This window comes from Nesoenas mayeri, assembly GCF_963082525.1.
Source record: "Nesoenas mayeri genome assembly, chromosome: 2".
In the NCBI taxonomy this organism is placed as follows: Eukaryota; Metazoa; Chordata; class Aves; order Columbiformes; family Columbidae; genus Nesoenas; species Nesoenas mayeri.
Genome location: NC_137543.1, coordinates 29,584,803 through 29,656,891, shown reverse-complemented (window position 1 = coordinate 29,656,891; position 72,089 = coordinate 29,584,803). Strand labels below are relative to the sequence as shown.

Here is a 72,089-nt window from a genome sequence, read left to right as displayed (position 1 = left end):
TCTTTCATTGACTCTAGCTCTGAGGCAAATTTCCTTCCATCCACTGTGTGCTCTGCACCTTGCTCATCTGTTTGGCCCCAGTGGAAATGAAACTGCTGCAATCTCTATGTTCCAGTGAGAGGACCACCTCTCAGCACTGCAAATGCATGAAAAAGGTAAAAACATTAACCAATAAAGTCTTCCTGACAGTCAAGTTATAAATTTCAAAGATTTTATAACTAAGCTGTTTTCTCAATGTTAATGTGTTTTGAAATTAGATTATTTTAAAACATTTGGAGGAAAAAAAACAAACCCTGAACAGTTCATGCAGCTAAGCCAAAGTTACTGAAGAGTTTAAGTTTAGATATGTATATGAGTGCATTGGTTGTAGTAAATCTGCATGACTCCTAAATACGGTTCCAAAATTCAGGTAAAATATATGCGAATACACCTTCTACTCCAGAGAGAAAACAAAAGGAAAAGTAATGCAGCAAAAGAGCATTTTGCCAGAAACTGAACTTTAATAACTGTAGAAGAAACAGTCCTACTTCACAGAATTAACTTCTCTCTAAAATTTGTATTATTTATGACAGTATCTTAAATGTCTCTTCACAGAAGTAACAGTTATACTTGACATTTTCTGAATTTAGATTATGAGGTACGTGGATGTTATTGACACTGATTATTGGTCATTACCATTACTTCCTTGCTTACAAGCACATAAATGCGTATGGATTCTCACTGTGGTGATAGGCACCTGTAATTGTGCATGATGCTTAGAAACATGTGCCTGGAGTTCTTGCAGCACTTGCAATATTATATATCAGCACAAAGAAATCTCCTTTGCTATCAAGGTAATAAGACTCTCTGAGGAAAAAACTAGCCCAGAGTGATTTCTTATGGAATTATACTGAGAGTAACTTTTACATATGTATAAATCTCGTACCACATGTTGATTTAAAAATTAAAAAAAAGGCACAATTGAGTAACTGTGCTTAGAAACTCTACTCCTATCTTCCCTTTTCCAAAACAGTGATTATCCTTGAGGTTTCCTACTGGGAATTACCAGTCCTTTTGCCTTTAACATAAGAACACTTGACAACAAGTCCTAATTTTAAAGAACATAATTTGTATCTTCTGTGACACTTAAAAGGTGTTGCCAAACAGTATAATGAAATTAACAAGCATACCCTCATCTACAGAAATACTCCTGAAAGGCAACTGGTCTTGTGTTCTATGCAAATTAAAGCAAAAGAGAATGAAAAAAAGAAAATTCGTCACATCCCCCTCTCCAGGTCTCTTTTTTACTAACCTGATTGATTGCTCTTATCTTCAAAATTCACATGGAATGAATGTCCAACATTCACAATCTCTTTGCATGTGGAAGGTTTCCAAGTGATCTGGAGAAGCCCCAGAAATGCATCCTTTTTTACTTCCTTGGTTTTAATATCAGTGTGAGACTGATGATCTCCATTGTCAATAGGGTATAACTTGTGCCAGTGCTCAGGTCCTAGGCAAAATAAATAAATGAATAAATAGAATATTCTACCTCAAATTCTGTACCAATACAGAATTCATGACTCTTTCCCTTGGAACAAATTGCATACATAATACAGATACTTCATATGTTTATAATCCATGTAAGTCTGAAGAATCTTTATAAGGAAAAGAAAGAAATATTCAATGTATCATAAATAAATCTGACTTTCTATTAAAGATAGCTTTTACCATTGTTGCCTTGATAACTCCAGTTCAAACGCCGTTTTTAAATCCTTGCAAGGCACTGTCTTCTTTAAAAAGAAGTTACCGGTGCTGATGAAAGCTGTTAAGACAAGATCTCTGCTTTGATTTTCTGCTGAATTTCTAACTTACACCTGGGGTTTTATATGCCTGCTTAAACTGTAAAGATACTAATATTTTCTAACCAACTTTTGTTTATTTCATATGACTTCAGAATGGCATGATAAGATATGGTAAGAGAAAGGATTATAATAAGGAAACAGTGTGGTTTGCAATCTGTTTACTTTTTGATTCATAACATATATTAAGACCGATATGAGATAGATGCCAAATTAAAACACATCAATCTAACTGTTCAAATGTTGTCCACTGACTTCTATACTAAATCTTCACAATCCAGAGGATAATTATGGTATAAAAGTGCAGACTACATAGTAAGCAATGGATGCTCAGCCTCTTTGAAAATCCATGGCAATGATTTAAGACATCTATGTGTGGATTTTAGAACATAAATTCTGACAGTCACTAAAAAATAATCAATCTCAGTAGCTTTTAGTGGTGGCAGACAAATAACAATAAATAACAAATAAGACTAGCAAGGGGAGGTCCAAGGCTTACTAAGTCCTACTGGCTTCAGATGTTTTGGGAATGATCTCAAGCCATTTTTGTACTGCTGGGAATCTCCAAGGCAATCTTCCAGGGGACTGATACCTGATTAAGTGCATGATAGAAATCCAGCTCCCAAAGTTTTCTCCTGAAGTAGGTCCTATCTTGTAGTTCAAGAATATGTACACACAATCACCTGTTTCTTCAGCAATAAGATACTATGCCCTGACTCTGTTTTAAAACTAACTTCTTCTGATATATATGGGATTTGCCTGGCTTAAAGTCTGTCTCATACGTGCTTAAAAGCAGGATTGTATTTTTAGGATCATATGCTTGATAAGTACTGCAGCATGGTTAAATAGTTGCGGTATTATCTAAATTTGTAACCATTTGAACTGAGTGCATGGAGTAATTATTTTTGTATAAAATAAGGTTTATCACAGGTTATGTAAGCATTGCCTTGTCATCCTGCATTGCAAAAAATGGAACCTGTTGACATTTTCCTGTTTTTCTTCGACTATTCTCAGTAATAGGAAACTACTGGTATCTGCCTTTGCAGATGTCTGCGGCTGACGTCAGGAATTTCAGATACCATTGTGCAAGTAATGTTATAACCCATAAAACTTGTGGCATTGATGTCAAGAAAGATGATAGCTTTTAGGTGCGTCTCAGTTGTAGGTGGACTGCAACTTTCTGTTAATTTTTTGTTGTTCAAAAATTAGGTTTTATCAGCATGGAATGCGTTCAAAGGAAGATTATCACCACAAACTTTTGCTGAAAGACAGACAGCTTCACTTGCTTAGTCCCTGACAAGTCTCCTAGTCAGATTACTAAGATGATATCAGTGTTTCACTACATCATGAAATTTCTGCTTGAAGGGTGCACAATTTATGGTCCTTGGGGAAGCTTGCTGTGTGAAGTATGTGAGAAACGAAGATAGCAAAACTAATAGATCAGCTGGAAATATTAAGTGTGCTGGACCTGGCCAGTTAGTAACCTGTAGCTGTACAACGAGGAGTTTGAAGACCTCAGTAACCAGGCTTGCATTGGGCCTCCAGCACCCTGTTGGGGTAAAGGGAACTGGGAGGTCTGCCCCTGTCTTGGCTGCTACCGTCTGGAGTGGCTGTGACAAATTACTGCTATGTTTAGTGCTGAAACAGACTCAGGCTGGTGTTGGTGACTATGTTTTGAGGCTTCAGAAACCAAACTGGGCACCAGACACTAAAAAGATGCAGCCAACTGCTCTAGAGAACTAAGCCGTACAGCAGGCAGCCCAAGAGCCCTGAAAAAGCCACATTTGGCCTGGGCACCAGGACTTGCAGCCTCTCTCCTCCTGCAGGAGAAGATTTAGAGTTTGGGTCCAAGTTAGAAGGTTACAAGTGACATGGAAGCGGCCCAGCTTCCCACCTGTCCCCTGGGACAGTTCGGTGTTCTGGAGGGACAGATAAGCCTGGTTCATTGGGGCACAGGTGTTCATGGCTCAACAGTTTTTCACTTTGAGAATCAGAACTCTTTTTAATGTATTTGTGGGGGTATTTAGCAGCCTTCGGTAATATTTAGAAATTATTTAAAGAACAGTTTTGAAACTGAATGTGTTTCTTGCAGAAGCGAAATCCTGACTTTTGACCAGATCCGATGTCAATTATCATCATTCCTTTGGAATAATGTAGGATAAGTTCTTTCACTCCTCTGAGAGCCACAGCACCAAATCGACTGCAGTTGTTCACACAGCCGGATGAAAGAGCCAGAGACCCCTCAGTTCCCTGTCTGCTATCAGTCATCTTTAAACAGTGTTAGTCACTATAAGTTAGTTATATAGATAATAGCAAATACCTCCGGTCAGTGGCCAAGAACTATCAGCTAGACCACTGAAAAAAACAAGTGACCAGTTAGATAGGACTAGTTCAGAGAGATCTGAAATTGTGTTTGTGGTTTGAGCAAAACAGATGGTGTGTTCCAGCATGATATGTAGATAATACAAAATAATTCAGCGTGAGAGCATACAGAAGAGTGGGGCAAGATAATTTTGAATTTTCTAAGAGTGAAAGGAAGGAAGTTTTGGGAATAATAGCCAAAGGAAATATAAATCTTGTCTTGTTAGGCAGATGCAATGAGAATCTAATGTGGAAAAACTGCCATAATATCTTTTGCTTGATCAGATAATCAATGTCAATTTTCTGACTATGAAAAATATTCTTACTGCGCGAGGTGAGCGTGGCAGAGATTCAGTAAAATGATCTCTTGGAAGAGGAGCCACGATTTCAGAATTGTGACCTTTTTACTGTCTCATCAGCCAGGCTCTAAAGTAATTCTAGACCTCAGATTTAAATGCAGCAGACTACATGTGACTGACACAACAACTGGTTTGCTTCTTGAAACCCAAAACAACTGGCTTATGATTCCTCTTGTTACACCCTTTTATTCATCTCTAAGTGCACTTCAGCTTTTAACTATGAACCTATCACTGTTGCTAAAATATTTAATTACTAGTCTTTCTTAATTAAAGTGTAAGTTGTTGATTCTTACGTCTTCAAATTAAAAGCTATTAAAACCAATTTTTCTTTTTTTTTTTTTTTTTGTGCATGAATGTAGAGAATAAGGATAATGTTATGAAGAAGTTCTTGAGCTCATGAAGAGCTCATGAACCAGGATTCAAAGAAAAAGAATCTAGTATTTCTTTGAATAGATTTACCCCTTTTTAAATTCCTGAAGTTACAGTGTGGCTATATGACAAAGAAATTACTGCTAGTTGCACAGCACTTGCCATTTGGGAAACTTCTTTTAGGTCCCTCTTCCACCTGCCAAAACCATTTCACGGTTTTTTGCAACAACTTCATGCTAGACAGAAAGGCTTCTGAACTCAAAAAGCACCTTTATTTTTTTTTTTCCCAAAATAAAAGCTTTTTACAAATTTCTATAGGGACTGAAGTAAACCATCTATAAATGTAAGTTAAAATGTTTTAAAGCATTTTACAATTATCTTTGTGGCTCTCATGCATTCCTCCAGGGTACCTGTAGCCCAGACATTGTCACATTATACTCGTGCATTAGAACTACAGGAATAAGTTTCTGAGACAGCAACCACAAAATAAATGTCCCAGCAGCAGAGGGCATGAGAAGGCTGAGGATCATGGATGGTAATTAGCTTCTTAAAACACAAGCTTGTATTCCATCAATTCCTGACTATTACCTCCACATTTTAGGCTATCCACACTGCAGGGAAATATTAGCACCTTTCCAAGAAACTGAGATTAAAGAAATGTGATATCCTTGGCAAAACCTTCACCATATAAATAGAAGTGGATCCCTAGCTTTCCAGACAAGTGTTGACAAAGTTTTAATGTCTAAAGCTCTGAACCTGCACACCACTAGAGATGTGTTTAATTTTATGCATAGCAGGATGTCTATTCACCTTATTTGCAAGTATGAAATTAAAAACAAGCATAGTTTAGGAATGAATACAAAATAGTCTTATTTTAAGGACACTGACCAGAAAAAAAAAAAAAAAAACAACATAAAACGTTTCTGAAAAATATTAGATTAAATGAATGTTCACAGGAAATTTTTCATTTTTTAACTATCAAACACTACATATCTTGATAGTGAATTTATGAAAAATATCCTACAAAAAAGCTTCAAAAATATTTCGTTAGCTCTTGTAGTGATCCTTTTGAGTTAATGTTTACAAAGAATCAAGATATTGTTATTTGTAATGCTCTGGTCAAAATTAAATAAGATGTATTAGAAAATCTTCACTTCTAGCTATTGTAAATAAAACAGTGGGAGGATAGTTGCAAAGTTATGAAAGTTTTGGGGTGAACTAGGAGGAGGGTGCACCAAAGCCACCAGACATTGCTTGACCTGAGGGAGCTCAGGCCATACATGTACAAAGTATTACACAGGGTGCAAGAGATAAGCATCGCCTTCCAAATGAAGTAAGCTGTAGCAAGCATTGGCCTGTGGCATAAAGGTGGGAGATAACAGGACCTCAGTGGTTGTGAAAGAGCTGTTGTCTCACGTCACCTTGCATCTGCTCCCAGCATCGGGCTCTGCTGAGGACAGAGACGCAGCTGGGGACTTTCTTCTGCTGTGGGCTACAGCTTCAGGCTTTTAGCTGAGCGTTTGATTTCAAGTGATGAAAGATAATACTTCTCTATTTTTATTTCCAGACAGACCTATAAAATGTAAAACTATCGGCCCCATAACTCCTTGTCCTTATTATGAGAGACTTTTCTTGTTACAAGGTGTTTTGTGAGCCTTTGTGGTCCGCATTTTCTAGCAAACACTAATGAAACATTATAAATGTCATTATGCACCTCATACTCAGGGAACGTATTGAATTTTACCTAATTTATTATTTTAAATACCAGAACAGGTTTTTACGAGAGGGGACGATGGCCAAATATCAAACTCACATGTTGGACATGGCATGGTAATAAATACAAAATTTGTTATTTGCAATTATACTGATATAACATTAAACTATCTATATCAGGAATGGTGGAGTAGTTCTATGGAAGTTTTTTTTTCCTTTTAATTCTGTACCTTAGTATGGAAGAAGCATATATAGCTGAAACAGACTTAATCTGGTTTATAGATACAAAATATGAAAGGGAAATATAGACTGCCGTGATGGTATGTTTTACTTGCCCTACATTAGGGGTTTTCAGCCCTTTGATTGCCAGATGCTTAGACATCTCCTGGCAAAGACAGAGAAATCAAAGCCTTCTGAAAGCAGGCTTGATCTTCTCAATTGTCTTTCACCTTGAAAAGAATTCACAAACCCCAGGAATTGGGGCCAGAAGTTGAAAACACATTTCTGTGCCATGAGACTGCTGAAGATTGTTACCTGCATGATACATTTTCAGGATTTGGACCCTTCAATTGGAGCTGCTGATCAGTTTGAATATATTAATAGCTTTGTCAAGTGTTACCGCTATCACTTGTGAGCAAATTTGAGCCATATGTATGGCACAGATACTTGTCCAAAGTAACCAGTAATCTGTGCTCAAATGTATTTAATTTTCAAAGTTCTGTACAAAACAGTATATAAATAACCGCTTCAGTGATCTGTGATAATATCTGTATTCTGGAAGTTTCCTTAGGCATAAATAAATCTCATGATCTTGCACAGAACTGACTGGTGGATAAACAAAGAAAGATAAATGCCCTCTTTCAGAGGTATTACTGGCTGTGGAAACTGCATTGTTTTAATCGAAACCTGGCTCTGATAGACAGAAATCATTTTAAGCAGCAAGAGGCACAGTCGCCCGTCAGCTGCTCGGGAGTTTCCGCAGGGAGCTGTGCCCTCTGCTGCCTGATGGAGCACAGTGAAGAAACAGCAGTAAAAGACTTGGCCAGTATAGCTTTGACCCAAAACACAGGTGAAATGGAACAATTCAAATACAGGAATATTTAATTTGTGTTTGATAGTAAGCTGCATTGGGTGGCTGAGAATATTTTTTGTTTGTTTCCAGTCTCCTGAAAGACTAAACCATGAAAAACAGGAACAGCAGAAATTTGAGAAAGTTTGTTTTTTTTCTTTTGTCAGTGACTAAGCATTAAAATGGATCTTTTCTTTGGAAAGGGTGGATAAAAAAGCACCAACTCTTACATCAAAACAGCAGTAGATAAACAAATGGTATATAGCTACTGAAAAGGTTGTTTTTATTTTCATTATTGTTGAACCTTTTTTCATCAAATACTGTTTAAAACTCAGTTCAAGGCTTATTTGACTGTATTTCTGGCTGGGTATTATGACTTTAATTTTCCATACCTTCTAATTCTACTGTCCACATCAGTGACACTCATGAAGAGTAATTTCTGTGAGCCAGTTAGGGATGCAGTGATTCTGCCACAGTTTTTCAAGAAGAGTTCTTAATAACAAAGGGAAGTAAAAAAATAGTAATTTCAGTGTCAACAGTGCTGCAAAAGTATTTCTCTTTTTGAGCTACTGAACTGCTGAAAAAACACCCGCACAAGTCACACATGCAAGTTCTGTTACAAATGTAAAATGCAGATCTGTAGCTACACAAACAAGCATACTTACGTACCATAGATGTAGTTTGACGGATTTCCATTCTAAAGATATTACTATGCTAGTGGTGTTCCATCTTTTTATGCTCCACATTAAACTCCACAAGCACAGAGAAAGTTGTAGAAGTACCAGCTGCTTGCTGGCACGTAGGTAGCCCGGCTGGTGCAGTATGTGCTTTTTCACCAGGGTGTGTTTGAAACCTTTTGCAACTTAACAATTGTGATCTATAAGTCATATTTGTTAAGAAACAGAAATAGTTTCAGCAATGCTACAGAATTTATGAGTACTCCAGAGCCATTAGAGCAGCTCTGCCACCTACAGACACATCATTTCTGTATTTGCACCAAAAAATACCCACCTTATACTTGTGTAGAGTTCTTGCAAAAATTAAACGAGCAGATATCCTAACTAGGCCATCCCAGCATGTAAACCAGAAGTACAGGACTGTGACGAATGATCAAGATTTGATGTAAATTGTACAGAAATCGAGCAAGGTTTTTGCAAGAAACTATACATATTGACTCCATAACCATCTTCACTACTGGACATTCCACTGGGATGTAACTGATGCCAAACAGGACTAAGAGGAATTAGTTGTTTTAGTAGATAAATCATGGTATCTTTTCTATTTTCAAATGAACAGCATCTTTCTCGAATTTGTGATAAAAGCCTGATGTGCCTGAAGAAGATCTGCTTGCCCCATTTTCCCTAGTTTCTGCTGGTGTTTAGATGAACTGCATGTTCCATTCTCCCTGTCAACACCAAATCACACTCCGTACTACCTAGTTATCCTACTCCTCTCACAGAGGCAACAAAATAATAAACTCTGATGTACTGGCAAAGGATCAGAGAGAATTGCGTGAGTCCCAGGTCAACACACCAGACTGCAGGTCTCCTCACAGGTTAAAAAAAGAAAAGTTTCCCAGCCCTTTTCTGTGCAGAGATGGCCTTGAAAACCTGAAACAATGTAAACAGATAGAGGTGCAGGATTGGAGCCAGGGAGTTGATGTCAGTGCGACAACAGACAGAAAGCAAGAGTGTTGCTGAAGAGAGACAAGTGCATGATGGCACAGCCACACATTCTTGCTCTTTCCTCTGCAGAGAAGTCAAGAAGAAATCCTTAAAATATCTCCCTGTCCCATGCCATCTCCTTGGCCATTGCCCATCCCATTGCTGACAGAGCAGGGATGTGGGAGATCATGAAAGAATCTCCCAACTATTTCACTTCAGCCCTGAAGAATATTTCTAAAAAAAAAAAAAAAAAGAAAAAGAAATTATTACTTTCTTGAGAAATTCACATTCTATGTGTTTCTTGTGTTTCTTTACAGTTTTCCCTATTTTCACACTTCCCCGTAGCAGTGTCTTAAAAAATGCCTACTCATGTTCAAAATAACTGTACCCTTGTGTTTCTTCAGTGGAAGAGTAAAACCACTCAGATTATCTCAATATCAGCACTCTTTGGCAGCTTTCTGAAGTGACAAGAAAACAGTTCTAAATAAAGATATTTTGGATTCTGTGTTTTGGAAATGGAACAAGAAATTGAGAAGAATCTGGGGAGAGGCTGTAAGATGCCAACAGGAAATGGACCTACAGAAGCATTAGGGATGCAGAAAAAATCTGGGAGGTGCAGAGTAAAATGAGGCCAGACTGAAACTGAAGACATGGGAAGACAGAAAGGAAACGTGTAGGAGAACTTGGTGGGCTAAGAGTTCAAGCCTGTGGCTCCCTCACACACCATGAGTACCTCTAATTTAGACACACAGACCGAGGCTAACTTAGCGCTGCTTGATGTTGGCAATAAAATGTTTCTGTCCTTAATAATTCTGCACTTAGATGGTGATGTTGATGTTAAGTGGAAGCTGGACCTTCTTTTTCTCATCTTTGTGTTGCTCTCTGCCCAATGCAGCAATCATGGGATTTCTGTTCACTGTTTTTCTTACAGAAGTAGTGCTCTGGGTGTTTTCTTAGTTGTCCATGTGATGCTGTTGTTGCATTTACACTAAAACCTGCTGTCCTTGTAGGAAGGATTTTGGAAGATTTTGGACTTAAATACATTATTTTCCTTTATTGTTTCACTATTCCCTTATTGAACATCAGCATATGATGTACCTGGATGGTTCCTGTACATTAACGATATGTATATTTTTTTTTTTACATGGCCAACGAATCTGGCACTCTATTTATTTCATCCAGACACTACCAAGACCATTAGTTCTTCTATTTCTTTCCAAAATTTGCATCAGTAAGTGAAATGAAACTTTAGCAACCATTTTAAGAATAAATTTTGCAAGTAGGTCATGTGCTAACTGAAACTAATATGTGTCACTTTAACGTATGTTCTGAAACGTGAGATATTTTGGGGTTGCTATTTGTGCAGGAGGTTGGACTAGATGATTACCTAAAATCCCTTCCAATCTGAGTGTTTTTATGATTCTGTGAGTGAAGTTTTGTCTGGCATATTGTAAAACATTTCCCTGTCACTATGAAAAATATTGGAACACTAGATAAGAAATATACTGAGTTTCAGCAAATCTGGTTTATTTTCTGTTTATTTTCTATGATCAGATATAGGAATCAAAGAATGTGTTGTAGAGAGAATATGTCCAGAGTTAAAGATAAGAAGAATGAATCAAGGATGTGGGCATTGCCTAGGGAATTTCGGACTTTGTTGTGCAATGATTTTTATAACTCATTACACTTGATTTAAGGCATACATAGATAATCGCCATTCTCTGAATTTTTGTCTGTGGTGAAATCTATCATGTGAATGAAGTAAAACAGCAATCAGCCCAGAATCTATCACTTTGTTAATATAAACTATTAGAATTGAGAGTTCAGAGATGCATATTTGCAGGAAAAACAGAGTATCCAGCAAGTGACCCTGTGGGATGTTGCAAGGTGGGGATGATCTCAGCTATTGCAAACAGGAGACTAGTTCTAAATGAAGGGGATTATAAAAGCTATAATTAGCTAATGCTTCCTAAAAGCCTAACAAAACTGTTGCGTTTTTTCCATTCCAAAGTGCAATACCATAGTGAGATCAAGTATCAGGTAGTAAGTGTAGAGAGAGAAATAAATCTTATAAACACAATATTGTCTGCCATTATTTCAGGGCAATCTTGTAAACTCCCTGAAACAGATACTTTTAATGATGCTGTGATTGCTGAAGGACTGTTCATTTGTTATATTGGAATATAATAAGCACATCACAATAAATTGTCACTGATTTATGTGAATTTTATGTACATGTCTATGGGTGATGCTTCTTTAATCTCTAATCTGTGCTGTAAATTCTGAAGAAAGCAGATGGATTCCTGAAGACAACAGAATCGCTTACCTCTTAAAAGAAAGCTTGCTTTTCTCAGAAGCGGTTTCACTGCTGCTTTATTTACTGTTTACAAGTACTTGTGGTATTAACATAATAACCCCATGAGGATGACTGTGTCTGCTCTGCATGAATCTTATTCTCTGTCCCCAGAGTTTTCAAAGTACACACATATGCAACAGTGCAAACCCTGATGGAGAAGAAGCCAAGGGGCATGGGAGATCTCTCCTCTCATAGACGACCACCAAATGTGGCTTGGACTTTGCTGTTTACATGTGGGTGACAGAGGGAAGCACCAGAGAAGAAACAGGACCACTAGCAATGCAAAGGCTTTTCAGGAGTGTCATAAATGCTGTCTTACGAAGGACAGGCAGTTTGTTCCATCTGTTAGAGATGTGGGAGAACACAAAATGCTTTGCTGAGACATGCATGGACTAAATAAGGAAGTGCAGGTTTGATTCTCTCAAGTACACCCCAGTACACCCAAAGAACACCTGGTAATTCCATAACAAGATCAAGTTTATTAATTTTTGAAACAAATTCATCGTTTCTTTAAAACTGAAATTTTATGTCACTTCAAAAACAGACTGCTGTTACTTAAAATAAAACTCCACTATCGGTGACAAAAATATTACTCACCTGAACTGCATCTATAAAGTGTACAAGCATATTTAAAGTGTGACCACTTCAATTGACATCTAAAGAATTGGTTATAAACCTGAAATTCTGCACGTGCTTAAATTCTCTGCTTGGTTGGCTTTGTGTACGAGATGGTTTGGCTGGCTAGCACCAGTCCTTTTCTTTAGTTTTGAAGGCAGAGGAAGGTCTGAGACTATCATCAAGTATTTTGTCCTTCATACCACAAACCTGTCACTGTGCCAGTGTATCAGTGGTCCGTTGAATTACTATTTTTTTCTCATTATATTAAATAAATGAAAGCTTTAGTTATTAAGCCATAGAAGCAAATAACTCACTGAATATCTGACCATCTAATAACATAAAATCTTAGTCTTTCTGAGCCAATGCTAAGAATCATAGAATCATAGAATTACAACTACCTGAAAGGAGGTTATAGCATGGAGGGTGCTGGTGCTTCTCCCAAGTAGCAAGTAATAGGACAAGAGGAAATAGCATCAAGTTGCACCAGGGGAAGTTTAGATTGGATATTAGGAAAAAATTCTTCACAGAAAGGGTTGTTAGGCATTGGAACAGGCTGCCCAGGGAAGTGGTGGAGTCACCATCCCTGGAGGTGTTTAAAAGGTGTTTAGACGAGGTTCTTAGGGACATGGTTTAGTGCTAGAGTTAGGTTATGGTTAGACTTGATGATTCTGAGGGTCTCTTCCAACCCAAATGATTCTATGACTCTAAGAAGATGGAGACTCCCTTCTTCAAAGGAGACACATGGAAAAGAAGAGGGATAATGGGTACAAGTTACTCTTGAGAAGATTGCGATTGGACACATGAGGGAAATTTTTCATCATGAGAATAACCAGCCATTGCAATAATCTCCCCAGGGAAGTGGTGGATTCCCAACCTTGGACACTTTTAAGATTCAGATGGACAAGTGCTGGGTCATCTTTTCTAGACTGTGCTTTTACTAAGAAAGGTTGGACCAGATTACACTTGTGGTCCCTTCCAAACTTGTATTCTATGATTCTGTGATGTCAAACTTACCACATGCATACTGTGCTATTGATCCGCACATCCACGGTCAACCTGCTGTACACCCAATGCAGGAGAGAGCTCAAATATGCAGAATGACAGTATGTTGTGTGGATAGCAAATTATTATACTCTGCACATCCAGAATGTCCACTTTCTGATATTTCAGGATGATTAGTAGCCAGTGTTATTAGATGTTAGTCAGTAGGCTACCACCCAAAAAAGGAAAGACATTACTATTATGAAAAGCAAAAGACCACTGTCAAAGCTGATAAATTCAGCAGGTGTTGTCCTGTACATAAGGAAACAAGGAGACTTAAGATACCTTTTTTTTAAAAAAAAACAAACCTTTTGGGATTAGAGCACTGCTAGTCCACATGAGATGGCTTAAGCCCTCAGCTTTAGCAATTGTTTTGGGTAAGGGTTACTTGACTTCACGGACTATACATCTAGTTATTTAAATTGAATTATTTGTATTTGCTTCTGTGGTTTGGGTAGATTGTATGTTATTTTACCATACTAAATACAATTTTTTTTACAACATTACAATTTATTATTTTTTTATACTCAAAGACATATTACAGTTAAACACAGACCTTCATTAAACTCAGAGAAGTAGAAATAAACACTTAAGAACAATGCATTGGATACTCAGATGATGAAATTATTTAAACTCTTTTCTTTGTTGAGCACAGGGCAATCTGGAGTACTAAAAAAAAAATAGACAAGTAAAACAGAACTTACTTATAAAGCTAAAATACTGCCCTTCCCACTCCTCCCAACAGCAGTTGTGTTTACAGTATCCCCCAACAATGCAGTTACCAGCCCAAGGTACAGGGTAACCATCTGTTGAACAAAAGAGGCTTTTTTAATGCAAGACAAGGGTGATCTTCTGTTTCTTTGTGAGAAGGTAAAATCAGGTTTGGTTTATTGCCATTTCACGTTGGGAAGCTGAGTTTGCTGGAATTCAGAATAAAATATTAGCTCTTTTATTGAAAAAACTCTTGTTAATATTCTGCAGGCTTATCTGGAAATCAAATTTTCTACCGACAGTATAAAACTCCCTGCTGTTACTCTTTTCTGCCTTAGGTTCTCTGATTATCTTCAAATTGAGAAACTTGTTCAGAACATAAACCTTTTCAAAAGAAGGGTGGCACTGCACAATGAGGATTTTCTTCAGCCCTTGTGAGACATGTGTCATGGTTGAGACGGACAAATGACACAGACCAAGTTCTTCCAGGATGAAAGTAGTAGATGCCATTTATTGCCACAGTTGCATTTTTATACAGTTTTACCAATTCATGTGTCTCTTCACTATTGGTTACATGGGTGTGAAGATTTTGATGGGATTTGTTAAATAAATTGCTTAGTGGTTGGGGGCTTTCAGGGTGGTTGTTATCAGTAGTGAAAACAGGACTGATTGTTTTGAAGATTGTTGTGGTTGTGTTACTAATGTTGTCATGCGTTATTTCTCTGCTGCAAAGGGCCCTGCAGCGGACAATGAAGGCAATATTTTTAGCACAGAAACAAAAAGGTGGAATTGTGTGGGACTACGGTGGGTCAATGGATTCCTGATGGAGGGCATGGAAACAGAAATTAGCCTTGAAGATATTAAGGCCTACTTGTGAGAAAGATGGGAGTAAAGGAGTATCCAGAGATGTTAAGGAGGTACCTGTGAGAGAGAAGGGAGTGAAAGAGTAACATTGATGCTAGCAAAAATAGCCAATGAGATGTTACTGCTGTAACTTTTAACCAATTGTGAAGAGACACATGAATTGGTAAAACTGTATAAAAATGCAACTGTGGCAATAAATGGCATCTACTACTTTCATCCTGGAAGAATTTGGTCTATGTCATTTGTCTCAACCACAACAGACATGTTTTTAAGAAACCAGTGACAGAGATTGTTGAAAGAAATGGGGGAAGTACTAGAAAACAAAACATTTTGTTTTGACACATTCGTTTTGTCAAGCAACATTGTCTTTTCACATTAAATTTATTTGAATAATTAAAAATAAACCAAACAATGAAAACTATGTCAGTGATATAAGTGGATGTTAAGATTGGTTTAACTCAAAATATCTTTTCTTACCTTGTTTTTAATTTTCTGTTTAGAAACCGACATTATTAACTCAGAGAATTTGACTTACAATATAACTTTTTGTGCCAATAATGTTTATTCAAAATTTTATATTTTTCATTACTCAGGATTCAGAAGTAAGAAGTTACTTGTATACAATTGCAAACATTATTTTGGTTACACAAGTATGTGTGTTCTCTGCAGGTGAAAATTTGTTACCAGAAAATGAAGATATAACTACATGTTAACATGAACTGGCTTTACCTTCACCGTTTGGTATATTCAAATGATAAAAAGACAAAAGCTAGAGGCAAAAATGTCACCCAGTCCTACTATTCTGAGGAATTCAAGATGTTTTTGTGCTTTATTCCTGCTTTATTCAAACTAATACTAAACTTCCCAGATGAGAGAGGGAAAACACAGATGTTGCATGACTGCAATGTTCCTCTCAAATAACCTCTACCTTTCCTTGTGTGTAGTAGTGAGATGCAAGACATTGCTGCTGGGCTGGATGACAAACAATGAATGCAATAGCACAAGCATATGCTCTTTTCTTTATCTCCCACCTGAAATATCTAATTTGATTACATTTTGTTAGCTTTTAATCTCTGGAGTTTAATTGGAAAGTGATTAATTAAACTGTTTTGAGAAAGGGCTGAATCATGGCACATATTCTTCCAGTTGCAACAGAAGATCATAACATACAGCATCTCTGAATTTATAGCTAAACAAATGCTACTGGTCCTGGAATACACAGATGAGAACTGCTGGCCTATTGCCCAGCTGTGTGTGTAAGACCTATAATTGAAACACTGGGTTCATTCTCTCTGTCAAGAAAGGTATAGTGATGCAAGGTTAGAAAAATATTTTCCATGTCTAATGCCTTAAAATACTTTGCTATAATTTCTGTGGAGAACCTTTGCAAAAAGCACGTCGTTGAATCTGGGAAAATGCCCAGCCAGAAGCATGCAGAAGATGACTGAACAGTGAGACTTGCTTTGCAAATACTAATGTTTAGAGATGAAAATTGAGAAAAACAAACATAAATTTCAGGTTGCCGTGTGTGTTCAACCTGCTGTTCTTCACACTCAGCATGCTTCCTGCAGACCACAACTCTACAAGCAAACAACAAAATAACTTGGCGATGCTGTGCGGTGCAGGCATAGGAGATCAGATTTCCTCCCTTCAGTAAAGGAGTTTGCAGGAATCATATTATTCATCTTTAAAACAGTCTTGTGAGATATGGAGCAGGGTGCTGTATTCTCTGCACAACTGCAGCAATGTGAACACTGACTGGGGAGTGACATCCACAGATCCTCAGAGGACATCACTGTTAGAGACTGGACTAGATTTAATGTTTTTTCATTTCTTATCATGTGCCTTTCACTAAAGTTGTGCTAGCCCGGAGGAATTTGTTCTATGAATAGCTGGAAAATCTTTGCTGTGTCCACATGGGACGTTTGGGAAGCTGACAGATACAGTTTGGTTATACAAACTGCTAGTATTGACTGGCTTGAGACTTCCTGATCTATGATTCTTCAGTATCATATATTTTATACTCAATTCTCCATTTCAGACCAGCATATTTCTTAAAACTAGCAAATAGGAAAGATCTACTATAGGTTACATTTTGCATCCAAGTTGTGCAGTAGTGAACTGGTGCATCATTCATGTCCTCAGGGGATGCATCTCAGTGTACAGCTGAACAGGGAATTTTCATTGATCTTAACTCAGCAAATCAAAAGCATTTCCAAAGTCTAGAATGATTGCTTGACTATGCAAAAAGGAGTTTCTTGAAATTGCTACAGAAGTGAAAGACAGCAACCCAGCACCCAGCAAATGTGAAGAAACAAAGAGAATTGTGTTCCCAGGTACTTTCTGCAGTCAAAATTGTGTTTTCCTCCAGTGACAGTGATTAGGATCTGTGCTTGTGACAATCTGAGGAGTATCTAAAATCACTGCTGTTAGGAGGGCCAAAGTTTGTAGTTCGAGGTTGCCCATGTGTGGACAGTGCTCGTATGCTCTGAGTCAGGGGTCCCAAGCCAGAGAAACAAAAAGAGTTTCAGTATTCACCGATGTGTTGATTAGAAGCCACTACCATTATTGCAGTGGTAGAAGCAGCAAATACCAGAGAGCATCTTGCAGTGTCACTCCTTGGTATGATGCTGTTACTGCTTCCAAGTGTGAAGGGCAGCACAATACAATAGTAGTCACTGTCTTCATTGCAAGCATGAAGTATAGTTTCCTTATTTGCCTTATTCTTACCATATTAAGGCTCTTACAAGTGTTTGTGCCAGAAAACATTCTGTCCTTGTCTAGAAGAACAGCTCCACAATTACATGAAGGGTTTACTAATTAAAAAACAAAAAACAAAAAACAAAATACCCCACCTCAATTAAAATGTCCAGAAGGTATTACTTTGATACTTTTTACTGTTGTTATAGGTAGCACTAAGGTCAAACATCAAGAGTTTAGTTCTGAAAGGGTCTGAGTACTTTGGCTCCATATTTCAAATGTATTTCCATACCTCCGCACCACTGTGGGTGTGTAAGTAGGATCACTAAAATGACAGTGAGATTTGAATGGCAGAGTTTGATTGGATCACATGACATAAGTCTAGTATCAATCCTCAAAATCAATCATGGAGTCTTGGTATCAATTCAGGAGAAAAAAAAGAGTAATTTTTTTCCAAAATACACCATATAAAGATGCATTAGGCAACCAACACATTTGTAGAGAACAGAAAGTAACACTACAGAGAAAGTTAAAGAAATTGGAAGAAAGAGATCAAGGAACAGAAAGACACAGAAAGGTGGGAATGGAGAGAGAGAAACGAGTAAAGTATTTTGTGCTGGGGAGACCACTGTACGGAGTCATGCTGAACTGTCAGACCAACAGCATCTCACAGTTGTACTGCCAGCTTTAAAGAGTAGATGTGTTGCAGAATCCACAACCCAAGCTTGTAAACAATTGTGCTAAAGAAAGTCAAATATTGCAGAGGAGACCACAGACATGCACCGATATAAATTAATAGAAATGGGATTTGCAAAGCGAAGGATGGAATCTGAGGATTTTGTCCATAAGACTGTAATGTACTGCTCTATTACTGTATCCTCAGGCAGATTTTTAAAGATTACATTTTAGAATTACTATGTATCATTGTTCTAGCCTCCTTCTGTGGGGCTTCTTAAAAAACCCCACGCTTCTGATGTATTGTTAATTTCTTAAACTGTTCTTCTAAGAAAAACTTTAACATTTCCAACCAATATTGCTTTTCAGTTACTGAAGGCTTTTTATTATGTATTTTTTACCCTTTGTTTTCTGGTGATACCTGTTCTTCAATATGTGTTGCTGAAATGTGTGTATTATATTTGACAAGCATGGGATTCCTTATACTTACTCCTTTTTAATTACATACTCCTTACACTTGATATACACATAAATGTTTATACTGGCACATGTCAAGTTATTTTCTTGTGCCCTACAGATGATGCTTTCAGAGATGTTTTGTGGTCTCAGAGTGAAATCTCAACTCCATTAAAGTGAAGAGAAGCACAGGTGTTGACAGAAATGGGATGCTACTCTCTGACCTTTCAAAGTGCACAAATGGTAAGGATGCACAAGGAGTGACTGTCTCAGGGCTTTGGGAGACAAGCATCTCAAGGGATTCCTGGAAGAAGATTAAGATCTGAAAACTCCACTGCCTGAAGAGGGCATGTTTCAAGGGCTGGAAATGCATCCAATGATTCTCTTATAAAATTCTCTTTTAGGAGGACGTGTCTCGCTGGAAAATATGTGTGAAGTATTTCTGATTTGCTGCATCATTAACTATGTGACATATATCATCAAGATGTAAAGCTCTTATGAACGTGTCCAGCCTCATCTTGGCATTCCTGTGGCGTGGTTAGGACTGTTCCCAGGTAGATGTTACTGCCAGAGTAGCACACAAAATGAAGGTCAGACATAAAACTCTACCTTGATACAAAAGAGTTGCCAAACTGCTGGAATTTCCAAACAGACACGTCCAGAGCTTATAAGCAAAACAGTATAGGTCAGATTCTCATACCTGGATTATTTCAAGTCAGAGTGTGCCAGTGTGTATAAAAGTAGACAGCCTGGTCAGATTTGGATTTCAGTGTGAATGTCATACAAGCAAATCCCTATGGGAAAAAGAGAACAGTCATCTTCCAGCAGAGTTTATCAGTTTATTTTTCAGAGGCTTACCTTAAACATGCAGTATATTTTTGTTGTATGACATCTGTATGTGATATTTAATAACTTTAGGAGTTTTTTTTTGTTTGGGTTTTGCTTGTTTGTTTTTCCCGATCAATATTCTTTAAAGTCTATCCTCATGTTAATAATAGATTGACACAAGGAAAACTAGTTTACCTTTTAGTGCCTTTCACTAAATCTGAAGTCTGGCTTATTGTTTCCATGTGTATTGTATCTCCTGAACTAAATATTAAGTTCTGCAAATGGTAATGTAGGTTCTCAGCCACAACAGGAGAAAGATGGGATTTTGCAAGCAAGATCCTAGAGTCTGAACTGCAGACTGCTGAATAGTTATATGTCTTCTGAAATGGAAAGATGCATTAAAAGTCTGCCTAACGTTTGTTGACATGTGCTACTTTCTACTTTTTATCAAATAAAGTAAATGTAGCTAAGAACTCATCATGTATAAAACCAACACAATTGACCCAATATGCTTCTGTTTTTCCTTTGGCAGATCTTCCAACACAGACCTGGCCGTCAATGCGGGTTTCCATTCATGCCTACAATGTTTTCCATAGCATGGCATCTCAGTGAAGTGGAAAGCATATGACAATTTGGCTTTTTGGCTATGTCATGCCATCATGGCATCCCTCAATCAAAAGCACTGAGTGACATGCCTTTCTTGCACTGCCTGGCATGCAATGTGAAATATGTCAAAAAACATAGTTGCCCCTTCCATATTGTGTATTGTTTTCTTCCACAAGCTATTAAATATAGTGGAATATATTTTATATTTAGATTGGCCACAGGCACTGAGTAAATGCTTTTGCTTATTTAACAGTGTGCTCATTGTGGGCACATCCTGTGCTCTGGTAAAGCCCTCTGCATGAAATCACCCCTGGGAAATAGCCCTGAGCATGGTGGAACCTGGAAAGCTCAGCTTCAAGCAGGGGAATTCTTGAATTACGTCCTGCTGGCATATTTACTTCTGTGTGTCCCCTTACAGTCAGCCATTCCTAGTTGTCCCGCTGGCCCTGGAGGCTGCTGGAGATCAGCATGCTGAGGCAGAGCAGCATTTTGGTTGTTCTGTTTATGTCAAGGTATTGGCCAAGCCAGACATGGCTGGCAGACTCCCAACCTACTGTAAGTCAGTTTTCTATGCATTATTCTTCTGTACATGCTTGGTGTGCTCTGAGTAAAGCCATGGCTTTCAGCCATTTTCCAGGCTCTGCTTATTCCTGCTTTCCTTACTCAAATAAAGTATCTTTGATTTCAGGTGAGGTATTTTGGTGAGATCAGCATGATTATGCCTTTTGTTTGTTTGGCAGACACAAACACTGCATGTGAATTACAAGTCTAACAGACAGTGTCCCATAGCTATAGCCCATTAATTAGCACTAGTCTCTTTGATTTGATCTCTCATCTAGGTGATAAATGTACAAAATCCTTATTGGTTAGGTACCCAACAGAACCAACATGTTTTATTTATTCTGTCAAGCTTTTGAAGTAAACTCGTCACCAGGTGTCCAGATGTGGTCCTGCAATTGCGTACCAGCTTCAAACAAGAGCGTGTCTGCAATTACCGTGTTGGCTAAAATCTCTCATTTTCAGTCTCAGTTCACCCCACTGCACTTTTCTTCAGTTACAGGAGTATATGATGTACGTGCTTCTCTGCTTTGCATGCATGGTTTCATTAGCATTAACAGGGAAGCAGTTTAGCATGAAGACTTCTGGTTTATATCCACCGGGACCAGATTCTGCTACTTTTTTTTATGTTGCATATTTACAGATACAGCAGTGACAGGTTGCTTCTGGGGGCATCTTTCAAAGTTAAACATCAGCTGCGTTCTTAATGAAATCACTTTCCATGCTATGTCACTTGCTTTTCAATTAAGTCCTTGCATTATATGTGCTGTATTCTTGGATCATTCTAAAATGACAATCCGAGAGAAGCCAGATTTAGTATTGATTCAGTCTGCACTTCAGCTAGCGATCTCCACTTGATGCTCAGATCACTTCTGCCTTTAAGGACAAAACCAGAACACTAAGAACAAATGCACAACTTTCCTTCTACAACTAAAAACACAGCTAAAGATTTTACTAATACTGTTTAGATCTAGCCATTAATGATGCGACTGAAATCTGCCATTCACTTGGGTCAGTTTAATTCAGCTCCCTGATTTTCCTCTTACCTTTCTTTCCCTGGCTTCTCAAACCTTCTCTTTCTAATGAAAGAGATGCCAACTTGCTATGTCAGTGCTACAAGCTGAGTATCACTAAATGCAGGCATATTCCTGAGTGTGAACTGATTAAAGCATAAAGTAAGGAGGGCTGTACTGGATCCCCTGCCATTTTGCACTCCTCTTGCCAACTCCGAGGTAAACAATTTCAGTCAGGATTTTTTAAAGTGTGTAAGAGATATAGGACGACTTCTATGAATGCCGTCCTTAAAAATGTTGTACTTCAATTCTCCACTTGAACAATGGATATAATATGATTTATTTTCAGAAGATATTGCAAAGATGCTTTAATTAGTGGCATGGTGCAGCACCCCGAGTGAAGGTACTGCAGAAATCCTGAAGTTTTTCATGAATGATATAGGTTGATCTTGTTATGCTCTCATCTTTGATATTTCAGATAGCTGTTGGCTTTCTAAACATGTCAGATTTAGAAAATAGAAACATATCACTGCAATGCAGCTGTGAATGCACTAGGTAACGCCACTCTTCCTAAATGTTTAAAACAATGACCTTTTCTTAGCTATAATGGGTTTTTCATAACAGAAGTATTTACTTCCTAGAGAAAGCAACGTTATGCAAGTTAGATGATAATGAATTTCTGAGCCAATATCAGAAGTAAATGATAAATGCAAAGGTAGGTCCTAAGGGATGCAAAAATAATTTTCTTGTGATTACTTCTTGAGGCAGATAAAGCTACTAAATTTTCTTTTTGCGCTGCCTTTGATGATGAAAGCAACAGCATAACAACACCAGCACCACAAAGTCAGGGAGATGCTGCGATATGACTCAGTGCCTGGGGCTGACTCCAAGTACCTACACCACTGATCCCAGTATTTGTCGCTTTTGCGTAAGTCAGTGCCCAGCAGCCGCGACATTCAGATGCTGTCAAAGAGCTGCTCCTCTGGGTGAAGCAGGAGAACTAAAACTCCGGTGAGTTCAGCTTACTGGAGAATTAAAACACGGAGACTTGCTGTAGGCATGGGGCTCCTTAACAGAGAATGTTGTGTAAGTTCTCACATAGAACAATGAATTGGAACACCAGGGAAAGAACACCTTTTTCTGTGCAATACAAATCATGTTCTTTACCTCTATAAATGGCTCTAATAAACATTACTTTCATAGGTGAAGTTGATTAAAAGTCTCTCTGAGCCTTCAATAAACAAGCCCTTTAAAACTGTCTGTTTATACAGACAGAAAATGAGCCACTCCAATTAGAATTTCATGAGCTCACAAATGTTTCTCTCTAGGAAGACGAGGTAGAAACTGTTTCAAAAGGATTAATGTCTAAGTCTGCTGAATTAAAATGGCAGCAGGTGTCAATTTTACATGCCTGTCCTTGCAACAAATGTGACATTATCCATTTGATTGATGACAGAGTAAAAGACTATTTTCTGTTGGATGAGGTTCTCTTTTGAAAGTGAAAAGATGTCATTTTCCGTACCATTGTACCTAAATCACCTCCTAGTATTTTGTTAACTGAATTCTGTCTAAGGAAGATATGAGTAACTACATTTTTTGAAGGACATTTTGATAATGAGCACATTTTCTTTGTCTTTGAAGGTGATCAGGGGAATGTCTCATGATATCGCATACATTTCTAAGGTTTAGTGAGTTTCAATCTGACATATCTTCTCTATGTAAAGCTACTATATACATCTCAACTTAAGTCTTCTCAGATGCAGATTCCTAAGTGAGAGATCTTGCCCCACCTTTCTCTCAAAGGGGGAATGTCTCCTTATGGTTAACTTTAGAGCAAGCAGAATCACTAAACAAACACAAATAAATCATTGTAGTTACCCTAAATGAAATCCATATTTAGTTATTTATTAGCCTGACTATATAAATAAGCTAGAAGGGGAACTTTTATCTTCCAGGTGTTTTTGGAACATGAAATATGATGAAATTAATCTTAGGCTCTGTATATTGCAGCTTCTGAACCTTTTCCCTGTACCTCACCAGTATAAAGGGTTTACCACCTCTGAAAGCTGCAGATTTATTTCTGTGTTACTTTCCAGTGGGTACAAGGAGTATTTGAGCAAGTTCACTGCTATGTTGGAAATCATGATGGTTCACTATGCTTCTTGGATGACTCCCAAATGCTTAGCTTGGGATATTATTTAGCTTGAGGTATGTATTTTGAGGTAGTATTTAGCTCGACATAGATACACTTGTAGCAGTGATAACATGGAATGACAAAGCCAAGGGAGACAGCAGTGAAGCAGGCGCTTGAAAGAAAAGCTTTGAGTATTCAACACAGATGTAGGGACAAAGCCAACTAACACAATCATACCGATCACTAATTCATCATCCAAAAAACAGATGTTTTCCTGACCTAAATACTGACCGCTAAGTTGCCTAATATGAGAAGCGCACTTAGTGTAAAGCTCCCTGCACAAAGGAGAATCAACTGGACAACGTCAAACCTGAATTTGACCAAACAGGCAGGAACGGCCTCATTTGGGGCTGGCAGGGGCCAGGTTTGTGTAACTGGATGGTTTTGCAGGCTGTGAGATAACCTGTCAGGCAGATACGGTGTATTTTGGAGCTGTTCAACAGGAGTATTTGTGAGAGCAGGGAAGCTCTGCAGCCTGCCCACCTCAGGAGCTCACCGCAAATCATCTGGGCAGCCTTTACAGCCTCAGCACTGCAAATAGGGGAGAGCCCGCAGGCTGGGCCGGGCTGGCTGTTGCATTCCCCCCCGGCCTGTGCAGCAGGTTCCCCCTCCTCGCAGCGGCCCCTCCACCCCAGCCCGGCTGCACGGCCCCGTGAGGGCGGCGGGCGCTCCCGCCATTCCTGCCGCCGGTTCAGCACCAGCGCTCCCTCGCTCTCCTCAGGGCAGTGCAGCCCCCACTCCCGCGGCAGGGCGGGCTGAGGCGAGCCCCGCCGGAGGGCGGTGGGAGTTGCCGGTGGGTCCCCCGGCACCCCTATCCCTCCTACGGGTGGTCGACAAAACTGCCGTACCCGCCCCTGCGCCCCCCACCCTGCCCGCCCCGCAGCCTCTCGCCACCGCCCTCCCCCTGCCCACCCCTCAGGGGAGGACGCGGAGCCGCAGCGGTCTATAAAAAGCCTCCTGGGGCGGGCGGGAAGGAGGGAGGGCAAGGGACGGGGAGCGGGCGGCGCTTCTACCATGGCCCAGTCTGTGTGGGGCTACGACAGCGACAACGGTGAGTGGGGGCGTGGGGCAGCCGAGGCTGAGCCGGGGCGACATGTCCTTGCTTTTCCCCCCAGGACCCGAGCGGTGGCATGAAAACTACCCCCTGGCCAAGGGAGACAAGCAGTCGCCCATCGAGATCAACAGCAAAGACGTGCAGCACGACTCATCTCTCGCCCCTTGGCACGCCAGTTATGATCCCGGGGCAGCGAAAACCATCCTGAACAACGGGCGCACCTGCCGGGTTGTGTTCGATGACACTTTTGATCGATCAGGTCGGGTTCTGGTTCAGCTTTTGGGGGTTGTTGGGAACTGGGGTGTGCAAAACACTGGGAAGCAAAACATGGTGGTGCCTGGCCTAGGGAGTCTGTCAGGGAAAAGTCATTTGGGTATGTGAAAAAGGCTATCTGGGAGATTATTTGGGTGGATTCAGTCATCTGTAGATCTACCATAGGTGGAACAGGGACGGAGCATTCCTAAAATACAGACTTCTCTTCCCCAAGTCCCCTCTTTCAATGAAGACACCACATCATCAGGTTTTGTGTAAGGGGAGGAACTGTCACCAAGAGGGGTTTAGTGTCTGCTCTGAGCCACTTTGCAAACACAAAACTTATGTCTTTCCCGTGGCAGTTATTCTAATTTCTACTTTTTGTATGGGAAGTCTTAAGAACTTCCATAGCCTGGAAAAACTATGAAAGTAACATTTATGAAAATAGCATTCCATAGATTCTGCAAAGCTATGAAATGGCTTTGTTATTTAATTAGAGAGCAGTCTTGCATGTCTAGGTTAAATTGTTCAAAACTTCATTCCAGAGCTCCACCAGTGTGTAGCGCTGGATGCAGGCAGGCAGGAACAGTCAAAATGAATAATAAATTCACAATACAGTATAATGTGAAGACATCTCAAGAGCATGCAGTATTGATCAGTCCTTTACCAAGAAGGAAAGCAATCTAATTAACGGAAAACAGAGTTACTTTCCATTGTATTTTTCTGCATCTGCTTTGATGGCATTTTTATTGGGATTTTGTTCTTAGCTATATAATTAATGAAATACATCTGCAGTACACTGAAAGATCACTCTCTTATTTATCGTGATGAGCTCATTGTTTCCTTGGACTCCTTTATTTACCATTACAGCTACCTGTTACTGTTCCACATCTCACAGATGGAATCTAAGCTATTCAGGACAGGGTCCATCTCTTTGTTATGTATTTGTATGGTGCTATAGTATTTATTACCAGAGTTTTTACACAGTGACCTCAGACAAATCATAAATAGCACTTCTGTTATAATGCAGGATGCCCTTCCACAAACACTGCATAAAATCAGTGCCATGACTGAAAGCATGGGAAGTAGATTGCTTGCAAGCTTTTTTACATGGCAGTTCTGCTCTGTCTTCTTTGCATCTTCCTTAAGGCTGAAATATTGAGACAGGCTGCTCAAGAACATCTCTGCCTAGGGAGATGTGTTGGAGAGAGACACTGATTTGGCCAAGCAGAGCTCAGCCCTTGGTGCAGCCCTTCCTCTAAATCATCTTCCTTCCGTTCCCAACCACCTCTTCCCTCCCCATCATCTCTGTTACTCCTCCGCACACCCAGTGTGCATGTTCCCTCCCTGATGCTGTTACTGACTTTCTGCAGGCTGCTGGACTCCAGCCTTTCACAGGAATGTGTGTGATTGGAATCAAATACAATATCTGACAGTTTTAAAAAACACCTGAGAGAGCATTTCACAAACTTTACCTCATTTGTTGGCTTCTGCAGTGGCAGCAGCTGAGGATAAGTAATACTCACAGATAGGATTCTAATTTGAAAAAAGAAATCTAGCTTTAAGATAGCTTTTTTTTTTTTTAATCTAATCACATGGAAAATTTTGAATGTTAAAATGATCTATTTTTATGCTGGAGAGATCTGTATATAGTTATGAAGTGCTGTTTCTGAGTGCTTCACAGTATTTGAGCTCTGGAAAGGGCCACCTGTAAGAAATGACTGCTAAATGAGTTTCCAACTCTGATATTGATTTAGCTTGTAAATGTAGATCACATAAATACAGCTCTTGAAAGTTCCTGCCACCCATTGATACTTGTGAGGATTTGGGCCTTAGAATTTACACTTTATTTTTCCTATATTCAACAGTGAAACAACAACAACAATTGATAATGTGACATATTTTCCATTGAAGGCTTCTATGGAAGACTTAGTCAATACTGTATTGAAATAGTTATAATTTATTTGTTTATCAACAAACTTAAAAAAACCCAAGTGGAACTGCATGTCTAAAACTCGGAGTGCTTTGTTTCTGCCCCCAATGTCTGAGACACCTACTAACTAGTAGCAAAGTTAAACCTCTCACTCTGTGTAGGTATTCCAGCACATCTGATTTCAAGAATTAATTTGAGACCATTGGACACAAGAGGATTTAAATATTATTTAAATGTTGACTTTGAACTTCAAAGTTATTGGTAGAAGTTCAAACTTGAATGCTATTTAAACAAGGCCTTCTGGCACTGCAGTTGTGAATTGCATCATCAGCTTTCTGTATAAGGAAACACGTCTCATTCCTGCCTTAAGTAATGAATGAAAAATATATTTGAGATCTTATCCTCTAAGCAGTCCCTGCTCGAAAGAATCCTCAAACTGAAAGAGCAGGTGTGATGTTTGGAAAGTTAGAGTTGATGCAGACTGTCAGGCCAACACATGGTCAGCATTGTTTAGCTAAGAACAAAAGAAATAATAGTGTCTTAATTTGTTTCATTGGTGACAATGTGAAATGTGGACTATAGCTTTTGCTTGGTAAAGAACACTTTTGTATTTTATTTGAGCTAAACTTTCTTCTCTTCCCTGACTTTCAAGAAATAGTGGTGTTTTGTTTTGTTTTGTTTTGTTTTTTTTAAGAAGCAGCAAACTATGCTGTAGCCATTTCTTAGTGGTCTGAACTGTAAAAGGTTTGCCAGGCATGGACTAGAGATTGCTTCAAAGCACCTTTCGGTTAATGTCACGGTCCTATCCCCAACCATTTGACAACTGACCATTTCTTGTCAAGATTAGCTGTGAATACCTTCCTTCTCTCTTCACATCGGGAACTATAGTGTGTCCATTTGCTGGGAGAAAAGGGGCTTGTTGGGCAGCAGGGGTTGGATCCTATGCTTGACTCCCAGCAGGTTCCACAGTTTTCACATCAAACAGGGCTCTTCCTGAGTGATAACAGAATTTGGCCCCAGTCTTGTAAACCGATGAGTGCTGTGACCCCCGCTACAATCAGCTGGGTTTACAAGAGGTGCTCCACGCTTTGGAAGTGTGGGTCCTCGTTCGGTAAGGGTATGTGTCAGCGTTTTTTGAGGTGGTGCTGACACAGGTTGTCACCTGCAGTGCTGAGAGGGGGGCCGCTCACGGGCACCTACAGGCTGCGGCAGCTGCACTTGCATTGGGGTTCCTCCGATGACCATGGCTCTGAGCACGTCATAGATGGGGTCAAGTATGCAGCTGAGGTAGGACTTACTGTTAATAGTCGTATTCAGTTACTAACTGGAATCTGACTGCGCATTTGAACAGATTAACCATTCTCCCTTCTGCAAGTGTTTAGCTGCGGATATTTCTCTAAAATCTGCCTATGAAACTTGTGAATATTCATGAGTGTGCAGCGGGATAAGTTGCATCTGCCAACAAACGTATCTTTGCAAGTACATACTAACGTTTAATTCACTACTTAAAGCAAAAATTTTGCTGGTATTTTGGAATGTTTTAAAAACATTTGAGACAAAGCAATCTGTTATTTCCAAATAGGAAGATCTGTTTTCTTCTGATGCTTTTTGACTTTTAGCCATTTCTGGTGCAGCTTGAATTACTAAGTTAGTTTCAGAAAGCATTACTAATGAATAGATAAACCTGCTAAAAGCACATTTGATGAAAGGACATTCAAAATTAGATCCACCTTAAAACTGACTCAGAGGGGTAAAGAGTATCTTCCAGTTTCTGAACATCTGTGCTTTAAAATCTGCATTTATTTTTGGAAACTGGAAAACTGCCCACACAAAGCCTTCAATAGGTTTTTCTTGCTTACAGGGCTTTGCCCACCTATTAGGGAGAAAATTCAGGCAGGTATTTCACAGAATCAGTGTGCACAAACATTGCAGAGATGACTGTGGGTGATGGTTTTGGTTTTTTCTTTTTTTCCTATTCCTCAGCCACAGCCAGACTGTGTTAGTGTGCTGCTGTCTATGGCCGACTAAACAGACAAATTCTGCTTCTTCAAGTTATTTGTTGGTTAGTTCAAGCACAGACTTTTTACTCTGCTTTTGTTTGCAGTACTCAGTTATTGTCAGGACAAGAAAATCTGGAATGTATGAAATTTTGCTAGAATGTAACCAAAGATATATGGCTGCCATCTGTATCCTTAGCAATGATATCCTTAAGCTCAAGAGAGAAGAAACAGGCAGCAATACATTAATTTATATTCAGAGCAAATTATTATTTTGGATATTTTAAATTAACATTAATGTGATTAAAATTTAAAAGAATGTTAAAAATTTGCATTCAAAATATGTATCAGCCTCTCTTTTTTATGGTGCTGTGTTACAGATGCTACTTATTTTGAGATTCCACACTGCTGGTTACAGCATTTGTAGCTGTGTGTAGGAGTCACAGATTTTCTGGAAGATGTGAAAACTTGAAATATATCCTGAAAATACAGCATTGGTGAAAGCAGAAATGAGAAAGAGATGCCAAGTTACTGTTTCCACTCCTTTCCAGTACAATGTGCCAAGAGTAGTAAGAGATACATAATGTATGCACTGCATACAACCCAGTCTAAATCCTTGAGCGGGTATCTGCATAACCCTAAGATCTAAAAATCTACTTGAGCTGAAGTCCATGTCAGTAGGTGTTTTATGTACTGCATGTGTGCACGTCCTGTGCTTGGGTTAAACTGTTTATAGTTGCATTGTCTGATTAATTTTTAAATGTATGGTGTGGAAAACTCAATTGTATTTCTTTTAGGCTTCATTTAAATGCAAAATGGTGCTTTATAGAAAGTGTGAGTGCATGGAAGCATGGGAACCACAATAGGAAATACTTATATAAAGTTTTCTTTTTCATGTCCATTCCTTTACTTATTGTGTAGTAGAAAATATTCGTAACTTAAAAGCTTGTAAGACTGTGCTGTTGGCAATTTGTTGCATTTATAACTGAGGTTTCATTGATTTTTAGTTACATATGGTGCACTGGAACCCAAAACATGGTAATTTTGCTGGAGCTTTGAAACAACCTGATGGTGTGGCCGTTGTGGGCATTTTTCTGAAAGTAAGTGGCAGGTATTCAGTTTTTATTATTTTCTGTGCTTTCTGTTTTTCTCTTTTTCTAGCGCAAAAGCTCCCATTGTTTTTCCCTGCACTGTGTCATTTTACAGGAAAACATTCGAAGCAATGTACAGATCAAAGTCGCATATGGCCCGGTGCCCTCCAGATTCCATGCACTAACCTGTTCAGAGCCTACTTATAGCACCATTCGTGACACCAGTGGCATGTGTCACGGGTGGTATTGAACAAGGGACACAACTTCACACCTGGGACACTTGCTGACCTTGTCCCTGGTGGCTACCCAGCTCTGCTGTGTTGTGTGCTGAGTGTGGAGGACAGTCTGCGTAGGAAGAGTGTTTCCTCCTGCCCTTTGTCAGCTTGCAGGTGTTGCGTCCGCCTGCCAGGGGGTTGTGTTGGCTGATTCCCTTCCTTGGTCTCTTGCTGATCCCCACATAAGCTGGGAGTCAAAAGAAGTTCCAACAAACCTGCCTTGAAAAGAAAGAATTGATGGTGAAAGAATTTCACTGAACATTTTAACTTTAAAATACAGCAGCTTCATAACAAAATAATACTGTACTGATATTTTCCAACTGATTTTTTTATAAACTTAATAGAAAAAAAAAGCAATCCTAGCATTAAATCTGCCTGTGGTCTAGGGGACTGAGAAACACTAACAGGCAGACAACATAATAGTTATAAATTACGCAAGCTTCAGCTGTGTGGCTGTCATTTCACTTGCAGGTGGGCATTTCAGGTCAAAAAAAACGTCAGAGAATAGCTCTCTTTTTATTGTGTTATCACTAGTAAGCTGCATTTGTACAAGCAATAGCAAGTGGATGTAATTAATTTTGCCACAGTGTCCCTGGACAGGCTAGATACAATGTCATTCTAATTCTGTTACAACTGTGAGCCAGCCTGACCTTTTTCTTGTGGTTAATTTAAACTGAAGGTCAGCGCCTGTCCAGATTCTCCCCTATGAGTATGTCCTTCAGTTATTCTTCCTTTGTAATTTCTTTTGGTCTATTTTAGGCTTTATCTTGTAAAACACAATTTATGAAGCATAACGTCTTCCTATTAACCATGCTAAGGTCAGCTAAAAGGTCTAGAAATGTAGGTAGTATCACTATATTTTCTCTGGCCTTTTGCTGTTTCTTTCTTGCTTAGCATAGGAGCTGTTGTTTTGCTCTGGGTTTGTCATGATCTCATAACTGATTTTTTGAATATTACTAAACCAGAGATGAGATTAACACCGTAAGAAATGAATGTAATCTATTGTGGAATAAGACATGGCAATAACAGCATGTCGTATGCATACTGTCTTTACTGTTCTGGGATGCAGAGACATGTCAAAACTTTTGGAGGTGGAGAACATCAGGAACTCAAGCGTGAAGTGACCCCATAGCTTGAGGAAGTCATGACATGAATCTCGTAATGTCTTTCATCAAGTCTGACCTGACTGTGTGTGTGCTGCAGAAAGTTCGAAGTGTCTGCAGGAGCTCCAGCTCTTCAGGGTATCAACACTTTGCTGAGTGCTCATAAGTCTCACAGTGTCTGTGGGTTTGCTTTTAAACAGGGAGCCAAGGACTGGGCCCTGAAGGATGTAAATGACACTGTCTGAGTGCACAGTTTGTTCCTCAGACAGTGTGAATGCCTTATAGAGCCTTTCTATGCATTTTTAAATTGCAAAGTCAGTTACTTGACTCTGCTATTCCAGATATTCTTTTAACACGTGTAATTTTGTGTCAGTCTGTACCAGATAATCTGAGAGAACCGCTGTCCAACTTGACAGGTGGGATGTACTGAATTTCTTTCAAATGACGTGGAATATGATGAAAAAATACAGGACTTGTACTTTGCATTACAGGTTGGAAAAACTCCCAAACCAGAGATGAAGAGAATTCTTGAAGAAATTGATAACATTAAGACTAAGGTATCTAAACAGCTTTTGTGATACAATATAGTTGAAAAGCAGCAAAAGCAGAAATCAGAAGTTCAGATTAACTCTTTTTGGCATCATTCTGATACCTAACAGTAGAACCAGAGGTGATATATTGGACTGTGGAGCAGGATGCTTTATTTTACTAAAATAAACATATAACCCCTCATTTCTGCAAGTATTCTTGTTGTAGAGGATTTTGTGTCAATCCTGCACAATTGAGTCCTATCGATACTGCTCTGCATATATATGCTTGTGTGCAAATACCAAAAAGAAATGAAAAACTTTTTGGTTTTGAGGAGAAGAGTGGCCAAACCAAATCCATATAATTGAGTCAGAAATTTAGTTAGCCTGAAATGAGAAGAAACTAATAGGAATGATGGAGTAAGCTCTCAGTCAGTGTAAGGGAGACTAAAAACCTCATTAGTTTCAAGATGGAACTGAATTCATTTATAAAAGGGATTACATGGGACAGTTTCTGCACCAGTCCTGGGTTCTGTCTTCCTATGATACCAGAACTAGAACAAATAGCATTGCAAAACTATTCTAAACTGGTTTTCAGTTTGGTCAATGGTCTAAGGACCGAAGTTCATACCTATTGCATAGATAAAACTACAGAAGAGGGTTCTTTGCAGAAAATTGTGATGCTGCATCTATTGTTATTTACATAAATCTAATCCCTAGGTATAGTTTAGCAATTCTACTATATTAAAAGCTTTATGCTTCTAATGATGCTAGAAGAAAAGTAGCTATTTTTATTTGACATTTAACATATCAGTAGGTCACCAGAAGTGAATTTGACAAATTTTGTGAGAATTCTCTTCCAACTTCAGCGATTAATTTATGTGTGTATGTCCTGCCATTGATGTGTGGGTCTGAGCCTGAAATCTCTTCTCTCCTCACTCAGTCATACTACTTTTATTTTTTAAACCTTTTCTTTGTCTTCAGATACAATTCAGTTCCTTCCACTGAGGGAACTGAAGGCAATTTTTTGGCCATTTACATGCGGAAGAGCTTTGCCACAGTTACTAAAAAGTTGATCAATCACCCTGTGAAACAATGACATGTAATGATGTCAGGATGGTGGTGATACCTACTCGGTTACATTCTGTATCTGAGACTGCCTAGCTGGGGATTTTATGACTGTTAACAGCAAAAAAATAGAAATCTGATTTCCTACATAAATATATTCTCTGTAGTGGCTCTGGGAAAAGCAGCAGTTGAAGAAAAGCAGAGAAAGAGAGGTGCATATGCAAACAACCATATCCTGTATTTTATCTCTTCTTTTCTTTCCTATCATCACATACAGTTTACCAAGATTACTTGTTTTTCAGGAAGGATTAATGGGAGGTATCACCAGTATACTTGTCACACATGCAGTCTCAATTGCTGTGATACATCACAGGCAGAGGACTTTCTCAGACACTGTATTGTATTTACTGAAAAAGCACAGTTTTGTTTGTGAAGTTATTTGCAAACTCAAACTTACAGAATAATTTTGTCAGGAAAATATGTTTGGAGTCTTGACATTTTTCTTTCTACCTATATTTTGTGCAAGGATGTGTGGAAAAGATTTCAGCTCCTCCCACTGCACTTTGTAGGGTAATACTCTGTTCCGATCTAGAGAAGATTCTCCAAGATAGAAAGAATTAGGAATAACAGATTTTGCTTTCCAGAACTGCATATTAAATACCACTAGAGAACTGAACTTTCTTATTTAGTTCTTGTTGCCCTGAGAGGACAAGGAAATCTCATCAAACTCATGTGGAGATACTCTCCTGAGTATCCTATTTGCTGGAAAAGAAACTTTTCAGGAAATGTTGTCTAATGCCTGCTGTACTCCCTTGTCTGGTAACAATCACCTTTAGTTGAAGATACTAAGGATCCACTACTTTTTCAGGAAATACTTTATTTTTTCACATTAAGTGTAATACTGCCAACAAAAAGATTGAGACTGTGACCATGACAAAGGAATAGGAGCACAGTTTCAGGAGAGATGCAGATTTAAATTCCTTCAGATAGAGGAGAAGGCTGTAATGAATCTGAGGTAAACACCTGGCCACTCTTCTACTGGACCAAAATAGTACCAGTACCTGCAGCGTTGCAGTCTATGACTTTTATCCCAAATTACTCAAACCAAATTTTTTATAAATCCAGAATAGAAAAATGTAACAATGAATTTGCTTTGGTCCCATACAATTCAGTTTGTGATTTATTTTAATTTATAAAGGGAATAAAAATGTCAGTTTATTAGTAGAATAAAAATGTCATTATTAATTGCAGGGTGAATGCTTGACAGGAAGGAGATAGATCTCTTGGATTAATCTTCATATTTAATTACTTCCTTTATAATATAGATTCTGATGTCTTATAAGATGCTTATCCTCAGAGTTAGTGCAGAGAATTATTTTTTGTTTCTCTAAGGGGAAAGAAGCTCCTTTTCAGCACTTTGACCCTTCAATTCTTTTCCCCAAATCTCGGGACTACTGGACCTACCATGGTTCCTTCACAACACCCCCCTGTGAGGAGTGCATCACCTGGATTCTTCTGAGGGAGCCTATTGAAGTCAGCTCAGACCAGGTAACTCCAGCCAGTCCTGCTACTGCTTTAACAGTTCTCAGCAGTGTCTATCTCAGTGTGACGATTTGCAAGCCCTATGTTTCCTTGCATTTTTTGGTAAGGAAAACTTTAGCTGAGGACTGTGAGAAATTGCCTCCAGCATGGACTGTTGAAGTGGGCTGTAAAACTGAACCTGAGAACCAGGCTGTCTTCCTAGACACCTTCTGGAACAGCTTCAGCAAGAGAGTTCTTGGGATCCTGAAAACCTGCGTAGGCAGAAGGGCCCTGAGCCACAAAATTCAGCCATCAGAGCAGCCTCAGCTCATTCTCTGTGCTTCAGCATTAAGGGGCAAGTGAGGCTAACACTCAGCTGGTTTTCCAGTTTAAGAAATTGCTGGTCCAGATCCTGACTTCCTAAAAGTTGCCACTGAGAAGGATCAAACTAGCTAGAACCTGCAAACCTGAATGTTAATACAAATTAATGTACTATTTGTATTCATATAACTTAAATGTGCCTTTACTCAGGGAAAAAGAATAGAGAGCCAGTCTGGGTACGGTGATGTTCTTGTGTTAAAACTTTTGGTTATTTATACTATTTTCTGCCTCAGCCAGTACAAGTCAGGGTATAGCTCTTGTACTGATTTGGCTATTTTCAGAACAGATGTATTTTGCATTCTGATGAAAGACTGACAATTAACAAAGCAACACTGGATTTAAATTAATTTGAAGAACAACAACTAAGTGCTGAATTAATGACTGAACTGAATCATCTAGTTGGCAAACATTTCTCTGCCTTACAGAACAAAGTACAAACTTCTGCAGAGCAGCTTTTTCTGTCAGAATACCTTTACAGATAGCCATATTTTCACAAGGGATTTGAATGCAGCCCCACTCCAGCAGGGCACAGGAGGCCCCTACTCTTTTTCTGCATAGTAAGTGTGAATCGGGGAAAAATCCAGAAGAAGCCCAGGCAAGGGTCAGGCGATGTACTGTTCTTTGCATGAAGAGTGTAAAGATCCACAGAAGCAGTGCCAGCTGTTGGGCTGCAGTGATCAGTACCAATAGTCTCTACCAGTATGATTGTCATTATATCAGAACATTCCTTTACTGTCTGAGAGTTTGCTCTGGGCATCGAGGTCCACACTGCTTCCAGGTGAATTCACATGGATGCTTGAATTTTTCTTCCTTGCAGATGGCAAAGCTCCGTAGCCTTTCCAAGAATGGTGAGAACGAACCTGTGAACCCACTGGTTGATAACTGGCGCCCACCTCAGCCTGTGAAGGGCAGAGTAGTGAAAGCCTCGTTCAAGTGAAGTCTCAAGTCTCGCTCTGCTGAACCCGAGTGAGAAAGTCCCTGCATCCCAAAGTGTAGTTAGTTTTTGCTGTCTACTGCTTTTCCTCTGGAATGAGATCTGTGTTTCTCAGCTTGAAATTCTGAGTGGTAAAACTGAATCTGATTTTGAAAGCAGAAAACATACTGTATGCAAATACTAACCTTAATAAGGGAACGTGAGATATACGTCATTTTTGACCACAAATGCCTCAGCATTTGTGATAGTGTCACTTCTCTGCCATGTGGTCTTGGAAGAAAAATGGGCTCAGTTTCAATATTTAAAATTAATTTCAAAAGAAATGTAGTAAAGGCAGAAAAATGAAGTAGTAGTTCAGGAAAGCAGAAATAACAGTGGGTCAAGAGTACACCAACAGGAGGTAAAACACCCACCCCTGCAGCATCTCTAATAGTGATCTTCCTCAGATATCCCACCTCCAGTGCAAACACCCAAAGAATAAGTTCCTCTTTAACATGCCAGATTTTTACTTCCCTTTCTTGTTCAGAGTTTGTTACCCCAGGTTAGATTAGTATTCTGAGGATACCATCAGGCATAATCAGCTTCTGTATGTGAGAAAAGATCCCTTACTGTTATTTCAGCATTTGCTGTCTTTGCTATGTCCTGCTGCTGCCCATCAATCTTTTCTTCTCTCACTGCTGCTGTTACTTCAGCCATCCACCCACAGAGTGCTGCTGCTTTCATATTGCCTTGTACTTCGTGTATCAGCTTTATGACTGCTGAGAGGGAAGTACCGTTCTTCTGCTGCTCTATGTTACCTCCTAGGATGATGAATTTTTAGTTTTGATGCTCTGCCTCTTTTTTTTTACTTTTGACACCTTAGACTGCATTTTAATGATTTCATCCATTAGGGACTTTGTTGCATATGGAGACGGTCTTTGTACATGACTCGTGTATTATTTGTCTTCCCCAATACCGAAAAAGCCAGGTTAAGTCACCTGAGTGTTTGTTTATCATGACTCTGTGTAATTAGAGACTCTAAGTGGAGTCTGTTCAGCTCTGTTACTTTCTGGTGAGACACACCAGCTCATACATATGACTCAAGTAAGGAATCCCTGGCAGATACTAACACCTCAGTCATCATCATTGGTGGATTACAGATTTGACATGAGTTGGCAATGTGTATTTGCAGCCCAGAAGGGCAATTACATCTTCGGCTGCATCAAAAGGAGTGTGGCCAAGAGGCTGAGGGAGGTGATTCTGCCCCTCTGCTCCAGTCTCGTGAGACCCCACCTGGAGTCCTATGTCCAGCTCTGGAACCCTCAGTACAGGAAAGACATGGACCTGTTGGAGGGGGGCCAGAGGAGACCACCAAGGTGACCAGAGGGCTGGAACACCTCTACTATGAAGCCGGGCTGAGAGAGTTGGGGTTGTTCAGCCTGGAGAAGAGAAAGTTCTGAGGAGACCTTATTGTGGCCTATCAGTACTTAAAAGGGGCCTCTAAGAAAGATGGGGACAGACTTTTCAGCTGGCCTGTTGCAATAGGAGAAGGGTTAATGGTTTTAAACTAAAGGAGGGGAAATTCAGGCTAGATGTGAGGAAGAAATTTTTTACACTGAGGGTGGTGAAACACTGACACAGGTTGCCCATAGACGTGGTGGATGCCCCATCTCTGGAGATGTTCAAGGCCAGGCTGAATGGGCCTCTGAGCAACCTGATCTAGTTGAAGATGTCTCTGCTTTGCAAGACTGTTAGACTAGGTGAGCTTTGAAGGTCCCTTCCAACCCGAACTATTCTATGATCTTCCCATATCCTTCATCAAGTACCATCTATTCTGAACCCACATGCAGAGTATGTGAGTGAAGATCTGCTATGTTATATTCCCCATCAGGGTGATTGTTCAGTATCGTACATACAGGAGACTGGATGGTCACAGGTGTTACTCAAAGCCTCCTGCAAATGAAGCTTCTGGATTCTCTGTATTCCTCTAAGTGATCAGTAGGTGACGGAGAGCATTCTTCTGGAGATGTTGCTACAAGCACATTTACAGCAACATTTATAAGGGATATTTCGAAGTCTGAAAAAAGCAGGATTACAAATAGCTAGAACAGGCATTTTCCAGTTCTCCTTCACTATTTCACTCTTCACCTTTACTAGAAAAATGGTGATACAACAGGGAAGTGATGAATTGGCAACACTGGACAAATTCTGCTGTTATTACCAGCACAATTCAGCGACAATTCAGGAATTAAACTGAAGGAAGAGTTTGATCGTTTGTATTAATTTAGAAATATTCAAAGAATTGCCAAATCTCCATTGATAATTATTGTTTCAGTTTCTTAGAAGAGCATTTTGCTTAGTATAAAGCAGTTCCATTTTAAAAACCAAGTTATTGTCAGCAGAAACTAAAGTTTTGATTGAATCCTGTTTACAAATGTTTTGGCATTGGCTTAATCTTATCAGCAGATCAGCTTTTGATATTACAAGTGCAGCACTTGCAACAGTATTGATTTTGAGAGTCTCTTAGATGGTCTTTAAACTTCTGAATCTGCACATCTTCTCGACACAGAAAAATGTTTCTACAGAAAGCTCATAAGCAGCATTTTTTTCTACTGTACTATGTCTTACATGTAAAAGTTCCTCTCATATCCGTATGCAGTTTATCTTGGTGTTGAGAAAATTTCAACACAAATAACTGAGATAAGAGTTTGAGTCTTTCCACCTAAAAGCCATTGACTGTGATATTTTCATCTCTTGTTATTGGGACAATGAAACGGGATTAGTTGCCTGCAATTGAAATAACAGGGTTTGTGTCCTCAGAGAACCAATAAATTGAGTTACATAAAAAATTGTTTTCTGGTTTTATTTCTAATGCTGAGTGATGAATGAAGTAACAAGAGCTTATCAGAAAAATTTGCTACTGTTTTCTTTGATACACGTGATTTTAATACAATATACTTTTTAAGCACAGAAATTAAACTTGTTAAAGTGAAATAGTATCTTAATTGCCCACAAAATCAGAGTGTGCTTTGCTTTATTTGCATGTTTCCTCTACTTCTTTTGAAAGACAGAATAGGCAGAAGTTTATCAACTACTGACATAGTTTGGGTTCCAACACCAAACGTGCTTTATATGTCAGCCCAAGGGAAAATACAGTCTGAAAGCTGTAATATTCCATCATGGCATTTGGTCTGATTCCATTCTGTCTACAAACTACTACTACACAAAAGCATCAATCTCATTGCAAATGTGCTTTAAACTTTCGTTTTTCTCTTGAAGAATAAAGCATACATAGTTTTGTTCCATTACATTTCTCCCTTTGTTGAATAGTGTAGCTCAGTATTGATTACCTTGGTAACAAACTAAGAATATTTTATGTGGACTCTAATTCTGCTGTCTCATCCATCTGAAATAGAGAAAAAAGCCTCTGGGCACTCATGAATTAAAAAAAAAACCCAAAAAGTAAAAATTACCCTAATCAGTGTGGTACACTAAATCCTTGATTAATATATATAATGCATATATTAATTTCATCAGGGCAGGCAAATGATTGAAATGGATTACCACCTGTTAGGTTTTCACAGACAGAAACCCTCCCAACTTCCGACACTTCACGAGGATTATGTGAAAATGAAAGCTTATTCCTATGGTTCAAAGCTTTTTTCATTAACTGAAACAAGTTTCCCACCAGCTGTGGCCATCTTTCAGTTGGGTGTAAATTCATAACTGAACTGAGAATTCCTGGTATGACCTCAGGTGTACAACCAGCTGTGGTGTCGTGCTTTAAACCCAGCCGGCAACTAAGCACCACGCAGCCGTTTGCTCATCGTCCCCCAGCAGGATGGGGAGGAGAATTGGAAGGGTAAAAGTGAGAAAACTCATGGGTTCAGATAAGAACAGTTTAATGATTGACATTATTATTGTAATGAAAAGGAAAATAACAGCAATGAAACCCAAGAAAGACAAGTGATGCAAATGAAAACAGTTGATCATCACCAACCAACCAATGCCGAGCCAACGTCCCTGTACTACCAACACTGTTTCCAGCACAAATCCAAAACACAGTGCCATATGAGCTACTGTGAAGAACATTAACTCTATCCCAGTGAAGACCAGTGCACATGGTTATATTATTTTTACTATACCTCAAAGAAAGACTACCCTGGATATGCTTGCTGGTGTTCTTCTGCTGAGTAATCAGAGTTAACCTATGTTCATATTGTCTGTTTAGCAAAATAAAACAATACCTACTTCTTCCTGAGGCATTTTTTCCCCATGCCTCTGCAGAGCAAGCAGCTATATAACATGTGTTCTGCTTCATCTATCTGCCTTTCACCTCAATGTATCTTTGTCAATATTGCAGCACAAAGCATGAATTCAGAAATCATTTTATTTCCAAACCCAAGAATTTGATAGAATGTATTTTAACATTTCCACCCCCCTCCAAAAGAGTACAGCTAATATACAGGTAACAATGAATTAAACATCAAATTGGACTTACCTTTTCTTTAAGAACATACTTTTTAAAGTATCTTCAATCTAGGGCTGCTGTACATGTTGATCTGCAAAAATGTGCAACAAAATGAAATGGACCAATCCAGGGTTATCTGTGAGGATATGTTTATGTTATTGAAACACAGAAACAGATTTGAATACAGATGGAGACTTTGTGATATTTCTAGGAAAATAAACACCAACAGAGTATTATAGAAAATTTGAACTTCCTATATTTGAACCAGACAGCAAAATACTTGCAAGAATGTGTAGAATCTACTTAATCCTGTGTGTAATAAATGTCAGATCTCTTTATCAGTGAACCATGAATCCAACAGGAGATGGCATGTTATGCAACTGTAGTTTGGATTTCAGTGGACAAGCGTGCTTGTTCCTGAAATTGCATTGATTATTGGAAGTTGCTTCCATTCAAATTAAAAGAAGAACAAGTAAAATTGTATTTTCAAAGCTTTTAATTTCAAAAAGGCAAATATTCAGTATTTGTGTAAATAACAAGTCCATGCACTTAAATGAGGAAACCACTTGGTGTTCTTTAAAGGAAAAGCTTCTAAACCCTCTGAAACTTACATTGCAAACCACACAAAAGGAACACTGCACTTACTGGTGAATAATGACCAAAAAGGCTATTGTGAGTAAGTGGCAGTAAGAAATGAAAAGGCAAATCATTAGCCAGGGAAAGTGTATCTTTGATGTCAGAGATCAGACAAGTAAAGTGAACTTTGTCAGCAGTCATGTTGAATTTTACTTTTGAAAAAAATACATAGTAGATGGAAAATAAGCCATCAAAAAGGAAGATGAAGAAGAAAGAAATGCAGGTTCTACACAATCAAGATGAAGCAAGGATAACCTAAGTCCACGGTCTAAATGAAGACCTCACTTTCAAGAAGGATGACTGTGAATAACATGGGTGTAAATGAAGAGGGATTGATAGGAACATATATGAGAATGAAAATGATCATTAAGTGAGTTGATAAATTAAGTAGGACAGTAGAGCAAACCTGAAGCTGAAAGAATTGTCTCTGCTTCTGAAAACTGAAAAGATTGGCATAATGAATGGCAACATTTCTGTTAAGAACTCTGTTTAACAAAGATCTGCTTGGAGACAGCATCCTGCCTTTGTAGGAAAAATCCCACAGGAAGGTCAGGAGTGGTGATGCCATCAGGTCTGCAGGAGAACTGGTTGCACTACTGAACCACAGCTGGACTTAGCACAAGCAGGAGCGCTTACACCGTGTCTCCACGGCAATTCTTGAAGTAAGTCTCACTGATTGTGCCATTAATTCTCCAGGCCAGAGATCTACATTAACTCCCACTTTTCTAATTCTGCCATGCCACTGGTATGCAGAGAATGTGGTAAGTGTTAGGGAAAAATACGCTTTTGCTGAATTTGAGTAGCACACTGGCACTATTTACTGTTATTAGTATCTTGTACATTTGTCAGAGAATTGTTGAAGAACTCAAAACTCCTTCCTGAAGTTAGACCAGCTTCCCTGCTGAGCAGGACCAGTGAGACCATGGGCCAGTTCCCTCAGACCTGTATGATGGTGATGTCAAACCTTTACTGGATTAAGATTTTTAATTATTCCAATTCTTCCCAGTATTTTTTTTTTTCTTCAACTGACATTCTCACTATCCATCCTACCTTTACCCCATAGACAATGCAAACTTTTTAACTGAAAAATGAAGTGAAGGATGTTCTTGCTGGATTTGTGATGTTCATTTTCCATAGTCCACACGGTGGAGCCCATTCCTCGACATTCACGTTTCTGCCACCACTTGCCACTCACAGCAGGCCTGAGCTGACAGACAGTGCAGATCCCTCTAGTCCAGCAGGAGTAACTAAAGAAGCATTGAAACAAATGCAGTTTGTTCTTGAGCTATAAGATCTTGTGTTTAAATAAACGTTGACAGTAATGAATTTGTATCAATTTCTACATAAAAAGCATGTTTATGCATGCAAAGCCTCTGTATAGTAGTGCTTTTGCTTCTATAGGCTGAGAAAAGTCCAGCTAGGATCTGTAATGGCATTCCTGAAGTCCCAAAGAATCCTATCACAAGGTAAGAGGAGCTATAGATGGAAATTTCTCACTGATACGTACCAAATTGGTTGCTGGTTTCAATAATCATGAGATCAGAACTGCAGGACAAGTTGTTCTACCTACTAGTGATAACCTGTCCGATTATCTGTTTCAGTCTACATATCGCTTTTCTTTCTGTATGTGATGTCTCAATCATCCTTCATGGTTATGATAATTTCTCCGCTGAATTAAAAAACAAAGACATTCCCATTAAAGTTGGCTTCTTTCAGGGAACAGTGATTTTTTTTTCTTAATGCTGCAGGCTGCCAGCCATTAAGTGCTAATTTAAGAGCTCCCACAGTGTTCTGCATTGTCTGTGTAATAAATCTCTATTGGAGAAAGAGTATAATAAAGGAATAATTTTTCTTGACAGATACCACTGAGCAACAGATGGCATCAGTGTCTGCAGCATACCCAAATTTATAGCTAAACAAATGCTACTGACCCCTGAATAAACAGATGAAAGTTGTTTTGTTGCCCAGTAGTGTGTAAGACCTATAAATGAAATACTGATTTCATTGTGTCTGTTAGGAAAGGTGATGCGCATGTAGAAACAATACTTTCCATGCCTAATGTCTTAGAGCACTTTGCTATAACTTCCACCACTGAAAAGTTCTGAAAAAGGTGCAGAGTCAGTGTAATCTGAATAAAGCTCAGGATATGGAACATGTCTTTTGTTTTTAAAGAAGTAATTCTGCTATGACTGGTTAATGAGAATATGGGACGTTGTTAATTAACCGTGCAAATAATTACATTGTTATACCGTTTTCTATGACAGACTACTTCAAGGCTCCTGCAAGAAGTCCCATAAAATATTTTGAACACTTACAATCAGAGTTTCTATAGGTGCTTCCTATAGCCTTAAAAAACAAAAATCAAAATATTTGCTGTGGACACAAGCATCTCCTCCTCCTCTTAGAGGTGATGTGGATTGAAGGTCTAATGCACAGAATCTTGCCTGGCATTTCTTTATAAGAGCAACTTCTTGTTGGACCCTAATTGTGACCTTTTACCCATGGACATGATCTGAGTTACACTGAATTTTGTTTTCTGTTGGTTTATATTCCAGTTAATTTGAACTTTTGATGGTTAACATATAATAGTATAAAACAATTAAAATTATATTAGTTAAATTTAATAAAAGCAGTGCTAGCCAATAGTCATGGAAACCTGACAAAATCTGCTGCTCATGCTACTTTGCTGAGCTTGGCTGTCCTCGTTATTCTCTGTCATTTGTGCTGGAAGGAGGGTGTTCAATTGTCTCAGGATCTGACTGAAGGGCTGGCCATTTTTAAATGTTTCTGATATCCTCTTGCTCTGTAATTTTCTAAATGTCAGAACAAAAATCAACACTACACTAGAGTTCTCCTTTTTTTTTTCTTTTTAATTGTTGTATTGAAATGTCTTTAATCAGGAAATGAAGTCCCGTGATTCAGATTTGCCTGGAACAGCCTCACAGAAACATTTAGGCAACACTCCACATAAAGCTTCAAGTTAAACAGTGAATTCATTTCTTAATACTTGCATTTGTATCTTCATATTATAGAATTGTAAGGTCCAGTTCATGATATGCTTGTTCAAGTGAGTAACCTCTTCACTTGTCAATATTTACTGTGACTGAGCTGTTGAATAGAAGATATCTTCTGAAACTTGTTACCTGGATAGACATTATCACTTTAAGTGCACGTACTTCCCTGTCAGCAAGGTGATTCAATAATACCTGGTGTGACAGGAAAAGGAGTAAATTAAGTCCATTTATGCATGCACAGAGAAAAGTTTGTGAGGGGTAAATAAGCATCGTAGCAATGCGTGGTTATAACTAGTCAGAAGAAGACAAGCTGTTGAACATCTCCTTGTCTCAGCTTCCGACTTTTGCTGACTGGTCTGTCAGTTGCATAAAAAATATCAAGCTTCCCCAGCTGAAACTGGTGGAGCTAATATGTGGAACATTCACATAATCTTAAACTAGGATGTGAAATCTTGCCAAAGAGCCCAGATGGACAGGGCACAGGGCAGTATTACCTGCAGAAACCTTTCCCATCTACTTCTTGCTCTGGGACTCTCTGTACAATCCATCTATCCTGTTAGTGTTTGCTGGAATTCATTATTTGATTCTATTTTTTTCCATCACTATATGGACACTTAGTTAGAGCATACAAATAACTTTGTTATTTACAGTTATTCCATTTGGAATATGCTCCAGGTTGCACCTGGGGAGGGAAATGGCTCAGCCTTTGCCATAACAGAAGCTAAGTCAGTTTCCATAAGCATAATTACACTGGCCACAGCCCAAAACCCCTCTCACATTTCCAAAATTATCTATGGCTCAGTGTTATGTATCCAGAGTCAGGTCTTCTTGTGGACAAGGTTCCTCTTTGTGCTTTTCTGTGTGTGTGTACTTTGTAAGACCATTAGTATATTTCACCAGTCTGTCTCAATGGTTATCTATCTCACTGCTTAACTTGTGCAATTACAGTCTCTAGCAGCAAGCTCTGTTCTAGAGTTTAGTCTTTTTTTCTTCCTTTAAATTTTGGAGGGAAGTTTGGGGGCCCTTTCACCATCAGTCTTTCTCTTGGTGATGTTTTCTTGCTTACTTATACCTGGTCTGAAAATGTGTGTTTCCCTTTGCACAGGTCACTGCAGGTTGCAAACTGTACTGGAGCAGCAAATACAGACTTGTTGGATTTTTTTGAACAAGCAAGCAGATGAACCAGACTTGTTGGAACACTTTATGAGCTCCTTGCACTATGCACCAGTCTGGCTGACCCATCTCATGGGTAGATTTTTGAAGATGAGATCTTTATATGGAAACACATGTTTCTGGCTTATCTTGCATTAGCATCTCCACTACTGTAGTGATATAAGCTGTTATGTCAAACCTAATGGGGTCCTCTGCCCATCTAGTAGTATATTTCTTGAGCATGCTTTGTTTGTTCAACTCAGCCTGCTTTATATTCAATGAAACCAGCCTGTTGGTTCTGGCAACTAAACATGGGCAACTTGTGTGTGTGTATGAGTGTGAGCGTGTGCAGAAGCAAATATTTTCCAGGGCTTTGGAAGGAATTGAAAAGTAGAAGGCAAAACAATGCAGTTGACAAAAGTGACTGGATGGCATTCAGAAAGTATCCCAATGAGCTCACAATTATGTGTTGTAGCTGCACTGCATTGCAAAGTGGGTAGACAGGAACATATGCTGAAATATGGCAAGTGTTTTAGCCAGCGTTCCAGCCAAGAGTGCCAACACATTTTTAACATTCACCTAGATGTGTTTACTTGGGGTTTTTTTTCTAGTTCACCCACATATAAAAACCTTTACCTAAGAACATGACAAAATTACTGACAAAATTTGCATTTTTTTCTTGTTTCAGAGGAGATTTTTGTTCCTGTGGGCTTTTAAATAATGTAAGTGGTGGAGAAGAGTATGCCATAGCAGCTCTAGGATCTTGTAGATAAGTACCAATAAAAATAGAATAAATCTGGGCAGAAAGATATTTTATAGACCTATCTACTCCTAGTCTGTAAGTATCAGATTCTGCTCTTTGACAACAGAAACTGTGGAAAAAAATAGGAATTGTGTCATAACAACAACATAATTTAATTCAGTATGCTGTTCTTTTTATTTTGGCACAAAAAGATGTGGCTGTTGATAGGTTTCCATTCATGCCTCCCATGTTTTCCATAGCCTGGCATGAATTTCAGTGAAGTGCAAGGCATATGACAAGCCGGCTTCTTGGCTGTGACATGTCACACCAACTATGGCATGCTCAATGAGAAGCACTGTGTGAATGTCTTTCGCACACTGCCAGGCGTGCTATGCGCAATCAGCTGCAAAACAATATGGTGCTTTCTGCAGCTTCTTTTTTGTTGTATTATTTTCCACAAATTCCTAATTAAAATAGAATGGATGTTATATTACTATTTGTACAAGGCACAAAACAATCATTCTAAAACTGCTCTGTGAAATGGTGCGATTGGACAAGGAATGGTGCAATCTGACAAGGAATTACTGGAAGGAGTCCAGTGGTGGGCTACAAAGATGATGAGGGATCTGGAGCACCTTTCTTATGAGGAGAGACTGAGAGAGCTGGGTCTGTTCAGCCTGCAGAAGAGAAGCCTGGGAGGGGATCTCATCAATGTTCTCAAGGGTGGGTGTCAAGAGGATGTGACCAGACTCCTTTCAGTGGTACCCAATGACAGGATGAGGAGCAATGGGCACAGACTGAAGCACAGGAAGTTCCATCTGAACATGGGGAAAAACTTTACTTTGAGGGTGCCAAAGCACTGGAACAGGCTGCCCTGAGAGGTTGTGGAGTCTCCTTCTCTGAGACATTCAAAACCCACCTGGACACTTTCCTGTGCGATCTGCTCTGGGTGAAACTGCTTTAGTATGTGGGTTGGACTAGATGATATCCAGATGTCCCTTTCAACCCAAACCATTCTGTGATTATGTGATTCTGCATGCAGGCACTGATGTGAAGCAGAATTAAACCAGGCATGTCTTAGCCTGTGCTCCTGGCTGAACAAATCCAGTGCTCCCAGTTTCTCCTTGCCTGCCGTGCGCTCCAGCCCTCTGACTGTCCTGCTGGCACTCACAACACCTGTTCAATGTCTTTCTTGTACTAGCAGGCTCAAAATTGGACTCCGGAAGCAGCTGCCCAAGTACTGAAGACATAGAAATTATCATTCCCATCAACCTGCCGGCTACACTCTTGCTGCTGCAGCTCAGTGTGTGTCACAGCAAGGGCACACCACTGCCTCGTGTCCTGTTCACTGTCCACCAGGATCTCTGAGTCCTCCTATGCACAGCAGCCAGCTGGCCCCTAGCAAGTCCTGGTGCTGGGAGATTGTTCCTCTCCAAGCGCAAGGCTTTGCACTGCCCCTGTGGAACTTCACGAGGTTCCCGTCAGCCCACTTCTCCAGCTTGTCTGGGTTCCCCTGGATATCAGCCTGGGATTTCATCCTTGAACTTGCTGAGGTTGTATTTTGTGTCACTGTTCAAGCCATTGAAGCTTTGCCAGTAAATAAATGAAATTTCAGTGCAGGACAAAAATGCATACTCTGCCAAATCTTGTTCATAGTACCAGCTACCTTAATTTCATTTAAATTAACATAAACTCTTCAACTTTCCTCTTTCTTTTTGATCACAGACGTACTAAATTTCAAGAACGGGGATTCTGTATCCTGGAGGATTGTACCCATGCATTAGTGCTTTTACAGGATGTACTTACTGTCTTTCCATTGTTTCTTCTTGCTTCTCCACTCACAAACATTGCAAGCTGGCTTTCTTTTCTCCTTTCTGTTCTACGGACTCCTGGAAACCAGCCTATCTTCAATCTTGCAAATAATTATTGTGCCACAAATCCTTTTCCATCTTTTTCTTCACTGCCCCTTCCTATTCAGTCCCCTTTCTCTTTTCTGCTTGCCCCAGGAATTTATGTCAGTCTCTGTTATCCATTTCCCATACTTAGCTCCCGTTCTCCTTACAGCAAGGGAGCTCACTTGGGCTATTCTCTGCCACACAATAGAGGCTTCACCTCTCTCTTCTTCCCTTTATTTCCCTCTTCTTTTTTCCTGCTTAACCAATAAATCACCCAGTGATTTATCAGTAAATATGCCTAATTGGGAAGATGACTAGGGAAAACATTCAGTTTATAGCTGGGCAGCGCAGTGTTGACTGGTGTGACCAGCTGGCTGCTTATTCGATCTGCCGAGAAGCACAGAGGAGTTTTTGCTGCCGGGGTGCTGTGGTGCCAGCCGCTCCACAGTTATCACATTACTTACAAGCAGACAGACAGAGAAATGTCATCAAGATGATGTCATAACACTCAGTCAACTGGGCTTTGTGATGCTGATCCCAACGCGCATTTTTAAAATGTGTTGCGGTTCTGAGGTCAGATCTTTCTAGGTTAGTTTATATGTATAAAGTGACATGAAAGGCCTCCCTTTTGTCAGCAAGACATCTCTCTCATATTATTATTGCATATATGTGTTTTCCACACATACTGAATAACATGCCTACTCTACAAATACCTGCAGCAGTGTAGCTCACCTGCAGTTCAGTAAAAGGGCTTTCCTAGTAGCCAAAAATACTGGAATTTTATCCTCCTCAGACACCTTTCATGTACAGAAATAAGACTAATATGACACTTTCTGACTATAACCTTTTAAAAAGCAGTGTTTCCTTCAAAGATCATATCATTGCCAGTAGCAATATTTTTGTTTATTTTTGAAGATAAAATTTGAAATCCTCATTTCTATCTACATTTTATCACCAATACATCTCTATGCTGAGTCATAATAATGAAATGACAAATGGGAAAAATATTTTCTACTTAATATTTCTTAAGCCAATTACTTTTCTGGGTGTCACCAGCTTGTTTTTGAGGTTTTTTTGGGGGGGATTGTGTTAAATAACAGTCAAACAACTGAAGTATTTGTGCATCTTCCTTTCTTCTTGTCAAATTATAGCTAACTTTACCAGCTTTCTCCAGAAGCAGCTGATAGTTGTTCTCCTGAAGTATGACTTCTTTGCTGTCTTCTGGTGATCCACAAAAAACCCAGAGGACTTTCAGGTCTCACATTGTCTCTGCTTAAGCTGTTACATATACTTACCACCAAACTTTACATTGGAAGGCTCTGGATGCGATCTCTGAAGACGGTGGGAAACACCTGCTGTAGTCTCAGTGCTTACAATTGGGAACCACAGATGGGTTGGATAACTTTCCCACAGATCTCTTAATGTGTTTCTTCTGCTCTGTATTCCATTTTGTAAATACTGTATTAAAAGTTTATTTTGGGGTGAAACAGATGTAAATGTGTGAGTTAGCATTCTCAGTCTCTTGCAGAAGCAATTCAGTATTATAAATATAGATATAACCCTAGAGAATTAAGCATGGCCTTAGAAAGCATAGCCTTTTGGCAAAGGCGCAGCTCTGAAGAGTAATGCTCTTCCGTTGTCTTGTTCTCCCTTGTACAAACAATGTAGGGATGAGGAGGAAGAGGCAAAGAGAAAAGGACATAGTTACAGTCTGGAAAAAAAATGCTTGAATTAAAGATGCAATATGTTCCAGTGTTTATATGAATAAGCTAAAACTGGGGTTGGGGCATGCTATATAAGTGGCAGCATGTAATGAAAGATTAAGACTGATCTTAATTGTTATTGCTATTGGTCTGCCTCGAAATGGAAGAAGGATTTTTTCTGTCTTAATAGTGCACTTTCTCAATCACACTTTATATTTCTTTCTTCACTTAGTTCTGCAAAGAAAACATGCAAGGAACAAGACTCTTTGGATGAGTATCCTCTAATAACTTAATGCAGCAGAAGCTGATTCTTCCTAGACCTCAAAAGAGTAATTACGAAAGTACCACTTTTATTATGAAATAAGGAGGCTGGCAATTACATTCATTTATATGGTTATACATTAAAAGTCTTTTCACTGGTTCTATAATTTGCATCTCTGTGTGGCTGGCTAGTGCCATAGGTTCATAGATTCTTTCTCATGTTCTCAGCAAAATGTCAATATGGGCAATTTCTATAATTAGAAGTGAAAACACCTTAGTTGCTGAGATTTCTGTGAAATATGTGGACAACTTGGAAGAACAAATATAGCTTTATACTTATAATGAAAGCAAAATGGATACATTTTGATTTAATGGGTTTTGGAAATACATATGTCTAGATCCAGGTATGAAGACATAATTATGCTATGGAGAAACATAGTAATTCTTAGGTTGGTACTTTGAATGTACATAACATTTTATTAAAACACTTTTGTACATGCCCTGGACCTAAATTCAGAATAAGTTTCAAGTAATTTCTTCATGCCTCCTGAAAAAGCCCTAGTTTAATGTGATTGGTATTATTAGTTGAATTGTAAAGTCCAAGCATATGTATGAGAAGTAAATATAACTGCCCAACCTAAATCTCTTGGCCAACTATGTGCCTTTGCCTCTTTGAACTGGAATCATGCTTGTACTAGTTCAAAATGAGACTACATACTCTTGCGTTAATAATCTTTTGTCTTATGCAATCTGTAAGGAGAAGTAAATAATCATGAGGGATGGAATCAATATAAAGAGGTGATAGTTTGCTAACCAGTCAAGGATCTTGCACTAATTCCTGGTCCCTTGAGCAAAGCTTAAATAAAGTCATTTGGGAGGAATCACTATGTCAGGATTGCTAGAAATAGTGACCTCCTCCACTCTCTGGAAGTGGGTTATGAAACATGAGCAAACACAATCTTTTATCTGTTTCTGGAAGTCATTTTTCTGTCATTGTCCCCATCAGCAGCATCAAGGCTTTGGCTGATGTATCATCACAATTGCAGATTTACCCTCCCACCGTGTGCCTCAGAGTTTTTCCTTTACTGACACAGAAGATGCTTCTTCATGACCTGTTAGGAATGTGGATTCATGCTACACCTTCTGTCGCAGGACCTTGCCTCTCACTAGCTATACTGCAGAAATATTTCAGTTCAGAACGTAGGCCATGTTCGGTAATGAAAAGGCCAGCAAAGACTTTTAAAGGCTTTCTTTTACTGGAAAAGGAGATCTCCAGCTGGTAAGGCCAGTGTTTTTAAAGGATTCTACATGAGGCTTTTCTGAGAAGGAAGCGAGTTACTATTTCAACAGGAGTGGTGTTCATGGACACGGGGGAAAGGAGGGAAATCCAGAGGGAAGGGGTAAGAACACTGTCTGGAAAAAGAAAGAGGATCAGAGAGAAAGAAGACAGGAGGAAGTCTCCTGTCTAATCTGGTACTCTTGGTGACCCTCAGGTCCCACAGGAAAGAAACTCAGTGAAAGCAGATGCACAAAGGACATCTGTGGTTTTTCTGGGGGGTTGTGGGTTTTGTTTGTTTGTTTTCCTTCCTTAGGAGTAACTTACTTATTTGATTTGAAGGTTAAGTTAAACTTTTGGAAGTCAAACCTTTTTCTTAGATTGCTTCTTCCTTCCACAGTCTCTTTTAGGTTGTTGAAATGCCAAGGAGTTCAGAACAGTGACTCTGGAAAAATGCTGCATGTGTCTTAGAGCTCAGGACAGAGAAAGCTGTATCTACAGAGTCTTCCTACCCAGGCAGTAATGTACAACCTCAAATTTGTCCATTTAACTAGGTGTAAAAGATGCTTTATATTACATTTGTCTATTTATTCATAAAACTGGGTGAGGCTATATCTTGTTCCTTAGAAATTAATAATGGCTTTAAAACAATGAAAATAAACATCTGTTGTGGGTGGGTCTGGGTTTTTTTCCCCTCTTTCTTTCTTTACTGTTATTCTTAACATTAAAAAAATCCTTTTCAAATGTGGGTAAGTAACTATCAGTGAACATTATTAATTGTTCCTCTGAGTACAATTATGGATAGTGGGAGGAGTGTTAAAGGAGACTAGTTTTAAATGAATGAGCAGTGATACTGAAAACAATCTTGCTAGCTAATTTGTAATGGTAAATTTGTCCATGCTGAGCTACATCTTAGTTCATATCATTCACTATTTTTTTTTCAAAATACCCTAATCCCTGTCTTTGCTCACCTATGATGTTTGCTCGTTTCCATACTCCATTGCATATCCTGTTGGTACTGATGCCTCTCCCCCACATGGGAGTCTTCCAGGATTTGGCACAAAAAGTGATTCTTTTATGCACAAAACTGGTTTATGTCCTACCAGGTTTATATAAATTATTTCCCTTTTGCCTGATAATTCACTAGCATGATTCCTTTCCTGGCATGGATGTGAAATGGTGATAAATCTTCAGATTTCATTTGGGAGAGTTTTAATGATTCTACGATATATTCATAAAATCTTTAGAAGAATCACTGTGAAGAAGGTAATCTAGAACAGCTCCTGTTTAAAGCAGAGTGAATTTAAAAGATTAGATTAGATTAGATTAGATTACATTACATTACATTTCTGAGGGCTTTGTCTTCTTGCCATCTTTCTCCCTCTGGCTGGGCAAGAAAGTTCTTTTGGTGGGTGTAGGGCACATATGGGAAAAATTGGGAGAGTGAAGAAGCTTTATATGTTGCAGTTGACACCAAGAGATCAACTCCAATGCATGAGTAGAGGAAGCATCAGAACTCCATTTCTTATTTATTTTCCTCTCCTCTTCCCAGTGTAATTTTCTTATGGTTTCCCTGACTTCACACTAAATTTATTTTTCAGGAGCAAAATAAAGCTGTTTTTATAAAAATAAAATGAGGAACTTGAAAAGGTGAAGAGAGTTGGGTTCCACCTGAGCAAATGTTGGACTGGAAATAAAGGTGCACAGCCCTGGGATACTACAGGTAGGCCAGGGTCACATTTGCAGTATAAGTCTATCCAGAAGACTGGCAAGAGTCACTGGGAGATGCTCAGGATCTGGAGATTTCCCTGTGGATCATGGCAGTGAGAAGATGGTGGGAAGTCGAAACTGAGGAAGAACTGGGAAAGAGTATGTGTTCTGTATGACATAAATACATAGGTCCTGTATACATCATTAACTTCTCCACTTTTAATATTGCAAAGTTACTGGAACCTTGGGTGGTTCCAAACCTTCATCTGTTATCTTGCCTCAGTTGTTCATGGTAAATGTGTATGTAATTGTTCCTTGGCTGACATTGCTCTTTACCTTCAACAACTCTTCTATTTTCTCAGTGTTTCCCTCTCTGCTGATGTGTATATTGCAGACAACTGTCACTTCCCCTCTTTCCATTTGTTCGCTACGCAAAGCCCACTAAGCTTTTATAGTCTCTCCTTGTTAAAAGAGGCTCTTTGGTTTCCTGGTCTCCCCTGCACCTGTTCCAATTCATCCTAATTCAGCTTTAGGAGGATGAAAAACCTGTTTCAGATGAGGTCATTCCAGGACCTTTCCTGCTCCAGTGACATGCCCCTTGTTTGTGCCTGTTTTTTGGTGAGCGTTCCTGGCTGGTAATGTTTATTTGCATTTTATGACCAATGAAACCCTCTTTCACTTCTATTTCAGATCAGAAAAATAATATTAGTCAAGACCATGATTAAGGACCAGTGGATTGCACTTTCTCCCACTACATTTTACCCATCGTAGTTTACACAATTTTCAGGATTATTGGACTTTCCTGTATGACAACCCCGACTTACAACCTGTGCCATCTGCATTCTTCTTTAACCAACTTGTACTTGTGTCCCCATTTCATTACTATCAAATAAAATAATCTCACTTCTCCTTATTCAGAAAGTCTACCAAAATTTAAATCACAACAATTCATCTTTCAGTCCAATGTCTTGTCTTCTTCCTAGTCAGCCCCTCATCCATTTTACACCACTAGTGCTAATGTCTGTCTTCCCTAACTCACTTGATAATTCCCTACGTGTCAGAATTACAAATATTTTTAGGAGTAATTTCATTTCTACATGTCACATGCGAGTCCCATAAGGAACGCACGCACGCTCACAAGTATGCTTACAATTTTAAGTGCAATTTGATGCATAACACCCTGCTAAATGAAAGGAGAATTAGCATTGAAGCAAAACAAACAGTTCCTATGCTTAATCTGATAATAAAGACTTTATCCGGAGCTGGCAGGAACTGAATCTTCAGCTAGTTTAATGATTTCCAGCTTCCAAGAATCCTTCTGTAGGAAGCAGCACGCTGTTAAAGGCTGGGGCAACTAGTGCTACTGGATTTTTGCAGGGAAGCTGTTAACGGAGGCAGTGGGAGACAGCGCAGCACCGAGCAGTGCTGGAGCCCGAGCCTGTATGTGTGAATTTGATGGGGAAGGGTGTGAACCTGTGACAGCCATTTGCACAAAGGAGCTGCTGGACGCAGCCCTCAGCCCCAGATGACCTCCAGAGCAGGGCTGTGCTGCACAGCCAGTGGGAAAGACATGGCAAATTGGGTCTTCTCCCAACCTGACGGGGTCTTACAGCAAACAAGCTTTCAAGAAACAGCCACAAAAAGCTGCCTGTAACCCGTAAATCCCATTTCTGAAAACGTTTCCTGTTTTATGCCTATCTGTCTGTGTGTGTAATACGTATCTTATTTGAATTTGAAAAACATTCCCACATGGCCTGTACCTAGTTCTGGACATCCCTGCTTTTCTGTACTCCCATTTCGTAGCATCATTTCAGTTGGAAGAGACCTTCAGAATCATCGAGTCCAAACGTAACCTAACTCTGGCACTTAACCATGTTCCTAAAACCTCATCTATACGTATTTTAAACACCTCCAGGGATAGTGAATCCACCACTGCCCCGGGCAGCCTGTCCTAATGCCGGGGCGGGTGGCAGCCGCCCCTGTCCCTTCACCAGCCCCTTCACCTCACCAGCCTCTTCCCCTCAGCATCCCTTCCCAGCGCAGCCCCCGCTGGGCTCCTTTCCCCACAGCCCCAGGTGGCCAGACCAGCTGGGGAGCCAGGCTGGGTCCCATCTGCTGCTCCACGCCGGGATCGCCCTCTGCACACCCCACACACAGCGGGACTCCCGCAACTCCCGTCCCCTGCGGGCGGCTCTGAGGAGACTCCCCCGGGCCCCCCACGGCGGGGCGGCGGGCGGGCGCTGCCGGCAGCGCGGCAATCCCCGCAGCTCTCCCCGCCCCCGCCGGCCGGGACCCCGCTGTCGCAGCCGGCCCGCCGGCGGCGGGGAAGGGCATGGAGTTGGCGGGAGTCTATAAAAAGCCGCCGTGAGACGAGGCCACCGTCCTGCCAGAGCCGCTGGGAGAGGCTGAGGCTCAGCGCTGGGCGCGGCGGCGGCGGCACCATGATCAACCCCAACTACTACCCGTGGGGCTACGACAGCGACAACGGTGAGTGGGAGCACAGGTTTAAAACCCAGCGCTAGGTTAGCCCTGGTGCAGGAGAAGCAGTGCCCGTGTGTGCCCCTGTGTCACGTGAAGGTCTTGTTAAAACCATTGCAATAATTAAATCTACATTTCAAACTTTTGTCCTCTTCAGACATCCGTGGCATTTTCTCTGGCCATGTAGGTACATGGTGGCACAATTGAATCTTTAGGTGTATCCCATCATATTTCCAGCCACTGCTGGATTTGGAACATACACCTCCCGTTTCCTTCTCTGCTGTGTTGTCAGTCTTCCTGAGGCTGCTATGAGAATTTTGGTTCAGTCAAATTACTTTCAGTACCTAATATTCCAATACAATGATCTAATTACTTTTTACACAATTAAACTTTTGACAGGTCACAACTAACAACCAGGTGACTAGTAGCCTACTTATTAGTAAATTTTATTGATATTCTATAGCTAAGCAAAGCCAAGCTTGCATTTATTGTAATGCAAGTATGATTCATACCTAACTGGAAAAGGTTTTCAAGATATTTCTCTGTATTCTTTTTAGGACCAGATCAGTGGCACAAGAATTACCCAATTGCCAAAGGACGCCATCAGTCACCTATTGAAATAAATAATAAAGAAGTGCATTATGATCGCTCCCTACTACCGTGGTTTGCTAGTTATGATCCTGGTGCAGCTAAAACCATCCTCAATAATGGGAAAACCTGCAGAGTTGTATTTGATGATTCTTTCGATAGATCAGGTTAGTTTTGTTTCCATCTCAAGCTGTCATTAGGTATGAGTGGCTGTTTCTCAAGTTGCTTGGAAGATAGACCCTGCTATGAATGCTCACGGCTGTCAGGAGGCCTCCATGTACTACCTGCGTGTGATGTACAGGTTTCTGTGACTCCAGTGCCCTGCACAACTGGTGGGAAAGGCCTGTGACTACTTCTAAAAGTCCATAGGTTAAATTCTAGGGGTTAGAGAGAGCTGCAAATAAGCTTGCTGCAGGATGTATTCAGGTATAAGGCAAATTTCTGCACTTACAAAGGCCATTGCAGTTGTGTTGCTTTCCAAGGGTGTGGAGTCCAGGCTTTGCCTCTGAGAACTGAGTTTCTTCATTCAAGGCTATTTGAGATCCCCATCTCTTTTTACTGTGTATATGGCTGAAGGTACAATATTTGAAAACTGTACCCATATAATTTCTGATGAATGAAGCAATGAACCAGATGTTGCCACAAAGTCACGGTATTTAATCAGTTAAAACTCCCCTGGGCATTCATGAAGTTTTCTCTTAATGAGGATTATAGGACTGAGAAATTCCAGTGTTTCAGCTTTAATGTCCAAAATCTTTTATCCATTCATAGTTATGACAACATGCAATGTGATGCATATATATTGCGTAGCTTTTAAGAGATAGTGAGTTATATATTTTGAAGAGATATGTCTGTTCTGTTTAACAGGTGCTAGAAGTATTTAGTTTCTGTTGGCAGAACCACTGACATTTCATGTTAATACTGCTGGCTATATTTCAAAGGAAAAAATGTTACTAATAGAAGTATGAAGTTGCATTAGTACTGAGATAAAAAGGAAAAAAACAAATGTATACCTCACTCTTTATTCTTGTATCAAGGTCAACAGAATTGTTTCTAGTACATGGGATGGTAAGAAAAGGAAAATGAAACATCAGTTTCAGAAAATACTGAAAATTCTGTCTTCTATGGTGTACAGACTTATTTCTTAACTGCATTAAAAATTCTAATTTCTATTACAATATAATTAGGATTGACAGCTGTAATTACTAGGAGGAATTTTACTAATCTGTTGATTGATCTTAAATAACTATGGGTATGGATTTAATGTAATGGATTTTTAATGAATGACTTGAGTTTCATGAAAGATGAGGATCAAAATATATGTAGGCTGGACTAGCTAGCGCACCATCAAAACTCACAAATGACTATGCAGTCAAGAGTCTGATTACTTTTCTAGCAAAGTGGGAATCTTTAGTGTTATTTGAATAAAAATATTATTAATGTCACATAACACGATACATCAGTAAAGAGATGTAGCTGTAGCATATGAGAAGACCTCCATGACCATCACTTACCATTTTTTACCATCTGTGTTATTTGCTGAACAGCATCAAATTTATCAATGGTTGCATCTTCATCATAAATGTCAAAATAATTATTGTTATATTTACTCAGATTTTGCACAGGAATGAGTATTTAGGCACAGCATTCTGCAGCACGGATGCAGCAGTGTGGCCACAAAGAGCAGAATGCTTTGGAATGTTCTGAATTTTTTTTCAGATGAACTACTCAGTAACGGTTGTGTTCTGATCTCAGAAATATAAAGTGACTCACTGGAAAAAAAGTAGGTGTATTTCTCAACTCTTTGAAGGCAAGAAACGTTCAGTGTTTATTGTTATGTCTCCTTTGTTATACCATTGCCTGCAGAGTCTGTGGGTGTTGTTCCTTCTCTAACATAATATTAATTGCAGGACGAATTCCACTGTGTATACTCCTACTGACTTGAGCATGTTTTAAGTTTATTAGGATATGCACAGTGACATTTTTTTGTGTCAAGGAACCACCTGCTGCATAATACATATATAATAGCAATCATATTGGAATGAAGCTTTTGTTCCTTTGGAGCAAAGACTATCTATCTGTCTATCTATCTATCACTCGATCTTTCTGTCTGAACTGTTTCTGAGTTAACCAGAAAACTAAGCGCTTCTTTTATTTTCCCAGCTTTTTCAGCTAGAGTGGTCATACCCATATCTGTAGCCATATGTAGATTTTCATTATTGATAGATTAAATACATTGCTTAATAAATTGCAAAAGTGAGTGATAAAATGAATTTGGATGTTTCTGAGTTTCACTTCCATTGTGCCTTCTCTGCCAGGAATATTTTGAATATTCACCATTGGGACAATTAAATTCAAACGATTAGAAAGAAGCTTCCAGGAAAAGTGCCATCCAATGTAATTGACATATTATCTTTAAAAAGGCCTTATTGGTGTTATCTTTGGAGTTAGTCCAGTGGAAAGAACTGGAGAATTCATCTCCAGCTGTTTATAAAGTCTGGTGGGCTTTAAGAATCTGCAATACAACCGAAGGCTTTGACGACAGATACTTTCTTTAGGAGCTGTGTCATGCCTCTGCTGCCTGTCTGTACGCATTAATGGGTTGTTGTGGACTCTGTTGCCTGTTTCACCATAGCTGTGTAGAAGAAGAACCTTAGGCACTGCGAAATCATTGCAGGAGGAGGCTGGAGTCTCAAAATCCAGGGAAGAGCTGGGAACTGAAATCAAAACCTCCTCGGTAGGTGTGTCACCTTGTGATGGCCGCAATAAAGCCCATACCAGAACTTGAGTACTTTGGCAGCCTACCTCTGCAATGCCTGAATGGCTACTTGGATACTCTTTTAGATCCAATAGCAACTCTGAGTTTGTTTTGAATCAGGGCTGCAATCTTATTTCTACTTGGAGTGTCCATTTGCTTTTAAAATTCCAAAAATATTTGTGCCAGGGAAGTGTCCTGAGACAGCGTAACTGGTGGGGTCGCTGCATGATGGTGTATGAGATCCATAGCTTGTAACTTCCTTACAATTTATAACTCTTTGGTTTTCTTTATAATACCTGTGGATAGATGGTTAGGTCAAAACATTAAATCATTTGGTAAACAGTAAAGATAAATAAGTCTTGTACTGGGACCCAGACACAGCAGCTGGGGAGAGACACAGTAAGGCAATGTCAAAGGGGTGCCTTCCTTCATCTTCTCACTTTGTCTGTTTTTGTTATCTCCTTGACACTTTCTATAGAAATTTGTCAGTCAAACAGGTTGCTACTTCTCTTTTTACAGACTTTTTAATGGATGGCATTTAAGGGCTTGGAGTACCTCAGTGCAGGCACACTTTCTTACAAGGTTACCTTGATGCTATTTGCAGAATCTTTGAATTTCTTGTCAAAGGAATGTGTGCCTTTGGAAGTGGATGATGAAAAAAAAAGAGGCTGTTACTGTAAGCAGTGAAAGCTTGTTGGCTTATCGGTCTCTTTTAACATGACTGGTGCTTGTGGGCAGCATTTTCTAAAACATCACTTTGTGATACTTTGCACAGCGCAAAATGCAGCAATGTTAAATTCTTCTGCAGTGTTTTACACATCTGCAATTTGTAGTGTCTGCATGAGGGAATGGAGTGGAGTATAGTCTTGCATCTGGGCAGAAACAACCCCAGGTTCCAGTATAAGAGTATCACTTTGTGATACTCTCATTTATCTTTGCAAATGAGATTTTGATTCTCATCTTCTGGTGAATAAACATTTATTTGTTGACTAGTTATAGAACAATGACAAATCCCAGGAACTTTAATTAGAACGGGGGAACATTTGTCCATAGATACTCACATTTTGTTTGATTCCTGCAAAAAGTTATTTAACATTTTGTGTACTGAATTTACACTGGAAGAAGTCAGTTGGCGTTACAAGAGTACCACAGCTAAATCTCAGTGCTGGTGTAGCTGTGGCATGTCCCACTTGGCTGTACTGCACAGCACAAAATGCAGCAAAGTTAAATTCTTCTGCAGTGTTTTACACATCTGCCATTTGTAGTATCTGCATGAGGGTATGGAGTATAGTCTTGCATCTGGGCAGGAAAAACCCCAGGTTCCAGTATAAGTTGGAGAATGACCAGTTGTAGGGGCAAGTGTAGGGGAAAGGGACGTGGGGGTCCTGGTGGACAGCAGGATGACCATGAGCCAGCACTGTGCCCTTGTGGCCAGGAAGGCCAATGGCATCCTGGGGTGTATTAGAAGCGGGGTGGTTAGTAGGTCAAAAGAGGTTCTCTTCCCCCTCTACTCTGCCCTGGTGAGACCACACCTGGAATATTGTGTCCAGTTCTGGGCCCCTCAGTTCAAGAAGGACAGGGAACTGCTGGAGAGGGTCCAGCGCAGGGCAACAAAGATGATTAAGGGAGTGGAGCATCTCCCTTATGAGGAAAGGCTGAGAGAGCTGAGTCTCTTTATTTTGGAGGAGAGGAGACTGAGGGGTGACCTCATTAATGTTTATAAATATATAAAGGGTGAGTGTCACAAGGATGGAGCCAGGCTCTTCTCGGTGACAACCAATGATAGGGCAAGGGGTAATGGGTGCAAACTGGAACACAGGAGGTTCCACTTAAATTTGAGAAGAAACTTCTTCATGGTGAGGGTGCCAGAGCACTGGAACAGGCTGCTCAGGGAGGTTGTGGAATCTCCTACTCGGGAGACATTCAAAACCCGCTTGGACGCCTTCCTGTGTAGCCTCATCTAGGTGTTCCTGCTCCGGCAGGGGGATTGGACTAGATGATCTTTTGAGGTCCCTTCCAATCCCTAACATTCTGTGATTTTGTGATTCTGTGTTAATACGAGCCCTGGGGAGCTGGGGCACAGGGGATTCAGGAGCTGAGTTTCTGTTAACTGAACCTCTATGCGATTGTTAGAGAGGAATATTCACGACCAGTCAAGGGCCTGCTGAGGCTGCAGTTCTGCCGTGGGCTGTCAGTTTTCTGCCCCTGGAGATGGGGATTTCAGCCCTGCTGTAGGTCACTAAGATGATGTGGGACCTTGCTGGTGAACAGGCTCTGGTCAGTGGACATGACACTGGAAAAGGTGTCTTGCAGGGCAGGTGAGGGTAGGTGGCACGCTGACAGAATTCTGTCAGACACTTGTGTTTTCCCCATGTGTCCCTTTAAGAGTACAAAGTTCAAATACAAACAAAAGTGATTCTTCTGCATATGTATTCAGTGTTCTTTTGTAAGTGTTTTGCGGTAGGAGAGCCTTAAAACTGAGAGTGTCAGATATTTAAGGTGACCATTTCCAGTGTAATAATTATTAGAATAATTCCAGTATAAAAGCTCCCTGTAAACACATGAAAATAAAGCTATATTTTAGTACCACTAAAAATACTGAAAAGTAATTTAAAGATACCTCATATTCTTTTTCAAACTGGTATATGGATGTGTATTTATTTGTGTTAGTATTTTCTGAAAACAAAAAACCAAGAGGATAAAGATAACTTTAGAATTCTGCCTCCAAGCCACTTGTTTTAAAAAGTTAAAGATTTCTTTTACTAACTTTGAGCTATGCAGACATAGTTTGGGATTTTTTATGTTTTAGATATTGGACAACTTCATTCTTGTAACTGTTTCATTTACCTTTTTTAAAGCATAGGGAAATTTCTTTTACTTATGTTGATGTTTCAGGTATTTCTATGAAAGAAAACACCATTTTGTCCTTCAGGAGATGTTGCTCTATAGGAGATGTTGCTCTATAGTCTCTGCATCAATCTGTTTGCTTAAAGTATGCTCAGTAAAAGCTACTCTCTATTTATAGATGAGTGGAGCAGGATTGTGCTGGCATGAAGTGATGCAGATCTTCACCTAATGCCCAGTTGAAAATGTCTGCTGATGGCCCATCAGTGGAAATAATGACATGTTTTTACCTTAAACTGGATTATTTGGTCTTGCAGATCTATTTTAATGGAGAATTGATGGCCTTGTCAGCTACTACTGTTACTGTGTCTGTCGGCCACAGTACTGAATGTCTGCAGGAACAAGTAAAGGGAATTTCTTGAGAATAAGAGCTTGCTCTTAGAGTTCAGTAAAGCATACTCTTAGTAGTTTATTTCTTGGGTAGACATGGATTTCATTCCTTTTTGTTTTCAGATTTAAGGATATTTTTCTTTAGCATATAAAGACCTGTTCTTGGAAGCTGCTGAATTGTTTATAAGAATGCTGTAGCTTCTGTCTCCACATAAAGTGAATGAGAATTTATTACTAATGAATATTTGGTGAATGTGAAGAAGTTCTTTCCTTTTTATTGTGGGATCATTTCAAATACACCACCTTCATTTGGTATATAATGTAAAAATGTTAAGATTATTTAGAGTACAGGGTATTGGTCATCACAGGCTGAACTTTTCTTTAGGAAATTAGTTTGTATTCTCAGTGATTGTTTTTCTTGCTCATTTGCTGTTTTCTTTCTCCTCTTCCACAGCCGGAGAGAGCAGCCATTATAGCAGAAGCAGCACCAGTAATTTCAGAGATTTTTTAAACAAATAAGTTGTAGCTTGCAGTAAGAGACACAATTTGTAGTACTTTGTGGGAATTGTGGGAACGTTTATCATCTGGCACTTCAGTAATTGATCTTAATCATGGCTATTTTTGTGTGCTTTGATATAGGCAGATGTTAGAATGAATTCAGGGGGAGACTGACACCTAAATTTAGGTGTCTTATGTGGGCTTTTCAACGTAGGTGGGTTATGTCTTTAAACTCCCAATCTGGTCAAGAGATGGAGTCACACTTGATCAATGGAGTCCAAAGAGCAATTCAGGTCACCATCTGTTGAGCATCTGCCTTAACCAAGCAGAATTGCTCTAGAGGCTTTACTCTTCTAATTAGGGTCTTATTTCAGCTACCCAAACATTGGCATCTCATGCCATTTTTGATAACCTAATCTATTTTGCCTTGTCTCCAGACACTGCTTTAGAAAAATATGGTTCTACAGATCTTACGTCACACCTTCCAGTCCTATTCAGGTGTCTTTGGAATATCCCAGAAGTTACTACATGCACATTTATACAGCTGAATTAAAACAATTATCTCTGTTGTCTATAATGGAAGCCTAGAAAGAAATAATTTTCATCTGCCTGTAAGTGCATATAGCTGAAGATGGCTGCCTGAAGTGCTGCTAAAGTCAGTGCAGGTTTCCAAGAGGTACTCAGTACTTAGGATGTAGAACATCTGTATAGTAAATATTTATGTAAATACTTTAAAAATATGTATATTTCTTTATAAAAATATCGGAAGATACCCGAGTCTAATGCTGATGCAGATTATCACTTGCAGTGCTGAGAGGTGGGCCACTTGCAGGAGTCTACAGGCTGCGTCAGCTGCACTTTCATTGGGGTTCATCTGATGACCATGGCTCTGAGCATGTTGTGAATGGAATGAGATACGCAGGAGAGGTAAGACTCACCACTTTTTACTTTAGAATAAGGCATAAGATAACATTTGTAATTATCGTTCAGGTGGAACAAAATTTGTCATTTGACTGCTCTTCAAGGAGTTCTTTCTATTAACTTCATTTGTTTGTGACATTTTCTTCTTACTCCCATCAATTTTTGTAAATGTGAATCAGGTTGAACCAATTGTCACAGCAGAAGAAAATTACTATGTGAAACAAAAGTTTCCATGTTCTCACACCCACGTGATTTAAAACATAAACCAGCAAGACTGAATTGCTGAGAAGCACTGCAAACTTATTAAAACAGTATTCTGAAAGTATAGTATTAGAGCAGAAGTATAAAATTGTGGCAACAGAAAGGAAGAAGAATGTGTTACCTTGATATTCTACCACTTCAGGATTGTAAGAGTAGATGAGAACTGTAGATTAATAATGTACATACCTTATCATCATACGGATTCTTTGCTAGAATTGCTGTAATTTGAAAGCCAAATGCAAATGGATCACATATCAGCAGATGACTTTGAACTTCATACTCTACCTGCTTACTCAAGCATCTTTTTTATGTGTTCTTCAGCTTTAAAATGAGATTTCTGTTCCTCTTTGCAATTTCTGTATTAAGATGTTTATAGTTTTTTATAAAGCAAATAGTAGTCTAAATGGTAATCTATGGCTGATAAAACTAATCTATGAATTGCTGTCTTTTTTTTTTTTTTTTTTGGAAGGCCTAATTCTAATTCTTTGTTGCCCAAAACTCTCTTGTGTATATGAAGAACTTTAAATTCAGCCTCTGATGGCTTGCTCTACAATAATGGATTTTTTTTCTTTCTTTCCAGCTACATTTGTTACACTGGAATCCCAAATATAGTAATTACCTTGATGCTGTGAGAAGAACTGATGGAATAGCTGTTTTGGCCATATTTCTGCAAGTAAGTAGAAGCAGGCAACCCTTCTTTGTACTGCTGCTATTGAGTTTTCTATTCTTACAGAGTTTAAAAAGCAAAACCCTCTGAATATATTTTCTAGGGATGGTACCACATTGAAGGTCTTGACTTCCAGTAATGCATGCTTTTCAAGTTATAGACCATGAGTCATGTTATTTCAAGTGGTATCCAATACTACACACACTTGTCCCAGTAGCTATTGTGTCACCATGTGGTTGGTGGAAACTGTAAATCTAGATGTATTTGCCCCCACTTTGGGGACACGATGTCAGGAGTGGCCCTCTGACCAAGAGCAGCCAGCTGTCTTCTGTGCTAATCACGGACTCATTTCAAGGACAGGTGCCCCTCATAGGCTTCTCATGAACTTTCTCCCAGATGAAATTAACTCATGGACAATACTTGTAACTCATCCTTTCTAAAAATCCTTTTGGGGGCATGCAGTCTTAGCTTGAAATATTTGCCTTTGCTCTGTCTTATTTTATTAATATTGACTAGGGATAGAAAGATAGATGTCTGTGTTGAGATCAACAGTTGCAAACAGTAATCAGACCATGAAATCTGGATTTTAAACTAGAATGAAACTTCCTAAATTCTGTACCTGCATCTGAATAGTTGTTTATCTTTGTTAGGCTAAAATTGCATGTCAACATGAATAGCTGTACTGTGAAATTCCCCAGGATGCTGAGTTTCTGTAATTTCCTTATTTGGATCACAATGTCTGTTGGGATACAGACAGAGAGTACAAACAGAAGACAGAGCTCACTCAGCTGGTAGGGGTGATTGGTTGGGCTAATGTATTTTAATTGTGTAGGTGCTATATGCTTAGATGCACATATAATAATAGGAGAAAGAAGAAAACTAGTCAAGCAGAACTCTTTGCATAGCTCATGCTTTCTTCTTTACAGGTAGGGAAAACTCCCAAACCAGAGATGAAGAGAATTCTTGAAGAAATAAATGCTATCAAAACAAAGGTAATTAAGTTGGTCTTTTCATTACAGGAAGATAGCTGAAAATTCTCAGGGAAAAAACAGCCAACTAACAACAAGAACAAAAGCAAACAAACAAACAAAACCCCCAAACTAAAAACAAAAACCTCAACAAACAAACAAACCAACAAAACAACAACCACCAAAAAAACACACACATAAAACAACAACAACCAAACAAAAACAAACAAAAAAAATCCCCAAGAGGCATGAGTTTTCAAATTCTGCTCAGCAACATTGCCAGAATATACTTGTGGATAAAACCACAAGTAGCTTTTCCTTAACAAAAAAACATCCTTTCTTCTGTTTACATATGAGCCTTCTTTGGCTTTAGTGGGCCTTGTAATTTTGTAAAAACTGAGAGTTGTCTCACCAGACTTCACTCACCTAAAAACTAGGCATGGAATCTTATTCCCTGAGTGGTCAGTGGCAAAAGAAAGGCACCTTTGGAAAGTGGTCAATTTGGTCTTGAAACAGGCTGCCTAATGGACCTCTGGAAATACCAGTGACTAGGCATCAGTGTCTCAGATAACAGTATGTAATAAGAATCTCACATTTCATAGGCTGTCTTGTTATCAGCACAGATATTATAAAGGTAGACTACCTCTCTCACTTCATTACATGGTGACCTAATCCAATACTCAGTAGGCAGGCAGAATTTCCATAAGAAAGAAGACCAAAAGGAAGAGTATTTCTGCACAGGAGTGAGTGAAGCACATTGGTACTGGATGCCACTTAACATGGGTTAGCTTAGGTACAAGAAGTAGCATCATGGAGTTGTATGCTGTGTTGTGCTTCTCTGGGCCCATCTGTGAGGGTCTTTTAGTCCACTTATCTTTACATCATTATGTATTGTGTAGAAGTATGCAGTTTCCTTAGTTTGTACCTCTGAAGTATCTGAGTTTCTTAAAATACCAGAGCTCCCTCTTTACCTAATCTTGACTAGAGCTGTTGAAGATTTTTCTGTTTGGTTTTGTTATGTTTGTTTTGTTTTGTTTTGTTTTTTAAGGGGAAAGAAGCACCTTTTCCAAACTTCGATCCTTCAATTCTTTTCCCTAAATCTCATGACTACTGGACATACCATGGGTCTTTCACTACTCCACCTTGTGAAGAGTGCATCACCTGGATTATTCTTAGAGAGCCTATCATAGTCAGCTCAGACCAGGTAAACTTCAAATAGCTAATATTTTACCCACTTCTTTTTAGTTACATGCCATAATCTGATCATGCTCTTTTGACAAGGAAAATACTACTTGGATTCTGTGAGAAAATGTATGATTAAAAGGACAGTGAAGAACTGAATGCTTTAAAAACCGCTTTGGATTCCACAGGGAACCTGTAAAAATCTTCAAAGGACTGCAGACTAATATGTGCAATCAACCTGTTAGACACATCTCTTTATCTGTTTCTCTGTGACTCCTACATTAACTAATTGAGCAGAGATAATGACTTGCTCTACTTGGAACAGCTCATTATCTCCTAGCCCACATCAGACATTGTGGAGGTTTGAATTCACAGACATCACAACACAGTGTAGATGGTAAAGGTTTATAGCAGTTTGGAGTGTGACTGAGAGCAAGCAGTAGTTACTAACTCCCATAGGGAGTTAGTGCTCACCGGGGCAAGAGGCCTCTTGCAACATCAGCTAAAGAAAAGTTTTGTTTCCCAGTTCCTGTGTTCCCACGTTGTTAACTCTTGATAGTAGGAAAGGATGGAGCTGGATGTGGCTCACACCTTTTATTTTACACGGAGCTCGAAACACTGCATTATACCAAGAACAAATGTAGGAAAGCTCAAGTCATTAACTTATATTTTCGTGCAACCATTTAAATCAGAATTCTGACACATTTAGCTGAAGCTTCTGTTAGCTTTGGATTAACAACTTTGATTATGTAGGATTTTTTTCAACCATTATTATTGTCTCAAGCTTCATCATGTAAAGTATTCATTACTTAGTGTGATGAATGTTTGAGGGTAATCACTGGGCAAATTATGAGATAAAGCTGCTGTGAAAAGTGACCATCTGCAGTGAAACACAGTCAGGTACCTTAGTGACATTGCACACTGAATGAAGCAGGAGGCCACTGTTCTCACCTAATGCAGCAGAGCATTTCCAACTTTTTGAACATTCTACTGTGCAAATTTGTCTCTTATAGCATGCTTCTTTCAAAAACATCTTTTACCAGAATGCAAATTTAATGAGATTGGTGATTCTGTCTGCCCCATGTTCTAGATGGCATCATGTAACCAAGAAAATTACAGAAGGGTTGTGTCAGGTGCTTGATACCCATGTTTCTGGAAGGTTTACCAGCTGAATTTTCACAAACATGAACAGCATCAGATAACTATTATTTCTTGTTAATTTGAAAGCATTTTCTGGTCTCTTACCACAAAGAAGTGTTTCTTGTTAATCCTTATTCCCTATCAGTCCCATTTACAGTAATGTGAATGCCTTCTTTCATCACATTTCAGCTTATGATTCTACTCATACCACACAAGCCAGTTGTCTCATTAATCAAGTGACTGACATATTATGTAGATATTATATGTAGACACTTCTCATTTTTGGCTCTTGAGGTGATAAGGTGTTTTGTTGTTTTGATTGATGTGTGTGTTATCACAAAAAAAAAATATCTATTTTCTAGTGCTTTGTATTTATGTGGCTCATCATCTTTTAAATAATAGAACTCAAGTATGATGGGAACCTTAGCTGGCAAGAAATGAAATATGGTAACATATTCATATAACGTACAGCTTAAATTTTCTCAGCTTATTGAATTGATCTGCCTCCTGTTTCCTTGCCCATCTGAAAATTAAAATACATGGGCTATTTTGAAGCTGGTACTTGTGTGGAAGATACAAATATGCTCTGAGTGGTTTCCACAAAATAAATCTGCTTCAATGTTCATATTATAGAAGATCAACTACAGATTTTGGTGAGGAAATTGAAGTAATTGCTGAGGATGTCTCACTTAAAATGTGTTTTTAAAGGAATGATTAATCACATCATTGATCCAGCTTCATGAAAAGATTTTTTGATTACTTCTGTATTTGTGTCAAGGCCCTTTTTTCAGCTTTTATGAAGTTAGTGAGTTTTGGGAAATGTACTGACCGTTCTCTGACCGGCCCTACTGTAGAAAAGTGGAGCGTTTAAGGTAAAAAGAAAATTACTACATATGGATGGGACATCAGCTCTTACCCCGAGAGAACAGCTTTTCAGGCAGAATTGGCAGTATATGTGAGCTACTGTGTACAAATACAATAGACTTTCCTCACTCCAGAGTGCCTGCAGTCTAAATAATGTAGTCATAAGAGAGGATTGTGTTACCAATTATTTCTAATCCTAGAAAGTGTACTACCATGGCAGCCTCATTAGTAGTAATTATTTTAAATGTGCGTGCATTCACAGTGGATCACTTGGATGCTTTTGCAGCCAGATGGTAATAGTATATTAGCTGCAAGGATAAGTGCAGTCACTGTGAATCAGTCCTCTGTGGGAAAAATCAATTCACCAGAAATCCCGTGAGATGTAGAGTGGGCAGCCCAGCTGCTCAGATTACTATCAATGAAAGGATTGGAATTTAACTATGGAATAATTCTGTCCAAGTGCAGACTAATTTTTTCACCTTTATGTAGCTGTGGCCTGAAAATATGCTTTTTGGTTTTTACCAAGTAGGGCAGATCTTCCACAAAAACCAGCAGTCTTCTCCAATAGTACTTTATCAGTATTAACAAACTGATGAACTATTTTAATCTGCTACTGTTCCTGTTCAAATTATTCTTCATCTGAAATCTGAAATTTAATTTCAGATGAATAATTGCACTGATGCATGTTGTACTGGTTATAAATGTGACCTCATCATTGTCCAGGCAAGCTGAGACAGCTGGCTTTCCTGAGCTGTGCAGTGAAGAGCAATGTTGAGATCCTGAGCTGGCTCAGTCTGTTAACTGGAATTAGTACAGTCACAGTGAACCCGGCTTTGACAGCCCAGACAGAAGTTCTGCTTCTATTGGCCTTGAACTCTATACTGTAAAAGGCAGACTCATCCGCGTATTGAAGCTCATTGTGAACAAAGTTGATGCTTGCAATGAATGGGGCTACATTTGCATGTGTGCACATGGAGAAATGTCTGCATCCTTTTCATCGTCACCCATTCAAACGGGGAAGTGTAGGTGTCTCAATCATAGCTGATATGCTTTCTGTCTAGTGCTGTGTGTGGCAGTGACAACAAATAAACATAATGTATCTGTAACTGGGTGTACGTGTTACATCCTTTGAAAATCAAAAAGTGGTGGAGGAAGAGCATTACACAGTTTCGAAGAGTATGGGTAGAAATCTTATGGCATCCCTCAAAAAAAACACCTGAGTTAAAAAAAATGGCCAAGGAGAGTCAAGCTGAAGACCCTGTTTACAAATAATTTGAAATCTTGATCAAGTCATTATTGAAATTTACATTCCTATTATTAATAATGAATGTTTTTGCGTCACTGTGGCAGAACATATCCTCTGCTACAGACCCACCATGGAAATGAATGGTTAGTTTATATTTTAGCTTTAACACCTTGCCTTTCTAGAAGCTTCTTAATTAGACAGTAAGGCAGGGTTAGAGTAGGAGAGGTTTATTAGGGCATAGGCTGTTCTATTCACATTTTCTGAGGACTTCCCACAGTTTCTGTGGCTGCAAACAGTTCTGTAGACAGTTCATAAATGACAACATATTTTTCAATCCTGTTCAGATAGGACCCATTTTTTTCTGTCTTGACTATTTCTAGGAATATTATTGCTAGGAAAAGAGCATGAGTACAGTTCTTGTGGTGATGGGCTGAAGGACATCTTCACAATTTTGAAGGAGGCTTTCTCCTTGACCTCTGGGGCTGGGCAAGCCTCCTTTGTTTAGCTATTGGGCTATGGATTTGATCCCAAAGGATTTCCATCGTGACATTTCAATTTTGCTCTCCCGCAGATGGCAAAGCTCCGCAGCCTATCCAAGAATGCCGAGAATGAACCTGATCTCCCCCTGGTTGATAACTGGCGCCCAACTCAGCCTCGGTATTTCAGGATGGTGAGCGCATCATTCCTCTAGGGCCTGGCTCAAGTTGGGTGTCCCTGAGCGTGGTGACCTCTACAACCAAGAGATGGTTTTGTTTTGTGTCCTCTGTTGCATTTAGACAGAACTCCAGCTGTAGGTCCAGAGGCTGAAACTTTGAGTCGTGAAATGTGAATTTCACTTTCAGAGGATGACATTCACTTAGGCAAATCCTGTCATTAAAAATGAAGTAGAGAATCTGTTTGGCTCTTCACAACTGCTTTAACATTAGCTTTTGTTAATAGTACAAAGGAAGAAAGAAGATGGTACTAACAACTACAAAACCATGTGCTATTGCCCACACGTCCCTTGATGGTTGCATTATTCTGTGCTAAAGAGGTGATTGTGTTAAGAGAGGTAATCATTTTCAGCATAAGACCATATTTTTCAGTAGTTGTTTTCAGCATTATCCATATCCTGCTCTGAGCTGCACCAGTTAATGCAGTTTCCAATTCTTGGAATTGAATGAAAGCTCTCTTTTGGTATTTGATACATAAAATAATAAACGATAGACAATTTTTTCATTACCATTGATAAAAAACTAAATTTAACTTCTTAAAACAATGGACAAGTGAAGCAGAGGTCTATTCTGAAAACTATGGTGAAACAGGTCTATTCTGAAAACTTCATTCACTGATTTATACATAGTTAAAACTTTGGAATGAGGGAAGAGCTGTTTCTGATTGTGTCACAACTGGTTGTCCATATTAAAAGACTAATGTGCATTTTAATGTTGTAGCAATCAAAGTGACATGGGTTTTGAGAATTTGGTCTTTGTATCCTGAATTTATGTTTTCTCCATGTGTGCAAGTGGCTTTTCTGTGTAAAAAGGGTGTTAAGACAGCAAGGGTTCTTAATCCTTTTAGTGGTTTTTATGGAGACAGATTCTCACTTCATGTGCAAATGTAGTTGATACTGTTGTCAATAAGATTTGTGTATAAATATCTGAAAATACAGTTTGACTCTTCTGATCAAAATGCAGTTGACCAGGGTGTTCTTGTCCCTTGTTTTGGCACAAAGAGCAATGAACCAGATTCATAAGCCTATGTTTGAAATAACAGTATTTCTGCATTAAAAACCCCAATAATAAAAAATATATTTACTTAAGAATTTTTGTTCTGTATTTTTTTTTCCTGATTTTAGAAACATGTAAAATAACAGAATTTTAAGAAAGACTTATCAGTGTCCTCTGTAAAACACCTTCCTGGAAAATGATGATGGAAGGTATCTTTTTCAGATGTTTATTTGAACTACAAGAGTACTGAGAATACTTCATGTGACTGCAAGCAAGGAAATAGCATCTTAAATAGGCGACATCATTGAGACATCCACATCTATTCTTTTAGTAAGATCACCCTGTTCTGAAACTGGCTTTTCTCGTAATGTCATATGAATCAAGTGCTTCGCAAGTTGATTGCACAGTGGAAAAGTTCATTCTGTATCTAAACCCATTAATCTGAATGATAATTCACACTGAGCTCTGGAAGTACAAAGCAGCTGCTGCTCTGGAGGTGGCTGGACTCCCAGTGCTGTGTTCCAGGGCAGGAGGGTGTCACTGAGCTTGGGGATGAGACAGGTTGTGGTCCCTGTCTCCAGCTTGCCCACTGTGAAAGCTTCTGGAC

General features: G+C 39.3%; 2 protein-coding genes across 2 annotated transcripts; both read left to right on the top strand.

Moving 5' to 3' along the window:
• Positions 1 to 25,007: 25,007 nt before the first annotated feature.
• Positions 25,008 to 36,132, top strand: LOC308053474 (carbonic anhydrase 3-like; the record flags this gene model as incomplete). The annotated part of the gene is made up of 7 exons (XM_080364355.1): positions 25,008 to 25,044; positions 25,109 to 25,306; positions 28,401 to 28,519; positions 30,237 to 30,329; positions 32,190 to 32,255; positions 34,686 to 34,841; positions 36,013 to 36,132. The coding sequence occupies 7 exons, from the start codon at positions 25,008 to 25,010 to the stop codon at positions 36,130 to 36,132; spliced, it is 789 nt and encodes a 262-aa protein (XP_080220481.1).
• A 19,277-nt stretch (positions 36,133 to 55,409) lies between these two features.
• LOC308053473 (carbonic anhydrase 3-like) lies at positions 55,410 to 70,464 on the top strand (the record flags this gene model as incomplete). The annotated part of the gene is made up of 7 exons (XM_080364354.1): positions 55,410 to 55,455; positions 56,004 to 56,201; positions 63,333 to 63,451; positions 64,287 to 64,379; positions 65,300 to 65,365; positions 66,390 to 66,545; positions 70,345 to 70,464. 7 exons carry the CDS (start codon positions 55,410 to 55,412, stop codon positions 70,462 to 70,464), a joined length of 798 nt encoding a protein of 265 aa, XP_080220480.1.
• Positions 70,465 to 72,089: the final 1,625 nt, after the last annotated feature.